At 37.2% G+C, this 54,977-nt stretch overlaps 1 protein-coding gene across 4 annotated transcripts; it reads right to left on the reverse strand.

Moving 5' to 3' along the window:
* Nucleotides 1–17,320: 17,320 nt before the first annotated feature.
* Nucleotides 17,321–52,726, reverse strand: RNF138 (ring finger protein 138). 4 transcript variants are annotated; one of them, XM_028524022.2, is made up of 8 exons: nucleotides 52,374–52,726; nucleotides 51,726–51,912; nucleotides 37,014–37,179; nucleotides 35,170–35,285; nucleotides 24,976–25,032; nucleotides 24,013–24,124; nucleotides 22,397–22,504; nucleotides 17,321–20,908 (listed from the first exon to the last, which is right to left on the reverse strand). In XM_028524022.2, exons 2-8 carry the CDS (start codon nucleotides 51,833–51,835, stop codon nucleotides 20,840–20,842), a joined length of 738 nt encoding a protein of 245 aa, XP_028379823.1. In that variant the 5' UTR covers nucleotides 51,836–51,912; nucleotides 52,374–52,726; the 3' UTR covers nucleotides 17,321–20,839. The 4 variants fall into 4 exon arrangements, with proteins under 4 accessions (XP_028379823.1, XP_028379822.1, XP_035865072.1 ...); XM_028524021.2 differs by lacking the exon at nucleotides 52,374–52,726 and having other exon boundaries at nucleotides 51,726–52,145; XM_036009179.1 differs by lacking the exons at nucleotides 22,397–22,504; nucleotides 52,374–52,726 and having other exon boundaries at nucleotides 51,726–51,972.
* Between the last annotated feature and the right edge of the window lie 2,251 nt (nucleotides 52,727–54,977).

The following is a 54,977-nucleotide window of genomic DNA, read 5'->3' on the forward strand; positions in this document are numbered from 1 at the left end:
TATTATATAGTATTATATTGTGTCTAATCTCTTCTCATGGTTTCAATGACATCCTATCCTTAAGCTTCAGACTCAAAATCCAATTCCTGCTAAACATCTCTCAAAATCAATGGACACAATCTAGAACAACTCAATTTTTTCCTCTTAGATGCTAGGCAGCTTCTATCTCCTGCAAGCTTATTACAATTAACATCTCCCCCTTCTACTTGGGAATAAAACTAAAATACCAGTTTTCTGCATCTCCTCAACTCCCTCATACCCACATCTGAGCCATATCAAGTTTGGCTCACCCTTCCTCCTCAAAATTTTGGGAGCCCCTTCTCTCCTCCCCACCCATGATCCTACCACTTTCAGCTTTCAGAGTCTCAAGCATCTCCTTCTCCTGGACTTTGGTCTACTAAATGGCACCTTCTGTCAACATGGTCCCTTTGAATTTCTCTTCCCCCTGTACAGAGAGATCTATCCAAAACACAAGCAGTACGTCACTGTCTCGGGTAAGTCACTCAGTGGTACCCTAGAAGCTACAGCATAAAGCCCAGTCTATGCAGTGTGGTACTCAAGGCCTTTCATGCTATGTTTACATCATTAGCCAGATCTCTTAATCTTCTCCAGTCTGGTACTTTTCATACCAATTATACCAAGCATGATGGCTTCCCTGCACAACCTTCCCCAAAACTAAGTCATGCGCACTGTTGAATACCTCATGCTAATACCTGGTTACCATTCACTTTGACTTAGGCACCTTCTCCTCCACAGAACTCTCTCTAATCCAGCTTGAGCCAACTGCCCTTCCTCAGGGCTCTGACAACATCATATCCAAATACCAGTCACATGATAAGTGCTCAACAAATTCGTTGACATTATATTAGATGAACCACATCTAATTGACTAAACTGCATTAGATAACATCTCGAAGTCCTTTCAAGTACTATGCTGCTGCAGCATGTAGTTTTCTTTTGGTAATAGTCTTATTGAAATAGAATTCACATGCCATCCAACACACCCTTTTGAACTGTGGAATTCAGTGACTGTCAGGACATTCAGAGTGGTGTGACCACACCATGATCAACTTTAGAATACTTGATCACTCCCCGCCAAAACCCTGTACCTTTTAGTTGTCGCTCTCCATTTCCTCACAATGTCCCCAACCCTTGGCAGCCTTATTTTCCTTCTGTCTCTAAGGATTTGACTAGTCTGGACTTTTCATATAAATGGAATCATACAATATGTGATCTTTTGCATCTGGCTTCTTTCAATTACCATAACATTTTCAAAGTCTACCCATTCTGGAACATGTATCAGGACTTCATTTCTTTTTATTGGCAAATAATATTTTATTACATGACTGTGCCACATTTTATTTATGCACATTCATCAGTTAATGGATATGTGGTAAATCTATTGGCTATAATATGTTTGAACATTTATATATGTATCGTAACTACAGATTGTATTTTATGATTTTTTTGTTTTAAAAATAAAACACGATTTAACGCTCTCATCATACCCAAGTCAACACACACTTTGAAATATTGAAAGTATATATTGTGAAAGTGCATGATCTTTCAAAAGTTCAGCCTTCACCAGGCCACTACCCTCTTCAATGATCTTCAGTGTCTCTGAGGGAAAGAAGAGACCTTTGAACTTAGCTCCCTGGAGCCCTCGGGCTTTGCTACCTCTGAGTGTCAGCTGTGTGTCCTGCCACGCCCTCCTGAACGTCTGTTCTGTCCACACTGCTCCCTCACGCTCCGCTGAGTCAGTTTCCTGGCCAGCGCCTCGAGAACGTTCCCCCTCCTAGCGTTATCTGGAGATGACTCACCTTCCGGAGTTCAAGTCAAAGTCTGTCTCCTCTGCACAAGTCTCCTAGACGCCACCAGTGACCTCTCCCTCCTCTGAGATTCTCCAGAGTCCATGTTTGCTATACATTGTTGAATATGTCTTTATGGACATGTGATATTTTGTTCCTACTCAGTTTAAGTCCCTTGAAGGCAGGATGTCACAATAGCTGTTGCCCTATATCCAGAGCTTTTTCAGCTTCATGTGTCTCTGAGGAAAGGTGATTTTGCTCATGTAATTCTGATTTGTTGGATACTTAACAAAAGCTCAGTTTTGTGTGGTACATAACTGGTTTACCATAAATAACATTTCCTTTTAATTACTTCAGTAATTCCCTACATTCACATGGTTCTGTGATCACCTTTTGGACTTCTTTTTTGGCAGGCTGGATTTGTAATCAGTCTGTACAAAGTGCCTGCTCTATACACTGTGCCGGAACCGTGAGAGCTCTACCTGTGAGTTTGACCTCAGTAACTTTGCCTTCTAATAGCAGTCATTTTCACGACACCCTTCTTCCCCCGATGTTTCACCATCATGAGTGAAGACCTGGAGAGGGACACATGGAGTTTGGGTCGTAACTGGGAAGGGGACCCTGAGCTTCACAGACCTTTGGACACAGCAGTTTTGCTCAGAGAAGAGGAAGAGAAATGGACACTCTCTCTCTCCGGTGTTGCGTTTTGCTCCCTGCACTTTGGTGAGTAGCGTTTGACCCTCCACACTATGCTGAATTTCTGTTCTGCTAATAAATCTGTCCCTTCCTTTCCTTTATCTGTTTCCAAACATACATGGAGCACCCACTGTATTCGAGGCATGATGGAAAGCACTGGTTCCCTGACTTATCAGTCCGTGTTATGTGGCTTTACACATGTTATAAATAACATATATAAATTTATATATTATATTTTTATGAGCAGAGTCAAGTTGCATTTATCAATACTAAAAGGGTTATGTTCAAAAGTAAATACATCAAGTGAAAACCAAATAAAAGTGAAATTACCCTCAGGAAGTGCTTAAATAGTCTCTCAAGGCATACGGTGAGAGCTACAAAGGAAATGAGGCCCACCTGAGGTACCTGCCAACTCATGCTTGAAACATTCTCACCTTAGGGGTCCCTGGGAGTGACACAAGTTAAGCTGCATTTCATGAAGCTTTGCTTGTATGAGTGTGTATGCGTGTGTCTGCCCTTTTTTCTACAGGAATCAAAATTATAAAGATGTGGGCAGCAGGTACTACAAACCACGGTCTTCTTCCCTTCCCTGTTGGAATTGCCACGTTGTTACCTGTTTTCCACTCTGGCCAGGCAGTTTGGTCTTGGGATGGTGTTCTAGCTCTAATGTCATAGTTCTACACTGCCACCTTGTGGTTGTTATATGTATGTGTTTTAAGTAGCCCTTTTTTTTTTCTTTCCTTGGTTATTTTTTGTTCAGTTACAGTTGCCCACATTTCCCCCCATTACTCTTCCTTGCTCTACCCAACCCTCACCTCCCATGTTCAATCCTCCCCCTCCATTGTCCTTGTCCATGGATCCTTTATATATGTTCCTTGATTGACCCTTCCCCTTCTTTTCCCCCCTTATCCCTCTCCCCCTCCTCTCTGGTCACTGTCAGATTGTTCTTTATTTCAATGTCTCTGGTTATATTTTGCTTGATCATTTGTTTTGTTGATTAGGTTCCAGTTGTAGGTGAGATCATATGGTGTTTGTCTTTCACCATCTGGCTTATTCTATTTAGCATAATGTTCTCCAGTTCCATCCATATTGTCACAAAGGGTAGGAGCTTCTTTCTCTCTGCTGTGTAGTATTCCATTATGTAAATGTACCATAGTTTTTGATTCACTCACTTACTTATGGGCACTTAGGCTGTTTCCAGCTCCTGCTCACCAGCCTTTTTAATGCATTGCCTGCCTAGCTACATTCATAATTTGATGCCATTCCTCATCCCTTCTACATGTTCATCAGTACCACTAACTCATCCTGGCATTTAGGAATAACGTGGTACTTATGTGACTTATAAACCACAGAAGCATATGCTTCCCTCTTCCACAGCTGCCAATTTTCCTGTCATAGACTCACAAAAATGGACTACAATACAAGTGTCTCCCTCCAGCTTAAAATTGTGGCAGGGTTGACAGATACAGTTTTTTCCCAAACTGCTGAGTAATCTTTATTTTAAAACTTCAGTGTTTCATAAGCAATGACATATTCCTTTCACAGCATTTACTGAGTACCTTTTAGCCACTGCCTCTCGAGGAGACACGTGGGACCACAGGATGACTGCTGCCATGCAATCTGCTTACCTTGGGGATCTTCCTACATACGCTGGGCGCCTGGGAAGGAGCACTCCAGTCTCTCTGAAGGGGCCAGTGATGTCTTCACAGAAGAGTCTAGGCGGACATTTAAGCCAAAAGATCAAGGACTGAGGCTAGGAGGAGGTGAGACAGCCTGGGAACAGAAGAGCCGCACTGTTTTTGTGGGTAAGTGCACACTCCACTAGTCTGGGACTTTATTTCCCAGAGGATCTTGCTTTTAACAGACTTATTTAAACTTTCTTAAGAGAACTTCTTTTTTTTTTTTCAAACAAAATCTTACACTGAACCATAGGGTATCCCTGAGATATAGTCTGACCAACCACTGGGTTAGCCAGTGTTTCTTCTCCCCTTAATATAATTCTCCACTTCAAGATTACTTACTCTGAAGCAACACTACATTTTTTCACGGCCCATCCATCCCTTAAACTGGACTGGAAACTGGCTGAGGCTGATCTCTCCAAGAAATTGCTGCAAAAATACACTTTTGGTGCCTAGTAGGGGAGAGAAAAATGGAGGAGAGGGAAAGTCCTTCTTTCTCTTCTCCCAACAGTAGACAGCCACAAATTAACTGAGCTGGCACCAAAACCTAAGGAGGCTGAGAGAGTATAAGGAGTTGTCTGTATCATCAATAAACAATATCTCATGAAAATAAGATATATGGTTCAATTGTATACAATTGTCAAGTGAATAGTAAATTATAAATACATTTAGAGTGGTTAATGAATTAATAGCACTGTATATTTTCTCAATGGTAAAACCCAGTGACTTCCTGTGGGGAGGTCTGAGAAACTGTCTGAACTTCAAAGGAGTTTGCAGTGCTGGGAAAAACTGGAAGAACTGGTTTACTTCTTTCCCCGGTTTTTGTCTAGTTAATGCCTGCTCTTCCTTCAGATCAGGTTTCAGCTGAGATCATCTCTGTGGCCGCTCTGACAGAATCAAATCCTGCTATTTCGTACTCTCGTAGCATCATGTTCCTCTCCTGTGTAGAACTTATCACTGCTGCAATTTTAGATTTGTGTATGCATACATGCATGCACATCCACGCATGTATGAATATTTAATGTTTGTCTCTAGCCCACTACTGTCAAACAGCACATGGGTGGGAACGGTGTCTTCCTGCCCAATAATGTCTGTCCCAAGTGCAGTACAGTTCCTGGCATCACTAACCACTCATTAAATATAAATCATTCATTAAGTAAGTTTAATAAGCTAAATTCTCTGAGTCTCAGTCCTGTGAGATAAATACGGGGAGGACATGTCAGAGGCACCATCTAGGGCCTGGGTGGCTAATAGATAAGTCCACAGACCTGGATCGAGAAGGAGGCCTCCTAGGAGGCGAGACCCAGACACAGAGAGAAGGGGAATATGGAGTTCATGCATGTCTCTGCCTGACAGCCAAACCCATGGGCAATTATACCTTTTATGGACAGCCAGTGTGTTGGAAAGGGTGTTGGATTAAGAATTAGGGACTAAGTTCCAATCCCGGTTCTAGCTGCTATTAAGCTGGTCTGTAAACTTGGACCAGTCACCCAACCTTATATACTTCAGCTCAGACTCTTCACCTGTAAAATGGGAATGATATTTGTCCTTTCTACATCATCATTGTGAGAATCAATCAAAACAATGAGCCCAAAGTGTGTTAAAATTATAGAGTATTTAATAAATAGAAGGGTGGTATTTTTTAACTACCTGAAAAGATGCTCACCATCACTAATTGTCAGAGAAATGCAAATTAAAACCACAATGAGATATCACCTCACACCCAGCAAAATGACTATCATCAATAAATCCACAAATGACAAATGTTGGCAAGGTTATGGAGAAAAGGGAACCCTCACGCATGTTGGTAGGAATCAGACTGGTGCAGCCACAATGGGAAACAGTATGGAGTGTCCTCAAAAAGTAAAACTGGAACTGCCTTATGACCTAGCAATTTCACTTCTGGGAATATATCCAAAGAAACTCAAAATACTAATTCAAAAGAATATAGGCACCCCTATGTTCATTACAGCATTATTTACAATAGCCAAGATATGGAAGCAACACTAATGCTCATTGATAGATAAGTGGATAAAAAAAACTATGGTATATTTATACAATGGAATATTACTTGGGCATAAAAAAATGAAATCTTACCATTTATGATGAAATGGATGAACCTAGAGGGTATTATGCTTAGCAAAATAAGTCAGAGAAAGACAAATACCATATGATGGTTCACTTATATGTGGAATCTGAAAAACAAAATAAACAAACAAACAAAATTAAAACAGACTTATAGACATAGTGAGTGAACTGGTGGTTGCCAGAGGGGAGGGGTTGAGGGGGACTGGGAAAAAGGTGAAGGGATTAAGAAGCACAAATTGGTAGTTACAAAATAGACACAGGTATATGAAGTACAGCACTGGGAATATAATCAATAATACTATAATAACTATGTTTGGTGCCAGCTGGGGTACTAGAAATATCAAGGGGAGCACTATGTAAACTATACGATTGTCTAACCACTAAGGTGAAACCAATACAAAATCAAATTCAAAGAAAAGGAATCAAGAAACTAGCTTATAGATTGTAGGGTGAAGACTAATGGAAAAACTGCATTGATTTCCATGCTAAAGGATTTGTTCACTAGTGTGCAAAAATTGGTAATTACAAAAAAAAATACATTACACAATTTGTAGTTTTCAAAAACAGCACTCAAGTTCTAAGGTTATCAAATACTTCTCTTTATGGATCTGCATTTCCACAGTGGACGAAAGCTTCTGCTGCTGTTCTTCGGGTCAAAACTCCACCAACAGTTTGACCGAAGACGTTCAACTGGCCGGAGCCTGGCTTTCGTTAAAGCAGCACAAGATACAGAGACTCAGAGGTTCGATATTGGAAGGTGGTGATAATATATAACATTGTTGGGAGTAAGTATCTCCTAAAATAAAGCAGATTATCAAATTATTAAGGTACAACTGACAGTAGTTGTTGAAGGTCTTAATGGATTAGAAAAAAATTCTTTATAAAGAAGTTTCTCTTTGGAGGAAGCCTCATGAATTAGTGGAGAGAAAGCACATTTCAACAAGTTCAGAAGCGTCTCTGGGTCAGAGACTTTAAAAATGTTACTGGAAAGGATATTCTAACAATATTATCATAAACTGATCCCAGTGGGGGAAAAAAGGGAGGAAAATGTTTAATGAAATCAAAGTAACTGCATGTTCAAATGACATCATATTTTTAAAAATGGGATCGATTATTCTTGTAAATGGGACATATACACACACAAGGATAAACAGCAGTGATGGCCTAAAACTCTGAAGAATCCCTTCAAGAAATGTAGTGCCCAGAATACATAAGACTCTTGAAAAATTCTAAAGATTTTATTTTTTAACTTTTGGGTTTTTTTAATTTTTTATTAGTTTATTTTTAGAGAGAGGGCAAGGGAGAGAGAAAGAGAGGGAAACATCAGTGTGTGGTTGCCTCTCACGCACCCCCACCAGGGACCTGGCCTGCAACCCAGGCATGTGTCCTGACTGGGAATCGAACTGGTGACCCTTTGGTTCACAAGCCAGCACTCAATCCACTGAGCAACAGCAGCCAGGGCTATTTTTTTTTTTTTTTTTTACTTTTTAGAGATATATTTGAACAAGAGGAAAAAAACAGAGATAGGCTTTCTGTTTGGGAAGAAGGGATGATTTACTCCAGTGGTTCTTAAACTTTGGTATACACAAGAATCAGCCTGAGGCCTTGTTAAAACACTGATTGCTGATCCCACCCACACAGGTTTCTGTATCAGAGGTCTAGAGCAGGGTTTCAGAATCTTCTTGTCTAACAGGTTTCCCAGTAATGCTGATTTTGCTAGTCCGAGCACCACACTGTGAGACACACTCAGAGATTTGCTGTATGTCTTGGTTCGGGTTCCACAGGAAGGAGAGCCTAAAACAAGGATTCAGGTGTAAGTAGTTTATACAGGAGGCACAGAAAACACCTGCAGAGGACGCAGGCCGGGGTGCTCTGGGAGCACACAGCAAGGCCTCTGCAGCACAAGGTCAGCAGGGCTGCCTTGAGCAAACCAGGTGAGAAGTGAGCTTTCAGGTGAGTAGATCCTACATAACAAGATGGGGACGAGCATGCGAGTGGGGGTATCCTATGCTGATGACACGGCATGCGTGATGAGACTCTCTGGTGGGAATGTGTATGGCAATTTTGAAGAGATGGAATCTGTGGCTATAATGCCCAGTCGCTAGTACGGACAGTGGTGATAGATGAGGCTGGGAAGGTTAAGCAAGAAGCAAACCATGTAGGTTTATAGGTCAACTTAAGAGCTTTTGTTTCTTTTTCCTTGAGAGAACAAAAACAGTGATTGAATGATTTTAATCAGAAAAATGAAGAGAAATTTGAAGATACCTACCAAGGGGAGCAAAAGCAGGTTCAGGAAGACTAGTAACAGCCCACAAACAGGGATGGTATCTTTAGGTAGTAGGATGAATGAATAGGAACAAAAGCAAAAAGTTTTAAGAGATACTTAAGAGATAAAATAAACAGGATTTGATCATGAATTGGATATGTGGATATAAGGAAAAGAGAAGAACCAAGGATGACGTCCAGGCTTTTTTGGCTTAAGCAAGTGCTGAAAGGTACTATGATTCAGAGTTTTGGAACATGGAAAACTAGGTGTGAGAATAAGATAAATTTGGTCTAAACTCTGGTGAGTTTGAGATGTCTGCAAGACAATAAGATGCTGAGCAACTATTTGGATATACATGTCTAGTGCTCAGAGGAGAGGTGCAGATGAAATTTGAAAATGGTTGACATAATGATGGTACAAAACCTGAATGAGTGTGATCACTGACGTGCCATGAAGGATGAGAATCCTTGATGGGGACAAAGTGTGCCGTGAGCAAAGAGGAGGGGTAGGACTGAGCCCTGGAGAACTCCAGTATTTGAATGCCTGTTTGAAGAAAGTGAACCAGCAAAGAAAGAGCGGAGAGGAATCTAAGGAGAACCATAAAAAATGGAGTACCAGATATGCCAAAAGAAAACGTATTTCAACACAATAAAATAAAACAAGTACTAAGTAGCTGTGAGACCTCCATCTAGGAAATAAGGAATATTTTAGCATCCATGTTCTTGGGATACAAACTATAACTTCCATTTTTTTCTACTCAGGAAAATAATACCTCACTAGAAGGAGTGGCATAAATATAGTTAATACAGAATTGAAGCTCACGGTACATGAATAAAAGTTAATAACTGCTTCAGATGAATTCATATCTCTAGATTCAGATAAGGATGAGTGACAACCCCATGATAATGATGACAATGAAGCTGTTTGCCGAGAGCCTAACGTTCAATCTGCAGGCAGCCTGGAAAGAATGAAAGGGAGGGGTTCCGAGGACCTACTGCTGCTAAGTTTTGCCTGCACCCACACCACAGCATACTCTCCTCCTACACTGCGTCTACTTGTGTTGGCCAGCATCTCCATCCCCCAGCCAGTCCACTGCAGTTTATCTCTTCCCTCGGGTCTCAGAGCTTTTGAACTGGTCACACATTAACTGGACTCTGGCTTCTTAAAGTTAAAAACTTTAGCTCTATGAAAAATGCTAAGGAAAGAAAAGCTACAGACCGGGAGAAAATATCTCCAAACCATATATTTGACAAAAGATTTGGATCCAGACAAAGAATTCTCTAAACTCAACAGTGGAGGAAGAATAATTCAATTAGAAAATTGTCAAAATATGTGAACAGATATATTTCACTAAAGAGGCTATAAAGATGGCAGATAAGCACATCAAAAGAGAAGAAAAATAAAATAAATAAATAAAAATTAAAAGATGTTCAACAATATTAGCCATTAGGGAAATACGAATTAAAACCACAATGAGATATCATTAGATACCTATTTGAATGGCTAAAATAGATATATTCAAAATTCCAAATGCTGTTAAAGAGAGAAACTGGATTCTTTATACATTGTTGGTAAAGTGGCATAAACAGTTTGGCAACTTCTTATAAAATTATACATCTATACCCATGATACAACTACCAAATTGAGAAAATTTTACAATGTTGTGTGTAATACTATTATCTAATATACAGGCAGTATTCAAATTTCACCAGTTGTCCCAATTAGTGTCCGTTTCAATGTAATTCTCCCCACTGTGGATCCACATGTTCTTAACCACTTAGAAACAAGTGTTTCTTTTCAGTACTCAAGGTACATCTTAAGCTGTGTTTGGTTTTGTTTTTAGATATATTTATAACAATAGCACAAAAATAAATAATAGGTAAGGTATTTACAACAGCTGAGTAGTGAAACTAGCCCTTTTTTCGGGGAAAACAGTTAAAGTAGATTTTTAAAAAGGCTGAAATGGGGTGCTACTTATTGGGTATTGTCTTAATCATTGTAATGATTCTATGAGGTAGGGCATTGCTACCTTCATGTGTAGATAAGGAAATAGATTATATTATACAGATTAAATAATCTACCCAAATTGACAGTTAATAAATGACTGGACCTGGTGTCAAAACCAAGGTTGAATGACTTAGAGCTTAAGATCCATCACTCTGCCATCAAAAATTCCATGAGCTTAAATTTATACTACTTTTGGAGAAGTCCACATCCCTTCAGTCAGAGCTTACTTATTATTTACACAATTCTACCAAGTTTGGTTGTTTGGTTTCCAGGTAGAAAAGGGGAAGATTAAATATAATATCATCGCAGACATATGAAGATCTGTGCAGAAAAAGTCCAGCCATTGTTAATATAACAAGAACAGTTTACACACCAATTTAACCTGGCAGCCAAGGAGAGTGGATGGGAAAATGCTGGTGTGAACAATGACAACTCACTGTACTAGTCAGTGAGGGTGGTAAGATGCTGTTGAGTGAACATGTGTACTGTGTGGCCATTGCACTCAAAATGACTGAGTGAGTAGAGCAATGAATCTGTGTCAAATTTTGTGTTAAGATTGAATACTCCTCCAAGGAAACTATTCAGATGATTCAGAAGGCCTTTGGGGTATGATGCAATGAGTGCAGCATGAATAAAAGTGTGGCACAAACACTTCAAAGATGGTCAAGAATCTGTTGAGTGATCCACATTCTGGAAGGCCTAAAACAAGCAGAACACCTGAGAATGCTGAACATGTACAGGCTGCAATCAACAACGACCAGCAACTGACCAGCAAATGTGAGAACTAGAAGCTGATTCAGGGATTCCAAAAACTACTGTGTCTGAGATCTTGATGCAGGATCTTGGCATGAAATGTGTTGTGGCAATATTCATTCCAGTGGCTTCTGTTACCAGAGCAGAAGGAACATCGTGCTTCCAGTTGCTACCGACTTGATTCAAACCACTACCAATGAACCAGATTTCCTCAAGAAGGTCGTAATTTTGAAGGGGGCTGAGGCATCATTATCTTATGTACAATGTTTCTTGAATCTTGTATCTTCTTTAATAAATGTCTCTATTTTTCATATTATGTGGCTGGATACTTTATGGACAAAAAATAGAAGAAATCTGAATGTGCAAAATTGGAGGCTAATTGTACATCTTTACATTAGAATGTATGAAACTATTAAAAATATAGAATCTTTGACACTGAAAAATGTCTGACAATTAAACAAAAACTCGGACTTTAAAATATACCCATCTTGATAAAAATTACGTACAGTTTTATACATATAAAGCATTCCATCATACACCAAAATTTTAATAGTAATTACATTAGGTGGCTGGTTTATAGGTGCATTCCATTTTAGATGCTTTTCACTGTTTTTCAGATTTCTTCAATGGGCAGTTATAACTTCTATATCTGAGAACACCCCCTTCTTTTCAAACCTCTTAAAAATAATTTTATGAATACCAGTATTCTATGTATGCCTGGAATTTTGTATACCTCAAATTCAGACAGCACATGAAGAGGCAATTAGCAAAAGAATATAGAGAGTTAGTAGATTTTGAAAGGAAATTCATAGTTTTACAATTGAACAACATAGAATTGTCATAGGATCAGAAGTAAATTACTGTGTTTTCTGCTTCTGCTACTCACTGACTACTGTGACCAAGAGCAATTCATCCAAATTCTGGTTGAGCCTCTCAAAAAAAAAAAAAAAAACGCCTATGAATTACATTGGTCAATGACTATTACACCACCTTTAAATGTCTTCTCAATTTGACAAAATTCTTTTCTGGGCACACAGGTGCTCTCAGGAGGACATTAGAAATATATAATTAAATCTCTACCAAAGAAGTTTAGGCTTTTGGGTCATTTCATTCACTGTTGGGCTAGCTTTCCCCATTTGAAAGCACTAAGGGGATCATGAGAAAGATTTTCTAAAGTACACCTCATGTTCTAAAGGTAAATCCTTTAGAGGAAAATGGTAGATCCCTGTGAAGTTCATTGGGTTATAAGCCAAGGCAAGGTCATTCATTGACGAGAAAACAAAGCTAGAAGAGATAAAATAAGTTGATCTTAAGTTTTCCTTTAAACTAAGTTGTTATTAATTTAATATTTGGGAGAAGCAAGGGGTGAATATCTTGTCCTTTAGAGGGAATACTAAAAAAGTTAAATGAATGAGTAAATAATTAGCCTAAAGTTGATCTAAATGGACTAGATCTATAATATACATCCGTCCTTTAAAAATAAGTACAAATGAATCAATTATAGGAAATAAGAAAATTGAAACTGATGCTAATATTAAAAATAAAGTTTACAAATACATACTGAAAATAAAATTTTTTAAAAATGAAGAATGAGGTAAGAAAACAGAATTGATTAAAAATGCAATATTCAAAATTTTAATGTTGTATATCATACCACAAGATTGGTGGGAGGGCAGGTTTATTAAGATGCCCACGTAAACAAGCAAATACCTTCATTCGAACAGTAAAATCTGTTTTAAAACTTAACCCGTAAGCACAAGTCTTTTTAATATCCTATGTAATGAAATAGGAAATATACACAAAGGACTTTCTTGCACTGTCTCAAAGAAATATACTTGTTGTGGAGGTATTTGGAGTTTGGAGGTTTTCCATGGCACCACCATTCTTGCTGGATAGAGCCACTGACAAACATGTTTATTCAGACTTAGATATTTGTAGGAAAAGAGCCTATCACTTCTAGGAAACAAACCCCTTGTTGCAATGATACATTTTAAGGTTTTAAGAAAAAATTAGATTTTTTGTTTTCTAAAACATTTTTATTGATTTTTTTACTTTTTAATATATTTCACTGATTATGCTATTACAGTTGACCCATTTCCACCCCCCTTTATTCCCCTCAGCCCTGCACTCCACCTCCCTCCAGCACTCTCCCACCTTAGTTCATGTTCATGGGTCGTACATATAAGTCTTTGGTTTTTCCACTTCCCACACTATTCTTAACTTCCCCATATTTTGTACCTACCAATTATGCTTCTTATTCCCTGTACCTTTTTCCCATTCTCCCACCAACCCATCCCCGCTGGTAACCCTCCATGTGATCTCCATTTCTGTGAATCTGTTCCTGTTTCAGTTGTTTGCTTAGTTTTTGTTTTTTAGGTTCAGTTGTTAAGAGTTGTGAGTTTGTTGTCGTTTTATTGTTCATAGTTTTGATCATCTTTTTCTTAGGTAAGTCCCTTTAACATTTCATGTAATAAGGGCCTGGTAATAATGAACTCCCTTTTTACCTTATCTGGGAAGCACTTTATCTGCCCTTCCATTCAAAATGACAACTTTGCTGAATAGAGTAATCTTGGATGTAGGTCCTTGCCTTTCATGACTTCAAATACTTCTTTCCAGCCCCTTCTTGCCTGTAAGGTTTCTTCTGAGAAATCAGCTGACAGTCTGATGGGAACTCCTTTGTAGGCAACTGTTTCCTTTTCTCTTGCTGCATTTAAGATTCTCTCCTTATCTTTAATCTTGGGTAATATAATTATGATGTGCCTTGGTGTGTACCTCCTTGGGTCCAACTTCTTTGGGACTCTCTGAGTTTCCTGGACTTCCTGGAAGATGATTTCCTTTGCCAGATTGGGGAAGTTCTCCTTCATTATATTTTCAAGTCAGTTTTCAATTTCTTGCTCTTCCTCTTCTCCTTCTGGCACCCCTATTATTTCGGATGTTGGAATGTTTAAAGTTGTCCCAGAGGTTCCTAAGCCTCTCATTTTTTTTTGAATTCTTGTTTCTTCATTCTGTTCTGGTTGTTTCCTTCTTCCTTCTGCTCCAAATCATTTTGAGTCCCAGTTTCTTCCTGTCAGTTTGTTCTCTGTATATTTTCTTTTATTTCATTTTTCATGGGCTTCACTTTTTCCTCTATTTTGCAACCATACTCAACCATTTCTGTGAGCATCGTGATTACCAGTGTTTTGAACTCTACATCTGATAGGTTGGCTATCTCTTTGTCACTTAGTTCTATTTTTGGAGCTTTGATTTGTTCTTTCATTTGGGCCATATTTCTTTGTCTTGGCACACCAGTTACATAGCGAGCGGCAGAGGCAATCCACGTCGCTGGGTTGTAATGTTGTATGTGGGGAAGGGGTCAGACAGCGAACAGTGGTGCTTGCTCCCCTGTCAGCTTTCAGTCACTTCTCCTACTGCCCACAATCAAATCTGGCCCTTTGGTGCTGATATCCAGGTGGGTGGGTTTGTGTACATTATAGGACCCTGTGACTCTCTCCAACAAACACTCCTGTGAGGCTGGAATATTCGACCACTGCAACCCCCACAGATTTTTTTGTCACAGGTTTTGGGGCTTTATTTCCATGCTGGGACCCTGGGTTGTGCAGTCTATCTTGCTCCCCAGTTGTTTCTCCCGGTTTAGCCACACGCAAATGTGGGAACACCAGTCCACCAGCCACCACTCTACCTTGCAGTCTCTCCATCCCGGCTGCCCATCTCCACCCCTCCTACTAGTCTGGATCAGTGTTTCTCCTTTAACTCCTTGGTTGTCAGCTTTCTATACCATTTGACTTATGGCAGTTCTGGTTGTTTTCTTTTTAAATTTGTTGTCCTTCTTTTGGTTGTGTGAAGAGGCAAAGTATATCTACCCAAGCCTCCATCTTGAATGTAAGTCCATTTTCTATTGATTTTAGATTGAGCAAAGGGGATAGGGGAGAGATTAGAGACAGACAGACATCATTTTGTTGTTCCACTTATTTGTGCATTCATTGGTTGCTTCTTGTATGTGCCCTGACTGCAGATGTAACCCTCAACCTTGGTGTATCGGGGCAATGCTCTAACCAACTGAGTACCCAGCCAGAGCTAAAAATTAGAATTTTGATCAAGATCTTCTCAGCTTCCCTTTTTTAAAAGTGGTGATAACAAATATGATTTGGTATAAATATTTTTAAGTGTCAACAATGTAGTATCTACATATCTCATACTACCATCTTCCAATTGACCATTACAAAATATTACAAAATTATGCGTGGGTACAAGATCCAGTCAAAGTGGAAGACAGGCTGTTGGGTTTTACTATTACCAGTGTACAAAAAGTTTGCCATCATTTCAGTTAGCAACTAACTTTTAAGAAATGATCATTTTTTGAGTTTTAGCATTGTATCAAAGAACATCATTATCTAAAAAGGTTATTAAAACATTTGTTTTTCCAACTACATTATCTGTGTGAGACTACACTGCCTTCATATCCTTCAACCAGAACCTACACAACAGACTCATGAAGATGTAGGCATAAGAATCCAACTGTCTTTCATTAAGCCACTTATTAGATCTATAAAAATGCCAAACAATGCCACTATTCTCCCTACATTTTTGAAGCTATTTCCCATTTAAACTATTGTTAATGTAATGAGTTTATTGTATCTAGAAATTAAAAAGTTTGTGTAAAGTAATATACTCAATGCCCATGAACCTTTCAAAATGGCCATAACTATTTTAACTCTAAAAGTTCTTAAACAGATGACTGATCTAATCATATATAAGCTATTCAGATCATTTGCTAATATTGAAAATATGGTGAGTTTTCTTTTAAACAGTATTTTCTTCATGTTACTTATTAGCTAGGAAACAAACATTTAAAATAAAAGTACATGTTGACTATCATTCACACCATTGTATGGTATATTTTAGTCGTTAAGAGAATAGATCCTAACAGTTCTCATCAAAGGGAAAGTTTTTCCTTTGCTTTTTTTTTTTTTTTTTTGCATCAATGAGACAATGGATGCTAACTAAACTTACTGTGGCAATCATCTCACAATCTGTGTAAGTCAAATCATTATGCTATACACTTGAACCATGTAGTGCTGTATGTCCATTATATCTCAATGAAACTAAAAATAAAAGTGGATGTTAATTTCTCATTATAAATCCTGCCATACTAACAAGTATGGTAACCAGCTGATTGCACTTTATAAGGATTTTTCTAAAAGATATATATTTTTTATTTAGAATTTCTCATTGTCTGGAGCATTCATTTCTCTTGAAGAAAAAGACAATGTCTCAGATCTTCCTACAAAAGTTGAGGCTAGCAAAGACTAATAATCCTTTAGGTTCTATATTCCAAAAGGGAAAAAGATCCAAATTATTTCAGACTTCCTGGCAGGATTTAAGAAGAGACTGGAGATCTACCAGATACGAACATAATTGGTAGATTTGTGCTATATACACAGTAATGGTAAAGATAACAAGCATTTCCTGTACTCATTCAATCCTTATAATCCACAGATGAGAAGCTACATAATTTGTCTAGAACTCAGTATCAATCTACAGAATCATCAAAAACAGGTCATTTGGCCAAAGAAATTAGGCTTAGTTGTTTCAAATGCTTTCCGTATCTCAGCAAAGGAAACCTCTTATCTACTGCAGCCAGCCCTTTTATTTCTATCAGTAGCATCAGACTCTATTCCCAGAAAATATAGCCCTTACCTATTAAAATCCTGTGCCGACAAAATGCCCCCAAAAGAGGAGCTTATGAGTTCAGGTGAGAGCAGTGGAAGGCCATTGGGGTATACTCTTCACTTGTCTTCTCTTAGTTGTTATGAGCAGAATGCCAGCTATTTTTCCATTTTTACTGAGACTTGGCATCCACACCCCCACCAGGTGTCAACACACACAACCACCTGAAATACATCCAACATAACTTCCAAAAATATTAAAAAGTAGCTTTAGAAGCTACTTTCTAGCTTTTCTGTAGGACAAGTTTCTGTAGGTAAACTATTGACTAAATTAAAAACTGAAAAAAATTTCAAAACATTGAGCAAAAGTAGCCAGAAGTAACTTTTATTGGGTGCTTTCATTTGTATCAAGTATAAAAGCAGGCAAACAATCTGTGGTATCAGAGGTTAGTAATGGTGGTTATGACTAAAAGTAGGAACAAGGGGACTCAAGGGATTCTGGTAATGGATTTCCCTGATCTGAGCTCAGAGTAAAAAGCTATTACTATTGTTCACTTGGTGCACTCTCAGTATCATGTACCATTATTTTGTCCATCCAAATGTGAAATCTCCTCCCTCACGTCTTGAGTATTTTCTTCTTCATAACCTCCGTAGAATGGTTCTAATTCTGATTTCTCTTCTGGAGAAATTTGCCCCCTCCCCTGCTCATCTTGGATTCTGCAACAGTATCTTTCACCATTATACGCTTCTAAAAATTCCTATTGTTATACATATGAAATTGCATGATATAGTTTAATCCAAGTTTTTCAATCAAGTACACAATGGGATACACATTAATCTTCCTCATTCAGGAAAGCAGTGCAGCAACTGTCATCTTTCTTGGCCCCAGGATTGGACAATTGCATTTGCGGGGAGGGGGGTTTCATGCTGTAACATCCATTTTCTTAAGGTTCTTGTACTCTTTTAACCTCTTAATGACATTCACTCCCATCCTTCATCTTTTTTCAAATTGTATTGCACAATAAGAAAATTACATTGCACTCTAAATTGTATCACAGAATGAGCATTTCATACTCTTGAGTTTTATACTACACGTATTTACATGTTTTCTGGGTCACAACTGTTCTACAAAGGCTAAAATGTCACCACCTCCACAAAGGGTATTTCCTTTGAGTACCAGCCCTAAAGGGTTTCTATAAAAGTGATGATTCACCAAGATCATACCTATTGAGTAGCCCAACAGGTATATGACATTGTATTTGGCAATTTATTCCTTCAGTCCTAATATCTTACTTAAAGGTAAATTCTCCATAGAAAGTATTTATTAACCAGTTAACTTGTCTTTCTGTCTGGTTGATTGTTATCAACTAGATAGGGCTTATCTGGGCTTAAAAATCTTGCTGCATGAATACTTAATAAAACAACTTTGTAAGTTGATTAACATTTGAAATAAAGATAAAATAGGTTTATAAAGTTAAGTCCAACATACAGCATCAGCATGTGATTGCTTTCTTTTGTGCAAAATAATAGGTTATCTCATACATGTCTTCCAGAGTAAACTATGGAAATTAAATGCTATCATGTTTGCCTATAGGCAAAATTTTAGACACACAAGTAGAGAAAAACATTTTTAACTGAAAAATAAAACATCTCAAATAAGACTGTTTAATAACATAAACTGTAGTCTGTTGAAGAAAATCAACAATGGTATTGTGGTATAGTGGTATTGTGAAATTTAGAAGAGTATCAATAGTTTCCCTCTTTTATCCTGACTCAGCTTTAAGAACTTTTTCATGAATTTAAACTATAAATCTGTAAATTCCTATTTCTAAGCCACTGGCCAAAAGGAGGGGAGACTTTAAACAAACATTTCCATACTGAGGAGCTCCCAGATAACAGCAAATAAAAGTCAATATTTTCTTTATGAAAAAGTTTATATGAAAGACACACGACTATTAATGATATTGAACTAATCCACAAAATTTCAAAACACAATTTCATCAAGATGATTTCTATTACAATTTTCCTTTGAAGAAGTTCTCACATCCCAAAATGGTTTTACTTGACATACTGGAAAGTATTAAACTTTGAAAGAAAGTACTAAAGTTATTGCTTTAAACTGGAAAAACCTATGGTCAAAGTCTCTTTTTAAAAAGTTAAACAGCTATTCTTACAATTACACTCATGTAACTGCAGAGGAAATGTTCAAGCACATAGTAAACATCACTCTTTCGAATGACAGAACAAAGGCATTAGTTCATTAAGATGTATGGCTTTTTGGTGACTGTTATTTCTACCCATAAAGTCATTACTGTTTGACTGAAAAAGGTTTTTACAAAACTCCACTTGCAAAATTAACATTTTTATTAAACCAAGTTAAAAAAAGGTTCACTGTAGAAAAGTCGACAAGGGTTTTAACAAAACCAAAATATACCTTTTTATACAATATACGTATATATTAGCAGCAAACTACTTCTGAGATTTTATGTTCTTTTAGTTATTTATTTTAAAGAAAGCATAAACAATTTATATTAGTATGGAATGTGCACTAGTTCACTCTTCATCTTTTATTCTGTGATTTGGATCCTCTAATACAAGTTATGATTCTCATTAAGGAATACTAAGAACAAACCCAGTCTGACTAAGAAGCAGTGAAACAGAGTGGCTGGTAAAATGTGTCTCACTACTTCACAGTCATGCATTATCTTTTGAGAACAAATGAGCACCATAAAAACAGGTGTGTGGGTGTGTGTGTGTGTGTGTGTGTGTGAACTCAATTTCAAGGTATGATGGCAGCCAACTAGACCATTTAGCATTTGACTGTTACTTTTCAAAAATTTGGTGATATACAAAATGTTAATCAAATCAGATGAACACTTCAATCCCATATTGCTATTTTTAAATCTTAATAAATTCTGTATATGACCTGATAAACTGCATGCATATGTGTGTCTATATTATACATACACATCTTTAGATTTGCTTGTATTTCTCAAATGAGATGAAACCAAACGCTTCACTTAAATATATATGTAGAACATACAACTGAATCACCAACTGAAAGTTTCCAATTAAAGGTTCAGCTTAGCTCATCAGAAATACTGGCTATTAAAAATTCTGAAGCCAAAAAGGTGTAATTCAATCAATATACTTTAAGTTTATAAATTAGTCAGCCAAACAAACAGGATCTGAAATTACGAATTGCCTGCCAAATAAATTTTCTCTTGATATTTCCTTCTAATAGCAACAAAAATGAAATATCTTTACAATGAGCTTTCACTTTTTGAACAGTTAAAATTATTAAAGAAATCTCACTAGTCTTCAAAAATACTACATTATATAAATACTGCGTTCTTATAGTTGAATTCTTCAGCTAGAATCTGTATTAAAAATTTTTTTCCTTTGGATTGTTTAACTTAGCACTTCAAGTCTCCATTCTGCAACTCAGATAACTGGCTCAGATTTGTTAGGTTCCTATCAATCACATCTTTCAGCATTTGCTACTGTGTTTTACCTGTGTACAATAACATCAATGTGAGAAACTGCACCGAATTCCAAAAGCCACATAAGGAAAAATTCAAGAATATCTAATATAAAAAAGATAAAGTACAACAAAGATTCCCTTTTCACCATTACATTAATGAAATATAATAATTTTAATGCATTTAAAGATAATGTCCTAATGTTCATTTTTTAACTTATCAAAAGAATAAAATTTTTAGATGGCCCATGTTTAGTTTTCAATTAAAAAACTAAAACAATAGACTGAATTACTTTTATTAATATACACATCAAGTTATTGAAATGGTGACTTCATGTAGCTTTCTCCTTAAAGATGGCACTTGCAGGTACAAAGATGCACAGATGTCTACAGCCTTCAGATGTTTACTTGAAAAGATTCTTCAACAGCAGTTTGATACTGGGTTTCCTCATCTAGCTGAAGATTCTAAAAACGATAATGTTAAAATGTCAATAGGAAAAAACACAGTACACTATTCAATACTTTGCCCCTATATATTACTCATCTTGACATATATACTAGCTTGGGGTGCATGAGAAGGTAAAAACTATAGCTCATTCAATCTGAGTTATACTACTACTCCTAAGTTAAATTCTATTTGCTATCAATTACATCCTATGGGTTTGCTTTAGAATAGGCTCCCACTTGACAATCTTGAATAATTAAAATTACATATTTTTCTGAGGCAAAGTAAAACAATCTACCAAATATACCAAAAGGGGCTCAACAAATATGTTTTTGCTTTTCCAAATACACAGTCTTCCATACATAGTAACTTTCTTACTTACAATGAGAGTTTTAGAATAATCTACAATTACTTCATAAAAATATTAACATTATAGGAGTACACCTGAATTTTACATATATTTGAATTGTTATTTTTAAATAGTATGATTAGCCCTGGCTGGTATGGTTCATTAGATTGAGTGCCAGGTCTGCAAACCAAAGGGTCTCCCCTTCCATTTCCCAGTCATGGCACATGCCTGGGTTTCGGGCCGGGTCCCCAGTGGGGAAGTGCATGAGAGGCAACCACACATTGATGTTTCTTAAGTCCCTCTTCTTATCCCTCCCTTCCCCTCTGTCTAAAAATAAATAAATAAAATCTTTTAAAAATAGTATGATTAAAGATGCAAATTCCACAAAATATTTATCAAGAATGATTTCAACACTGGAAGGTAGAGAAAAGTGTAAACTCTATCCATGCCATTGTCAGAGTTGCATATGCCTGTACTTACTACCTAAACTTGAAAACAAGTATCAACTATTCTTTGTCAAAATTAATTTTAAATTAGTTAAGGTTTAAATTCACTAAAGTGAATGAAATGTAATTTCACAATAAGTAAAACAAAAGCCACATGTATTTTTTTTTATTATAACACATTTGGAAGGCAGAAATTAACTGCATGTTTTCTTTGGGGATCCATTTTTTGCATTATGTAACTTTCCTCGCTGTTAAAACAGTCAATTAAGGCCAAACTCTACCATTCAACCCAGCTTTACTTGATAATTAAGCTCCCTCATTTTTGAAAATGTGTCTCACATGCTACATATATGTATTATAATGGGTTTAGAAAGCAACTTCACGAAAAATACATCCTCCTTAACCCGTTGTACCAATTTTACTTCTCTAGCAATTAGTTTTCCCTTATACAGTTTTCATATAAATAATTTTGTTAATCTGAGGGTTTGTTCTTCCCCTTATTATTTATCTCTCTGCTACAGGTAGGCATTATATTGAACTTAACTCTTTCACAAACCAAAATTCACCTATATTATTATAGAAACAATAGAATTTGCTCTGTAACCATTCAATATGATACAACAGCTTGCCTCAAAACTCACATCTAGATTGAAAAAGTTAATATAACTTGAATACTTAAACAGTATTTTCTTAATCTTGAAGAATTCACTTACCACAAATTCTCCATAATCAAACTGATGTCTTTGATTTAGATGGCTAACGAAATTTCTAGTAATCTGGCTAGGATCTCCCCAAGGAAGAGACACACAAATAGGACACGTCTATAAGAAACAATGTTTTATATTTAAAAAATGAAAATAAAATGTTATAATTATTGAAAGTATTAAACAGACTTATAAAACTGAAAACACCTACATGAAAAGCATTCTACAACCAAATTCCATGACTATATCATTTGTCAACCAAATTACCCTAGATAAATTATGCCATTCTAATACAGCACAATAAAAAGGCAATCTTATACATTCTATTACTTAAACCTCCAACTACACAACAATTTCGACAGAAACAACACATCTAACCTTTAACACTATTTGTAATGGTAGTTATCATTAAGCAGTATGTAATCTCATTCGAGCCACATAATAACTGTAATGTAATTATTATAAGCTTTATTTCATTTATAAGTAAAATGAAAGTGTAGTAAACAAATTGTATTCTTAAGGTTTTAAATGAAGTACATCTTTAAAAATGAATGAATGACATTCTGAAATGAAGAACTTTAGTTACTGGACTCTAGCCAAAAGTCTACGCTTTATTGAACAAAACATAGAAACAAAAATTTGCTAAAAGCGCAATATAAAACAAATAAAATCTCTTAAATATTGTGTTTTTTTCCTAGAGATATCTTTGGCACTGTATTTGTTTATTTAACAGTAACTGATCCTTTCCTAAGGAGCAAAGTCTGTGGTATGTCTCCCTTAGTGCTAGAAGACAAGTTTAAGGGCATCCTCAATAATTACTGAGGCATATTCTTTCAGAATTTTTTTCTAGTACATCCACTAAAACTGCGTAGAAATATCTACAATCCTTATTTTATTTGTAATATTTCCTTCTATTCTTATTTCTGAAGAAAATGTTTATATATCGAAATGTACAGCTGAAAGGGCAGTATCTCTCCTAGCTCAGTTTGTCCTGTTTCACCCGCAATTGAAATCACTTACCTGTGAAACTCATGTTCCAAATGAGGAGTTGTAGGATCATTAACACAATGTTGGAATCCTGCACTCTGCACTATCTCCTTCATTCATCAAAAAGGTCTCACCACTTTCTTACACACTCTCAAAATGGTATCAAAAAGATATATATGCATCAAAAAGTAAGTATGATTTCTTTCCTTCCTTGCTGTATGAATTCATATACTAGATTCTGCAAGGATACAAATTAAAAATACCTAGTGACTTTATTTTTACTTATAGTTTTCACCTACAACAGATCCACCTGACCAGATCAAGCTGACTACATCCTATAGACCAAGTAACTGAGCAATGCCAGAGTTAGGTAATAAATCCCCAGTTCACCTTTCACTACTTCACTCTTCTCTAGATTATTCTTCTACATTACCGTCACAATAAGAATCTCCCTTTCATAAGTAAATTACTGAAATCTCGTAATACTTCAAATCTTTCATCTTTTGCTGACAGAAATCTACCTTACTGATAATGCCCCTTCCAAATTTAAATCAACTACCTTCCCTGCTATATGCATGATGTGAAATAAATGGAACAGCATACTTAAGCTGAAGACTATTAGAAACATATGTACTTACCACAGGAACTATCTGAAAGAGGTGATTACTGTTACAGTGATCCAATAAACGCTGTCTAGTAAAATTTGATTCTTGACACAAGGGACACTTAAACGTGGGATGCCCAGAAGAACTATAAAACAATTTAAAATGAAGTATACTTAATTTGAAATTACATATCACAACACAAAAGTCATGCTCTCCTGTTTTTTAACCAGTTACTACAAGGTTCCTTTTTTAAGTTACAATTATTAGACTACTCAAAGATTCTCTAATTTTGAAGGAGGAAAAAAAACCCCTATGTTTTCAATAAATAATCTACAATCAATGTTTCCAGTCTCATTTTAATGTCTCAGTAAACCTTTTCATGATGCCTCTAGACCAAAACAAAACCAAACCTTACTGTTCCATGTATTAAGTAGTTAGATCCAAACAACTTAATGTGGTCATCCATGTGAGGACAACAGATGCCACTGCACGCACCTTGAAATTTTTAAATGTCCTGTGATGTCCCCGTTTGGAAACCTTCTATCCCCCTATCTAGGAACTTAATTTTGAAAAGACTTCCAACATCTTTCACCTATCCCAGTCTCTGGAACTCTAATATACAAAATCCCTAGGAAAAAGTAAAAAAACAAAAAAAGCACTGATAAGTGCTGATCAGTATTTCAAAACATTTTGAGGATCATGCATCACTGGGTTTCAATACCTCTGAATTTCAGCAAGGGACAGTTCAATATTGACAACTCTACCTAAATTATGCATGAAAGAAACCTAACCATAGTGAAAGAGGATAGCTAAAAACTCTTCCAATTTAATGCGATCCATAAAAGCAGCAACTGTAGCATTTGTTTCTAAACTACCAAGTTCTAGCATTGCGTCTGGTGATTTAATTAAATAAAAAGCTTTTAACTCAAAAGTCTATTACTATAAAATAATAAAGTGGTATTATTTACTAAAGTAGCAGGATTTTCAAAAGCTTACCTTGTATTCTCTTGATAAGTTTCTACGTTATCAGATGTGGATGTTTCACTCCTATTACTTAAGAAGCATACGGGGGATAAAGTTAATACCTCAAGTAATAAAGCACATTATAGATTCATCAACTTGAACTGCTAATGAAGAAAACTAGTCCAAATTTGTTTTAAAAGCCCAAACTTCAAATTGTTCTGAACAACGAAACACATGGCATTAATTACTTTTCAAATAAATTCTGATTAAGACTGTTTACTACGTCCTTATCATGTCCTTCAAAATTAATATATGCCATTACAAAAGTATAAGAATGTAGAATTTTGCAGAATTATCTTAAATCTACAGCATGATAACATTTCTCCAGGTCCTTCAGACTTTAAAATTAAGAATACCTCTACCTCTATCCAAGCTAGTATGTATCTGAATGCTGGGGTAGGCTCAAGAATCCATGAACTTTTTGGTTTGCAAGTAGGATATGTTTTAAGGTTGTGGTCTTCAAAGTAGAATAGGTTTAAGAAAATATTTGATAGTTCATTTTCCAAAAGGAAACTAAGCTCTCCAACATTTAAAATATATAGAACAACTCGACATCCTCATTCAGACCCCATGCCTGAATTACGAGTCATATGCATTATTAGAGGAATCCTGAGGGAAGAGTGAGTATTCCATACAGGGACATTACAGAATTTCATCAATGTGGTCAATTATATAAAAACACCTTTCAATAGCAGAAATGTTAAAACAGAAATGAGATAGCTAGTGAACAAAAAATATACAAGGTATATATACCACATAGATTTAAAAGGGTTGTTAAACTTAAAAATTGGTTATTCATTTTTCTTTTACAAAAAGACAAGCAGCATAGCTGGTACTCCACATCCAAGGATTTTGAATCTGCAGAATCAACCAACTGTGGACTGAAAACACACAGGAAAAAAAAAATCTCAAGAAGTCCCAAAAAGCAAAACTTGAATTTGCCACACACGGAACACTATGCTAAATCCATGTGAATGACATGATGCATAGGCAAAGCCTGCTGTAGCCTATTTGCAAATATGGGTTATAGGCAAATGCTATGCTTTTTTATATAAGGGATCTGAGCATCCTCAGATTGTGGTATCTGAGAAGGGTCCTGGGACCAATCTCCCTAACATGCTCTTTCCTTTTTAAATTTTCTTTTCTCGGTTTATTTTTTCATAATAAGCTACATATAACAAGGTGTATTTGGTGCAAAGATACCCTTCCAATAACAGTTCCCTTCTGTGAAGATAACAATGCGATCTCTCCACACATATTCTATGCTAGGCAAAAGAAGCAAACTCCCATTTAATACTCAAATAAGAGACTATTAAACCACAATTTTGCACCTTTCTGGCAGATTAATATCTGCTAGGTATAGGTAAAGATGGCATTTTAATAATATGGAGACTAACAACTGCTTTTTAAAACAAACTCAACCTATTAAAAAGATGTTATAATTTTGTTACCCAAACAGTATGTCACCTATTTCTTAAAGTCTCACATCTATATATTTAAGCTTGGTGACAGGTTTTTCTATTCAGTTTTTAAATTATCTATATAAATATAATTATTGAGTTTTAACATGTCCTTTAAAAATATAACAACTTCTGACTGGTTTGTAGAAACACCTGTAACATTAGCAGGAAAGATGAGATTGAAAATCTTATTAATCTCAACCTATGACATAATTCTTCCATTTGGATCAACATTTTACTGTGTGGTAGCTGTCCTGTTTTCAGGTATCACAGTCATCAAAACCAGCGTCAAAGTAAAGTGAACTTAGATCCAAATTTCTAATTACTGTACCACAGTGTTACACTAAGATTTTTAAAAATTTAAGAAAGCATAGTCAGCAATATTATTTTCAGTGAAGTATTAAAAAACTTTCAAAATAAAAAAATTTATGCCATTAAATAAAGCAAAATTTATTCTTAAATAACTTTTTCATCTTTACTTCAATTTTACATTTTATAATGTACATAAAATACCAGTACCATAAAATACATACATAGTTTTTATATAAACACATATTCTAGGCATACTTGCTCATATTTTTCATTAATGAGGTATGCAATCACAAAATTCTGATTTAAAAAATTTTAATATCAAAATTAATGTCCTTTTAAAATACTTTTGTCTATCTCCTATTATAATTCCCTATTTTTCATTATTACTATCATTGTATCAATCTAGTCTTTCCTAATCATCCTATATCATGCCTTGGCTACTACTGGTAGCCTACTCATTTATTTTAGAAATGCATGAATGGGTTCAACAACAAATCTATTACTGACACCATATTTTCAACTAAAAATAAACATGTGAGACTACCTCAAACTAAAAAGCTACTACACAGCAAAGAAAACAATTAAACTATTTGCAAACCATGTATCTAATGTAGGATTAATTACAAAACACATAAGGAACTCCTACAACTCAATAGCAAAAAGCTAATTACAAAAAGTGCTAAAAACTTGAATAGACATTTCTCCAACGATGAAATACCAATAGCCAACTGGTATATGAAAAGATTCTCAATGTCACTAATCATCCGAGGACTGTAAACCAAAACCATAATAAGATGGTATCTCACATCTGTTATGACAGCTATTATTTTTTTAAAAAGTGTTTGTGAGGATGTGAAGAAATTGGCACCCCTGTATACTGTTGGTAGGAATGCAAAATAGTGCAGCTGCTATAGAAAATAGAACTACCACATGATCTAGCAATCCCCCTTATGGGTATTTATCCAAAAGGACTGAAATCAAGACCGAAGAGTTGCAGATCTATTCACAATAGCCAAGACATGGAAAGAACTTTGTGAACAGATAAAGAAAATATGGTATATAAATACAATGAAATATTATTAATCCTTGAAAAAAAAAAGAAAGAAAGAAAGAAACCCTGCAAATGTGACAGCATGAATGAACCTTGGGGACATTATACTAAGTTAAAGATAGTCACAAGGCAAATACTGCATGAGTCTACTTATATGAGGTATCTAAAATAGTCAAACTCTTAAAAAAATAAAAATAAAAATAAAAATAAAATAAAATAAAATAAGTCAAACTCTTAAAAGCAAATAGAATGATGGTTGCCAAGGGCTAGGGGAAAGAGGAGGAGGAAATGAGTTGGTAATCAACACATACAATTTCGGTTAATGCAAAATAGGGTCTAGAGAGCTGTTGTACAACATGGTGCCTACAGATAATATTGTACACTTAAAAATCTGTTAAGTATTCTTACTACAATAAAAAATAAAACTATGTATGACTATGTCGCTTTATGCTAAATTGTGATATTCCCTAACACAGTTTTCAAAATACTAAAGTATTTTATTTCTAGTCTTTTTAGAATATAAAGAAAAATCTCAAGTTCTATGTTTACATTTTACAAAACAGCAAAAAAATTTCAATTTTGAGTACAAAAATATACTTGTAATACATGTAATAAAGGATTATTATCTAGAATACATAAAGAATGCCTATAAAATAGAAAAGGGCATTTTATTCAATGCTTGTAACAGATTGTATTTAGCCACTTAAAATGTTCAATACTTTTGGCCCTGGCTGGTGTTGCTCAGAGGACTGAGCACCAGCCTGGGAAATGAAAGGTCACTGGGTCAATTCCCAGTCAGGGCCCATGCCTGGGTTGCCTATGAGGCAACTGACTGATGTATCTCTCACATACTGATATTTCTCTCCCTCTCTTTCTCCCTCCCTTCCCCTCTCTCTGAAAGTAAGTAAATAAAATCTTTTTTTAAAAAAGATACATATTGCCCTGGCTGGCGTAGCTCAGTGGATTGAGCTCGGGCTGGGAACCAAAGTGTCCCAGGTTCTATTCCCAGCCAGGGTACATTCCTGGGTTGCAGGCCACAATCCCCAGCAACCGCACATTGATGTCTCTCTCTCTCTCTCCCCCCTCCCTCCCTTCCCTCTCTAAAAATAAATAAATAAAATCTTTAAAAAAAAGTCTAAAAAAAAAAAAGATACAAATTTAAAACATAAAGTTCAACACCTTGGAGAGAAATCTATTAAGAACAATGGAAGAACTGTATTTGGACTAAACAGTCTGAGCTTACTGATACCGAGTTTACAAAGAGTCAAGATTAGTAGGAAAAGCCTGCAAAGAAACCAAAATAATTTCCAAAGAAGATAAATAGAATGTGTTTCAGTTTATCTTAATGATTACATGTATTCTCCTTTTCTCCTCCTCCTCACTTCTAGGGGCTAATGAAAACAGAAAGATACAGTCTTATATGTTAAAAGCAGAATTTTATTGTTATGAATTAGAAATGGCCGTAGTAAAACAAATAGCACTGTTATATAATTATCAGAAACTCCCCATGCCAATGTAATAATTTGTTAAATAAACATCCTCCAAGTTTTACTAGTTTATAGTTCTACCCTGAATGATCTGACTGAAATCAGTGCTAGCTGATTCTGAATCACTCAACTGAAAGTTATACTACTCATATATATATGGAAAAGGGGATTATGTCTATGTAACCCATCCTTGTATATTCAATAACATGTAGAATGTGCCCAGTAGTTCAGAAAGTACAATAAATATATGTTGAATAATGAAATGTTCCCTGGGCAGACAGCTCAGTTAGTTAGAGCATCATCCCAGTATGCTAAGTTGCAGGTTTGATCCCTGGTCAGGGCACATATAAGAAGCAACCAATGAATGCATAAATAAATGGAACAATAAGCTGATGATTCTCCCTCTCCTTCTCTAAAATCAATAAGTAAAAATCTTAAAAAACAGAATAGTGAAATGATCTGTGGATTTTCAAAAAAATTTGACTTTTAAAGACCACTTTAAAAATTTCTATAACCAGAGTCCAGAGTCTTAATCACCCATCTGTACTTATGAGAAAATACTGCAAACTGTACTCTAAGAAAGCACAGGCTCTATTCTGAGGTGGTCCCTTGGATTTTCTACAGAAAGGTTTTGGGTTTTGTTTATTTTTTTTAAAGATTTTATTTATTTATTTTTAGAGAGGGAAGGGAGGGAGAAAGTGAGAGAGAGAGAAACATCAATGTGTGGATGATGGGGGTCATGGCCTGCAACCCAGGCATGTACCCTGACTAGGAATCAAACCTGCAACACTTTGGTTCGCAGCCTGCACTCAATCCACTGAGCTACGCCAGCCAGGGTGGTTTTGTTTATTTTTTTAATCCTCATCCAAGGATATGTTTATTGATTTCAAAGAGACAGAGGAAGGGAGAGACAAACATCAATGTAAGAGAAACATCAATCAGTTGCCTCCCATACCACCCCAACTAGGGATGGAATCTGTAACCTAGGTATAAACCCTGACCAGGGATCGAACCCACAACCTTTCTGTGTACAGGATAATACTCCAACCAACTGAGCCACCCAGCCAGGGCCAGAAAGGTCCTTATTAAAATAATGAATCTTCATAAGATGTCACCAAACCCTGCTAAACTAATAACTACAGCATGGACCTGTTCTAAATCAACAATATAAAATATATCTGCTATCCAATTACTTGACAAAGAGTAGAAACTTTAAATTCTCCAAAATAAAGTTTATAAAAAGCATGGCTACTAGCCCTGGCCAGGTGGCTGTGTTGGCTCCATACACAAAAAGGTTGTGAGTTCAATCCTTGGTCAGGGCACATACTTAGGTTGCAGGTTCAATCCCAGGTCAGGGTGCATACAGTAGGCAACGAATCAATGATTCTCTCACATTGATGTTTTTCTCTTTCCCTTCCTCTCTCTCTAAAATCAATAAAACATATCCTCGGGTAAGGATTTTAAAAAAGCGTAGCTGCTAGAAATAATATCCATGGAGAACTATCTGAATGTATGTATCTTGTCCATTCTATCACCAAACCTAGCCAGAATATCACAGAAAAGCCCCTGAAAGAAAAGCTTTAATAAATTGCAATAGTGCATGTGACAGCCTGCACTGAAGGTCTTTAAAATACAGCCCTAAGTCATTACCCAGACTCCTCTCCAGCAAAATTGCCTTGACTGACTACATTCCTCTCCAACTGCCCTCTCTACACAGCTTCCTTTCTCCAAGTTCTAGTATCAGCTTTCTCCCCTTCCGTTTTCATTACACCCAGCATCTATCACTATTCTTGATGATTTTCTATAACCTTCTCACATACCGTCCCTGATACCCTACTCTTACTACCTAATTTGAACATATTATCTGGTTCTTCCCAAGATCTTCACTATATTCTGACTTTATATCTTTTATTTCCTAACAACTTTTTAAACTTTTCCTTTCTTCACCAATTTCCTTACAAAAATTGAAATACAAACTCAATTTTTCTATTGCAATTAGAATTTTGCATAAAATATAAATATGAATGTGGTATTCTGGATAAAAGGATATACATAAATCTATAAAATAAATTTAAGTATAAATAAATATAAAGTATTAGACCATCTAGTTCTAAGTCTTCAGAGAAAAGAAAAAGTCCACCAGCTGGCAAAGTATAGGTTGAGGTGGTGAGGAAAGGGGGCACTTCTGGTAAAAGTATGGAGGTAAGAGAGGGATTACAATGATAATGACAAGGATTAAAAACTAACATTTACCAAAGAAAGTACTATTCAGTATGCTTTACCTGTATTAATCTATTTATTGACTCCTAATCCACTGAAGTGCTAATAGTATCTTCACCATCAACTTTTTTTAAACAGATGAGAAAACTGAGGTACAATTTCTTACCAAAATCATACAATTAGCAAGTCACAGAGTCTGGGACCTAGACAGTCTGGTTCGAAGCCTTCATTTTTAACTTCTAAGTTATATTGCTTCTCAAGGACGACAAGGGTATAACACAAATAATTCAACATAACTAAAGCATATGATAAAATGATAGGAAGTCAAACATAAAGGTTAAAAAGAAAGGCAAGTGTCAGATCAAAAAGGGCTTTAGAATAAGAAATTTTGTCTTGTAAGCCATTTGTTGGATTTTAGATCAAGAAACCCCTTAAGAATCGTCACCTCTCCAGAAAAAAAAAAATGTACATAAACAAAAATTTAGCAGTTTAGGTGGTTTAGAGCCCTTAGTGACCCATGGAACCTTGGATGAGAAACACTGTTATGGTGCTATGAGACGTCATTAACAAGGTATAGGGAGAAAGGTACAAGGACAGGAAGAAAGAGATCAGAATTGCACTTCTGAAATATCACTTTAGCTAGAGTATATAGGACAGATTAAAGAAAAACCACTACCTAAAGTCCTACTGCAATAAACAGTTCAAGTGAGAGATGGTGAGGGCTTGAGCTAGGGAAGTGACAACAGAGACAGAAAAGAAGAACACAAATGAGGAATACTATTAGAAATCACGACTAAAGAAAACATCAGTGAAAAGGGAACCAACTGTATGGGAAAATATATTTGCCAACAATACCTTTTACAAGGGTTTGAGCTCCAAAATATATAAAGAACTCACATGACTCCACTCCAGGAAGACAAACAATCGAATTAAAAAATTAGCACAGGCCCCTGGCTGGTGTGGCTCCGTCTGGCTGAGTGCCAGACTGCAAACCAAAGGGTTGCTGGTTCAATTCCTGGTCAAGGTGCATGCCTGGGTTGTGGGCCAAGTCCCCAGCGGTGGGGGGGAGTAGGGGGCACGTGCAAGAGAAGCAACCACGCACTGATGTTTCTCTCCATCTATTTCTACCCCTTCCCTTCCCCCTAAAAATTAATAAGCAAGTAAGTAAGTAAATAAATAAATAAATATTTTTTAAATAGGGGCAAAGGACCTGAACACTTCTTCAGGGAGCATATTCAGAAGGCCCAGAGACATGAAAGGATGCTCAGCATCACTGGCCATCACACAGATGCAAATTAAAACCACAATGAGATATCACTTCACACCAGTCAGAATGGCCATCATTAACAAATCAATAAACAACAAGTGCTGGCAAGGTTGTAGAGACAAGGGAACCCTAGCACACTATCGGTGGGAATGCAGACTGGTGCAGCCAGTGTGAAAAACAGTACGGAATTTCCTCAGAAAACTAAAAATGGAACTGCCTTTGGATCTGGGATTATACCCTAAGAATCCCGAATCACCAATTCAAAAGAACCTATGCACCCCAATGTTCACAGCAGCACAATTTACTATAGCCAAGTTTTGGAAGCACCCCAAGTGGACATCAGTAAATGAATAGATCAAAATGGGATACTACACAGCAGGAAGAAAGAAGGAACTACTACCCTTTGTGACAGCATGGATGGAACTGGAAAGCATGAATGCTAAATGAAATAAGCCAGGCAGTCAAAGACAAATACCATATGATCTCACCTGTAAGTGGAACCTAATCAACAAAACAAACGAGCAAACAAAATATAACCAGAGGCATTGAAATAAAAAACAAACTGACAATGACTAGGGGGGAGGGGGATTGAGGGGGAATATAGGGGAAGGGTCACCAAGAAACATATAATAAAGGACCCATGGACAAAGCCAACGGGGGGGGGGGGGGGGGGGGGGGGGATTGAGTGTGGGAGGGGAATGGTGGAGCGTGGTGGGGGAAACTGGGGACAACTGTAGTTGAACAACAATAAAAATAAATAAATTTTTTAAAAATAAAATAAAATAAAAAAGAAATCCATGGTATCTATAACCAATTAGATCTGAGGAGTAAGAAGGAAGAAGGCACATCTCCTAAGAGAATTTAGTCATTTCACACTCAGTGATTGCACAAATCATATGTATTAGGAACTTTCTTAAGAGCTGGAGATACAATGTTCAACAAGACAAATACCATCCCTGCCCCTAAGAATAATCTATTGAGTTATTAACAAATTGTTGAGTAATTTCAATACAGAAGTACAATAATAAAAAAATAATAGATGAAGGAACCAAAGGGAATTTTTAAAAATTGTCATCCAATGACATTAAGTAAAATGAGAACATGAAAGCATTCTGCAGAATAGGCAATCAAGAAATTACTAAAGACAGAACAGTTTTAACTGAGAAGTACATAAAAAGCATACCAAAGTATGAGTGATTACATTACCAAAAATTAGCAACATGTGAAATGAACTGCTACCAAAATAAAATCACAAGAGTCTCTGCTTAACATACTCTCTCATGGGCCTTTCTATAATACTGCCAATACTGCCTTCTTTTTTTTTTTTTAGACAGTTGTGTGCGTGTGCTTGCTATTCAGTTTTTAAAAGTTAAACGCTTCATTGTTAGGATACATGCAGGGGTGGTAATACTATTTTTAAAAAAAGGGAATGACCCAAAAAAGAGGATAGTGGTTACCTCTGAGCATATGGAGTTCAGATGATCATAGGCTCAAAAGGAGATTCTAAGGTCCTAGAAAGTGTTCTATTTCTTGACCTGGGTTAGCAGATAATTAGGTATTTATCACTATTTTTAAATAGTGATTTACTAAAAATGCATATTTTTAAATATGCATTTTGGCCTCTCTTCTACATGAAATACATTTAATAAAGTGTCTAATATACAGAAATCTGAGACACTAAGATATAAATTAAGCCAAAATCTAGTTTTCAAAAAAAAAAAGAGACTAACCTAGAACTAAGAATTTAACAGTACAAGGTCTCACTTTTAAATATCTCATTATCAGAGTAAAAAATCTCAAACAACTCTATTTCTTAGGTAGTAAAATTTTTCTAGTTTTTAAACAATCTCACTTACAAAAGAAAACAGCCTTCAACTCTCAAGTCTATTTTTTATTCAAAAAACTGTAGATTTTCCTAAAATGATTTTATTTTAAAGATTTTATTTATTTCCTTTAAGAGAGAGAGGAAGGAAGGGAGAAAGAGAGGTAGAGAAACATTGATGTGCAAGAAGGTACATCAGTCAGTTGCCTCTTGCATGCCTCTTACTGGGAACCTGGCCCACAATCCAGGCATGTGCCCTGACTGGGAATCAAAACGGCGACCTTTTGGTTCACAGGCTGGCATTCAATCTGCTAAACCATACCAGCCAGTGCTCCTAAAATGATTTTTAAATCACATGAACTTAAAGTTAATCTCGTACATGTAATCTTACATATATCAAACTTCTGAATACACAAATAATATAGTTCTCATATCATGTCACTTTACAAACCCAAACACATAAAACAAAACACACTTATCATATAGTTCCCAAAACAATTTCCATTTCAACTATAAAAATTATCTTTTTAAGAATAAATATTGCTTACCTGCTCCCTACTGAATCTTGAGAGATCTGAAAGTTTGGAATGATAGCAGAAACACCATATTCATCTTGATACTTCTTACAAGACTTGTAATGATGTCTCATGCGATAGAATTTAATCTGTAAATTATTAAAATGTAACATGACTTCTTTTAAAAAAACAATTTTATTTATATAGCTAAAGGAATAAAAAAGGCACAGAGAACACTCTGGATGGTGCTGTTTTAAATCACTAGGCACAGAAAGATCTATCCACACCTTCAGGAGTGAGGGCAGCCCTCTAGTAGCCCTAAACAAACACAGTAAAGAAAGCACTGAACAGTCCAACTGTCGACAGCAAGAACAGTACCAGGTGTTAGGCCAATGCAGTCAGACCAGACCTTTATTCAGCAACCTCAGTACTTGAATTCTAGCTAAGAAAGAATTCAGAGTCAAGACTTGAACTATAAAAGAAAGTTTATTTAGAAAGTCACAGAGGTAGAATATGTGAACTGTAGAAGAAATGGGCTTAGGGAACAAGTTGCAGAGGCAAAAGAAGGGCTCTTAGAGCTTAGAAGAGAGAGGCAAGAAAAATGTGGCTAAGAGGAACAGGGTGGGGAAAGGAGTAGGTGTGCTCCCTAGAGAGAGCCACTGTAACGTGACTTTTATTTTTATATAAAATTCACAAAATGTGACATACTGTCAAAATGGGGGGGATAAAAAATTGATAAACTAAATATTCCATTGAAACAAGATTTTTTTAAATAAGTGATTTAATTCTTAATGTGTCTCTGTACATTAGGTGAACTGACAATGGAAAAGAGTCCATCTGTCTGTAAACTCACTGCAAAAAATATTAAATAATTTAACACTTGAAACAATACTAATAATATACAAAAAAAATGAAAGTACTACAAAGATGCCTCATGGTATTGGGTATTTATTCTTTAACTACTGCAACTTGGCAGAATCAGAAAGCACTTTAAAAAACTACATTCCTTGGTTAACACTTGGAACATTTTTCAGTTTCTCACTGAAGGACAGAGCCAAAAATCTCTCAAGTGTAGCTTCCAGCTTCACTTCATTGCCCTGTCAGTTAAGACCTCCCTCAAAGAGATGGAAACACAGATCTGACTTGTGTAAATGCATGAAATAGCAACCGGGTTTACTCACTGACTGTATTAGCTATTTGAAAAAGTGGCTGCAATAAATCCACAAACACATGGATATACTCAAGGCCTAACCACACTTCATCATTGCACTCCTTCTCCAAATGAGAGAACAATAAAATCCAGATTGGAGAATTAATGCCAGTTACTTGTCAATAGCTAATTTTCCCACTTGCTCCTTAAAACTTCAGCGAAGTCTTCTGTTGATATTTTGTGATTTCTTAGATGAAACAGATAAACAAACAAGTGGGCAGCTAATGATTCCTTGACTACAAAAATTCATTTGGTTATTTCTATATGCAAAATTGCAATGATGATACTACCATCAGAAAAACTATTTAATGGTTGAATTTGTATCAGAATGGGGTTTAAATGAGTAGAACACCAGTTTGCTCATTTTCATTTAGTTCATATTATCTATGTTTAGTAGATAATAAATGAGAAATTACTTTGAGAAAAAAAGAATATGGTAAAACTTATGGTAAATTCAGAGACTGTGTCTTTCAGTCTCTGTTTTCAGGAAAGCTTATAATCTATAGCCATAGATTTTTTTTCTTTTTTCTTTTACTTTTTGGCATTTTCAGCCCAATTATTAATCTAAATAACTTCTTTCTCTTCAAAACGGCACCCACAAAGAATATTCAGACAGGAATTTCAGAGTAAAACTTGACTTTCAAAGGCTATGTCATATTTACTGTACCTGTTTTGCACAGCATCTGCAGCTACCAGACAACTTCCTCATGACATTTTCAAGGTCTAAAGCCCGTTCAGGACATGCTCTTTCTCTTCTAGTCACAGTTCCACGACAGAGGGGACAATGTATTCCACTTTCTCTCATTGCAGTCAGGAAACATTTTCTACAGAAACTAAACCAAACATGTATGACATGTTAACTACAGAAAATAGTAGTCTTTTAGTTGCCATGATTAAAAACGAACAAGCACTTATGAATATGTACTCAGATAAAAGTAAGTTAGGCTGTTCACATGTACATAAATCCTGAAAGAAGTGGGATATACTGCTTGGAGAAGGAAATGACAGGAGCTTCTAGAGTGTTGAATAAACAGGTATGCTTGGTTTGGGAAAAACTCATTAAGCTGGACATTTATGATGGGACACTTTTCTATTATTTATATTATACATAAATGAAAAAATTAATTAGGAGTAAAAAACAAGGATAATTATTAAAATTATTATAAATAATAGTTAAACTAAGAGTATCCTTCCCCTGGCTGGCGTAGCTCAGTGGATTGAGCACGGGCTGTGAACCAAAGTGTCGCAGGTTCGATTCCCAGTCAGGGTACATGCCTAGGTTGTAGGCCACGGCCCCCAGCAACCGCACATTGATGTTTCTCTCTCTTTCTCCCTCCCTTCCCTCTAAAAAATAAAATAATAAAATCTTAAAAAAAAGACTATCCTGTAACTAATGTAAAATAATATTGAATATAAACTGTAATTTAAAATTTTGAGATTATCATCTAATCAGGCTTAAAATAAATATTTTAGAATCCAGAGCAAAAATATAGCTGCACGTAGAGAAAACTGAATGACCAGTATGATTTTTAAAAGAACCACATGCACATAAATAACTGAAAATTTTTAATTAAACATTTTTAAGTAAATTTTATTCATTATGCTATTACAGTTGTCCCATTGTTTTCTCCCCTTTATCGATCTCAGCTCTCTACCACCCCTATAGCATTCCCCCTTCTTAGTTCATGTCCATGGGTCATACATATAAGTTCTTTGGCTTTTCCATTTCCTATTCCTTGTACCATTCCCCCCATTCCCATGCCTCCCCCTCCCCACTGGTAACCCTCCATGTGATCTCCATTTCTGTGATTCTGTTCCTGTTTCAGTTGTTTGCTTAGTTTGTTTTTGTTTTTTAGGTTCAGTTGTTGAGAGTTGTGAGTTTGTTGTCATTTTATTGTTCATAGTTTTGATCATCTTTTTCTTAGGTAAGTCCCTTTAACATTTCATGTAATAAGGGCCTGGTAATAATGAACTCCCTTTTTACCTTATCTGGGAAGCACTTTATCTGCCCTTCCATTCAAAATGACAACTTTGCTGAACAGAGTAATCTTGGATGTAGGTCCTTGCCTTTCATGACTTCAAATACTTCTTTCCAGCCCCTTCTTGCCTATAAGGTTTCTTCTGAGAAATCAGCTGACAGTCTTATGGGAACTCCTTTGTAGGTAACTGTCTCCTCTTCTCTTGCTGCATTTAAGATTCTCTCCTTATCTTTAACCTTGGGTAATGTAATTATTATGTGCCTTGGTGTGTACACTTCCTTGGGTCCAACTTCTTTGGGACTCTCTGAGTTTCCTGGACTTCCTAGAAGACTATTTCTTTTGCCAGACTGGGGAAGTTCTCCATCATATTTTCAAGTCAGTTTTCAATTTCTTGCTCTTCCTCTTCTCCTTTTGGCACCCCTATTATTCAGATGTTAGAATGTTTAAAGTTGTCCCGAGGTTTTTAAGCCTCTCTTCAGTTTTTTGAATGCTTGTTTCTTCATTCCCTTCTGGTTGAACATTTATTTCTTCCTTCTTTTCCAAATCACTGATTTGAGTCCCAGTTTCCTTCACTTCACTCTTGGCTCCCTGTACATTTTTCTTTATTTTACTTTGCATAGACTTTACTTCTTCCTTTATTTTACAACCTTACTCAGTCATTTCTGTGAGCATCCTGATTACCAGTGTTTTGAACTCTGCATCTGATAGACTGGCTATTTCCTTGTCGCTCAGCTCTTTTTCTGGAGTTTTGATCTGTTCTTTCATTTGGGCCATATTTCTTTGTCTAGGCATGCCTGTAACTTTGTAAGGGCTGGACCCTTAGGTATTCGCCAGGGCAGTGCAACCCACAAGGCTGGCGGGGACAGAGAAGGAACAATGCCGCACAAGCAGCTCTCGCCCTGCTTTCAGTCACTTCTCCCACTACCCAAAAGTGAATTGGGTCCTTCTGGTGCTGATTCCTGGATGAGTGGGTGTGTTTACATTCTAGGACCCTGTGGGACCCTCCAACAGACTCTCCTCTGAGACTGGGAGTTCCTCCTGTAGCCACAACCCCCACAGATTTTTACACCCAGAGGTTTTGAGACTTCATTTCCCTGCACTGGAACCCTAGGTTTCGCAGTCTGTCTTGCTCCACAGTTGTTCCTCCCAGTTTATCCACACGTGAATGTGGAACCACCTGGTCCACCAACTTCCGCCTTGCCTGGTATCTTCTCCTTCCTGGCTGCCCATTTCTGCCCCTCCTACCAGTCTGGATAAATGTTTCTTCTTTAACTCCTTGGTTATCAGAGTTCCATACAGTTCAATTTTCTGGCAGCTCCTGTTGTTTTTGTTTTTAAATTGGTTGTTGTCCTCCTTTGGTTGTAGGAGGAAGCAAAGCATATATACCCAGGGCTCCATCTCGGCCAGAAGTCCAAATTAATGATTTTTTTCTACTTGTAATATTTTCCAGAGGGGCAATAAGAAAAATAGCTGACTTGCTAAAAAAATCAGATTGGCATCAAAATCATCAGCAATAACAAAGAGGTGACAAAACAATTAGAATGATGTGTCAAAGTTCTGAGGGAAAATGATTACAACCTAGAATTTAATCATCTTGATACTAAATCATCTGCTTCATATATGCTTGGCATTTCTGATACAATGCAATATATGCAATACAGAAAATCTTTGCATTCTGCAAAACCTAGGGCTTGTGAGGAAAAACCAACTAAAACTTACAGGGCTTGTGAGGAAAAAATAGTTGGGGTAGATTACCTGTGCAACCCTATCACCAGAGCACTTACAATAACCCAAACAATTCTAATAAAAATATTAACTCATTTAAAAAGACATTTAAGTTTCTAATAAACACATGACTCTAAAATTTTAGAAAGGGGTCAGAGGGTTATAAGGAATGGCTAAAGTTAGTAATTTTTTGTTCTTTTTATAAATCTCATTTATTTTGGGGGGGGGGGAGAGAGGAGGAAGGATAGGGGGAGAAACAACCATCAGTTGCCTCTCCCATGCCTGGCCTACAACCCAGGCATGTGTCCTGACCTGGAATCAAACCAGTGACCTTTTGGTTCACAGGCCAAAACTCAGTCCACTGAGCCACACCAGCCAGGGATGAAGCTAGTAAATTTTCAACAGCTTCTCCAAGAGAAAACTCATGGTCAAAATAAACAAAAAATGCAGGTTGGTGTTTTGTATAATAGTATATGATTCTGTGGCTTGTTATTCAGCTGAGTGTTAGTATACTTTGCTTCAGCTGCCATTCGCTAATAGCCCAAAAACATCAACGTGCAGGGTGGAAATCACATATATACCAATCTGTTGCAAAACAACAGAGTGTTTTCATTGTTCAGTCTTCACTTGTCTTTAACCCTGTTTGTGATCATTTGCTATGGAAAATTCCAACTTTTAATGTAATCTAAATTCATCACTTTCCCCTAAAATTACAGCTTGCACTTTTGTAGTCTTAAGCCTTCTCCCTCTCAAATTCAGAGATATTCCCCTTGCATGCACTAGAAATAGTTTTATCTTTCATAAATATGATGGCACAAATCAATGGGGGGAAATGGCTTGTTCAGTAAAACAGTATTTGGTTCATGGCTTTTCATGGAGTATCTATCTACTGTATACTATACATAAAAGTTTCCAGGTGGATTAAAACCTTAAATATGATGAGCCAAACTTCTAACAGAAATGCAACCGATAACATGTTCTATTAATCATTTATCTACTGCCAAATTAATATTATACCATGTTAATAACCATAGCTTCATAATGTCATGATACCCGGTACGGTTGGTTCTATGTTCTACTTTTTCTAAATATTCTTAGTTATTCGTGGCTATTAACTCATTATTGAAATTTTTTTTAAAGATTTTATTTATTTATTTTTTTAGAGAGGGAAGGAAGGGAGACAGAGAGACAGAGACATCAATGTGCGGTTGCTGGGGGTCATGGCCTGCAACCCAGGCATGTACCCTGACTGGGAATTGAACCTGAGACACTTTGGTTCGTAGTCCGCGCTCAATCCACTGAGCTACGCCAGCCAGGGCTCTCATTATTGAAATTTTTAAATCAGTTTTTCAAAGTCTACCAAAAGAATCATGTAGAGATTTTACTGTAATTGTATTAGCATTTTAAAAATTATCTGGGGAAGAACTGGCATCTTAATTTTAATTTTACTGAATCTCTCCATACATGTGTCATACCACTCATTCAGATTTCTTATACTTTTCAATGAAGTTTTTAAATTTTCCCTATGAAAGCCTCATAATTTTTATTATATTTATTCTAATAAACACTCTAAATATTCTAAATACATATACATTATTCTTTTATTGCTATCATAAATAGGGTTTTTCTTCTATTAATATCGTTGGTATAAAACGTTAATGATTTTTATCTGTTGTTCTTGTATCCAGAAATCTCTCCGTACTATCCTATTGGTTCTAAGATTCTTGAAATGAAAAAATTACAGAACTAGAGAATATTAAGGCTTGCCAAGGGTTAAGGAGGAGTGGGGTAGGATCAAGAGGAAAGTGGGTGTGGTTATAAAAGGACTATGTGAGGAATCTTTGTGGTAATGGAATGTTCTCTATCTTTACCAATGTAGATATCCTGATTATAGTTATACAGTGTTACCATCGGGGGAAACTGGTTCAGGGTACACAGGATTTTATTATTTTTTACAACTACGTGTAAAACTACAATGATCTCAAAATAAAAAGTTTAACTTAAAGGAAAGTTATTTTAAAAAGGGCAAAAATAATAAACCTACCAGATTTTTTTAAAGTACATGCCTACATATTATAATGCATACTCACTTCATAAATATGTATTAAGTACTTACTACATAACAGACACTAGGTATACTGCAGGTAACAAAAGAAACAAAAATCCCTACCCTGCCTGACCCTGATGGGATTTACAGAATTGTGTGCATGCAGGAACTTGTGGCACTGTGTGTATATGCTATATCCACACTCCACAAAATTTAACAAATCATAGTACTGTGCTAAAACTGCAAAGTAATTAATGAAAGTGAAGAATCCCCAAAAAATCTAATTATTTAAAGAATTCAAATATACTAAAAGATTTTTAAAATAATGCAAAAAGAATACCTGCTAGACTGATTAAGGATGTCAAAATAAGATTCAAAGGCACAATCATATTATCTCAGCAAATCCCAGACAGGTCCAAAAGATGAACCATTTTTTTAAAAAGATTTAACAAATTAAAAAAATGAATAGCATTATAACTTTAGATAACCAAATATCTCAAATCTGAACATATAAGATAAAAATACACAAAGGAAAAGTAACTAAATAGAAAAATAATATAAAATAAGTATAAATTATAATAGATTATAATTAAGGCCCAGGTTGGGTAACTCAGTTGTTTAGAGCATCGTCCCAATATGTCATGGTTGCCAGTTCGATCCCCAGTCAGGGCACATACAAGAATCAACCAATGAATGCATAAGTAAGTGTAACAACAAATCGATGTGTGTGTCTCTCTCAATCTATAAAAAAATGAAATTAGACTAGCATTAAAAATAGCCATAAAAATTATTACAAATGTACTGTAATTTTACCCATAGTAAAATTATAAATTAGTATATAAAAATTTAAAGTGGAAAAATGCACATAGCCTTGTTAGGAACCACAGAAATAGATTTTAAAGTAATTCTAACTACCATTGGGAGCTGTATTAAACTAGCAAAAAATTGTTTTAAAAAAGTTGGCAAAGATGATGGAATACAGATACACTTTTTTAAAAATTGTATTTATTTATTTTCAGAGAAAGGAATGGAGGGAGAGAGGGAGAGAAACATCAAGGTATGGTTGCCTCTTATGTGCCCCCCCCCCACACTAGGAACCTGGACAGCAACCCAAGACTGTGCCCTGACCAGGAATTGAACCAGGGACCCTTTGGTTCTCAGCCCACACTCAATTCACTGAGCTACACCAGCCAGGGCCAAATACACTTTTATAGTATTAATGGTATTTTGTAAGTTAGCCCAATTTTGTGGAAAGCAACATGACATTTATAAAAAAGAGCAGTCACTCTTTATTGAATACTTAATATGTGCTAGACAATGTTTCAGAAAACTTATATTCATTACCTTCAATTCTTAAAAATAAGTGTTTTAAAAGACACTAAGTTTCCTCATTTGTAAAATAAAGATGAGGAAACTAAAGCTCACAAAACAGCTTCTTTAAAATTAAGAGACTAAAGGCTAAAAGATGTTCCTTCACTAAAATACAAGGCCCAGAATGTTCCCTCTACCCCAGAACATTCTGTACACAAACACAGCCCCCTCTAAGCCCTGACCAGGTACCTCAGTTGGTTAGACCACTGTCCCAATACGCCAGGGTTGCAGGTTCAATCCCTCACTAGGGTACATACAAGAATCAATCAGTGAAGGCATAAATGAGTGGAGCAACAAATCAATGTTTCTCTCTCTCCCTCCCCACTTCCTCTCTCTCTAAAAAAAAATCAATAAAATAAATTCTTTAAAAAAACAACCACAGCCCTCTATAACTGAATACCTATATACCACTTAAATCTCAGCAACAGTATCTCTTCCTCAAGAAAAGGTCTTTGACAACCTACTCATCCTCCCCCAACTCACCTAAGATCTGATCCCCTTCTTATACGTTCTCAGAACCTAAGTTTGTAACTACACGTTTATCTGAATATTTATGTGAATGAAAATACGTCTCAGCCCCAGCTGGTGTGGCTCAGTGGATTAAGTGCTAGCCTGTAAACCCAAAGGTCACCAGTTTGATTCCCAATCAGGGCACATGCCTGGGTTGCAGGCCAGGTCCCTAACAAGGGGCTCATGAGAGGCAACCACACATTAATGTTTCTCTCCCTCTCTTTCTCCCTCCCTTACCCTCTCTAAAATAAACAAACAAAATCTTTAAAAATAAAAAAAATTACAAAAAGAAAATACATCTCAATAACACAAGCTCCAAGAGAGCAGGGATCATCATATCTAACTCTTTAACATTGTATGCCCAGCACAGAGTTAGGCAACTAATAGGCATTCATTAAATTTGTTAAAACAATGAATGCCAATTTACCTTAATCCAATCCAAAAACTATTAAATCTCTTAACCCAAAGATATAATCCATAGTCCTCAAATCAAAACCATGGGCACTTCCCACATACAAAACACTTTACTAAAGCTGTAATCATCCCTGTATGATACAGCTGACAAATTCCCCTGTACTCTACCCATTGACCCAGCATTTCAACCTGTGAAAATTTATCTTACAGGGAAAACTCTTACATGTGAAATAGTATTTATGTAAGTTTAATCATTGAGGTATATTCATAACAACAAATAATTAGGAACAGCCTAAATGCTCATCAATATTGGGACTGAATAAATAATGATACATCAAACGATGGAATACTAGTAGAATACTAAATTATATTCTATGAGGTCAGGAATTTTTATCTACATTAGTATTAGTATATAATGATTAGCGGATAATCATTATATTGTCCTCAAGTAGTCCTAAAACATCCATACAGACATTTAGTTCACACCAAAAGATCCTTGAAATACAGTACTATCAATAATGTCCATGGGCACATTTGGCCCATGCCAAATGCTCCTTGATATTTGGTGCTGCCAAAAAAGTCCATGGGTTCAAACAGCCATGTTTATTTTTACTTCTGATTTACAAAATTAATACATAAAAATACTGTCATGTTTTCTTGGTCATATAATTGTGTTGTATCTGTATTGCCAACAATAACCCTGCCTACTTCTATAGCCTAGTAGGTAGCCTAAAGATGGGCTGGCATGGACATCCCCATGGATGCTTTGGACCAAAGCATTTGGACCAAATGTCCTGCAAGGTACATAATGCATAGGCAACATTGGTTGAATGAATGAAAACTCAACAACCAAAAAAGAAGGTCATCTATGTACTAACACAGAATGATCACTGAGACAGTAACATGAAAATAACAAGGTACAAAGGAGTGTATACCATATACTGTTCTTTACGTGAAAAACAAGAAAATAATATTTACAACCTTGTTTATACACATATCACCAGAAAAATATATAACAGTGTAGGATACAGTCATATTATTCCCTTTATGCCTGTATAATTATGAATTAGAATATTCTCCATTCACCACATATCCTTTGGTATTAACTACCTGGACCAAAAGAACTAGAAATAGATGCCTTTCTATTTATAATAATAATCTAGCTTTTTGTGTATATGCTCCTTGCCCATTAATCACTTAGTAATAACCATCTTAGTGACCAAATCAGCTGTCCCAGTATAGCAGTGGTTGTGTTCAAGTAGCCCTTATTTTACTTACTAATGGCCCCAAAGTCATTCCTGTACTTTTATTACAGTATATTAATTATTGTTGTTAATTTCTTACAGTGCCTTAGAAATTAAACTTTATCATAGATATGTATAAGAAAAAACACTATATATATAGGGTTTCAATACTATCTACAATTATAAGAATCCACTGGGAGTCTTGGAATTTATCCCCCACTGATAAAGGGAGACAACTATACTGAAACTGCCAGACACCACAGAATAACATTTAGAGTTACAAGTTAGGAAAAGGCTGTGTGACGTCACTTTGTGTGCTAATTTGAATTTTGTTCAGCAAGAATTCACTCCCCACCCCTCCCATCATAAGAGCACCTAACATACTTCCCCTCACCATTGCTGTTGGGCATGGCCACGTGACTTGTTTCAATCAATGAATATGAGCAGAGGCTAGAAATAAGCCTGCCCACTTGGTCTTGTTTCTTGCACTTCTGACTCCAAAAGAATTACAGACATGTGGAACAGGCCTGAAAGCAACCTGTAACCTGGAGCCAAGCCCAGATAAGCCAACCTACATCAGTCAAACCACAGCTGATCTGTAGACTTATGAGCAATAAACACATGCCAATGTTGTATGTCAAAATTTTTTAAAATCTACCTTTTTCTGTGAAGTGTTGTAGTTATTAAACTAATGACATAATTTTATATTATGTATTTTGAAAACTGTTAGACATATATATATATTATGTACAAACATTACCTCACTTGTTCCTTGCAACAACCCTGTGAAATAGGTAACACATTTTTACCCATTTTATGGACAAAACAGGGTAAAAGGAATTAAATGACTTAACAAAGTGATACAGCTATTACCTGTGCCCTCGCAACACAAACCCATTGATCTCTTTATCCAATATTGAATGCATACTCATTCAGGTAAGTGAAAGTAGTCCTGAGGTACTGCCTTTATAGAGGTTATAGTCTAGCAGAAGTCAAATCATCTGATTCCAAAAATGTTGGTTATAAGCTGTGACAAGAAGTACAAAGGAAAGTTATTCAGGTCTTCTATCTCCAATTGGACTTGTTCCTTCTTCTGTATAACCAAACATGAGTCTATAAAATTGCTTATTCCTCATCTCCCTTTGTCCGGACTATTTGAATCTGCTAAACAGAGCTTATTAGAAAACAAAGTATAGAACAAGGAGGAAAAAAGATACAAATCAAGATTACTAAAACAATTCTTTTCACATATCAAAAGAGCCTGTGTCTTTAGCATAGTACATTACTCTGAAACACAACTTCAAAATGTTATCTTTAAGTTTCTTTCAACTTTAAACTAGGAGATGCTAGATGAATTTCTGTCCTTACCCATTCTCCTCTCCTAACAAAAGGTTGATCAACAGACACTGAGAGAATAAAACAACTTTCTCATCCATCACGTTCCTGATTTTAGTAAAATCTGTCACCTTTTATCCTCCTAGTCTTTTTAAAAAAGATTTTATTATTTTTAGAGAGAGGGGAAAGGAGGGAAAAAGAGAGGGAGAGAAACATCAGTGTGTGGTTGCTTCTCGTGCACCCACTACTGGGGACCTGGCCCACAACCCAAGCATGTGCCCTAGACTGGGAATGGAACCAGCACTCAATCCACTAAGTCATACCAGCCAGGGCTATCCTCCTAGTCTTATAATCAAAATCATTCCCCAAAATAACTTTTAAAAAATTAGACTTTTTAAGTTGGTCTTCAGGACTGAAAAGTAAGTCAATTTTCTGTTACATAATTAAATAGCATAGCTTTTAAAAATTATGTCATAGTCTTAAAAACCTTAAGGAAAAAGATGGTCTAGAGCAGCCATTTATTAAACTGGCAAGAACCCATATAAGCCTGGTTTTCAGAATTATAACAAATCTGCAGAAATAAGAATTTTTAAAATTACATATGCTCAAATAACAAGATACCAATAAAGTTATTAAAATTACAAGAACTATAAACTGAAAATTCAAGGACTAGATAATCCAAGGCAAGTTAATAGAGAATCATATAAATCTGTGCTTAATACGAAGTGGAAGCTGATTTACATTAGCTTACTTTAAGATTTTATTTATTTATTTTTAGAGAGAAAGGGAGGGGGAGAAACATCAATGTGTGGTTGCCTCTCAAGCACCCCTAACTGGGGATCTGGCCCACAACCCAGGCACGTTCCCTGACTGGGAATAAAACCAGCAACCCTTTGGTTGGTTCACAAGTCAGCACTCAGTCCACTGAGCCACACCAAGGAGGGCTACATTAGCTCATTTTAAAAGGTGCTTCCTTACAAAGATGCCTAAAAGCAAACAGATTAGATTTCCATATTAAGAATCTGGCAAGGCATCACTTTGTTATTATCTGTGATTTTCATTGTAATGGAGCTTACTCCTAACAATGAACAAGAGTTACTTATTTCCTTGACCATTCACAAAAGGAAAGAAAGATTACAAAGAACCACATCAAAGGAGATAAATACGTTACTACTATGTCAGTCTGTACCTTCTTCTGAAAACTGACTTCTGAAAACTGATCAACTTTAATATTCTTAATTCGACTTTACATGCTTTTCAAAATAGTGATCTGATACTCCTGATGATTGGTTTCCTTACAATTTTTCTGTTTCCACTGTGACATTCCATCCTGGGTTTCCTTCCTATCCTGCCCATTCCTTATCAGGCACTTTTCTTCACTCCACATTTTAAACTGTATTCAGAGCACTTTGTTCTGTCTAGGCTCTCTACCACCTTTCAATTTATATACCTCTTCATATGTCTATGTCCTTACTCAGTTTTAGATCCATGTATTCCAGACCTACATACACAAACCTAAAAAATGAATGTATCAAATCTCACATGATATCCTTAAAATGTCAGAAATCTCTTCTCTCCAGTTCCAGTATCATTTCCTTTGTTCAGGTTCCAATCATTTCTCTCCCTGACACAGCAATGGATGACCTCTTCAATAGCCTTACCACTAACAAGCTGGACCCCACTACTAAAGTGAACTTTCTAAAACTGAAATGTGACCATGCTACTCCTCTGCTAAAAACTGAATTGGTATCTATGGCTTTCAGGAAAAAGTTTTGGCTTACTCAGTAAATTCCTGCTAGTATCTCTACACTCTATCTCTACTACATTCCTCCTTTGGCTTCAGGCAAACATTGTAGACTGGAAAGTCATTCTCTGTAATCTCTGCTTGCCTCTGCATATGCTATGAACCTAATCCGGGTATTACCCAACAAATTCTGAATACCAATTCTGACCTAAAGTATTACTTCATCAAAAAAATCTCCCCTATAGTCAAAGGCTGATTTAGATACCTACTCTCAATGCTCACATAAAATTTTATACCTAAATCTCTTTCATATTAACCACATTCATATATAGGTCTTCTCCATTAGACTATTAACAGTCTCTAGTGATAAAGCACTTTGTTATTCCATGTACCTGACATACAGAAAATATTCAATGATTGCTGTTTGAAGGAATGAACGGGGATTAAATGAGAATTTATATTTTGGTGGAGTTACTCTAACAAAAATGAACTTGCTCCTGTGGCTAGAAATAGTAATAGGCAAATGCTGTGCTGCCATTGAAATGGTAATGAAAACTTTACTTTTCTGCCCTGATTGGTGTGGTTCAGTGGATCAGGAGTCTGCCTACAAACCAAAGGGTTGTCGTCTGATTCCAGGTCAGGGCACGTGAGGCAATTGATAGATGTCTTTCTCACACATGGATATTTCTCTCGCTCTCTTTCTCCCTTACCCCACTCTAAAAATAAATAAAATCTTTTTTTTTAAAAAAGCAAACTTTATTTTCTAACAGACCCATTGTGCCACAGTGACCCAAAGCATTATCACCTCATCTCTCACTACTCATCAATCAAAAACTGACTTTGTAGCTAAATATAAATTTGTTTAAAGGCACAGGTTTGTCCTTTGTGAAAAGAGCAAAAGACATTGAAAACTTAGATTATTTAAAACAGAATTCTATTTTCCCACCACACTCTTCCAGTCAATGAGACCCTGTTCCACTATTCCCATCCCTTCCAAAACTCTGCCCCCTCCCCCACCCACCCACCCTTCTTTAATTCCTTGTTCAGCCAGAACCCAGAGCAACTTTGTGTATTGGAGGTTTGAGGGAGGGGGCAAAAGACAGGAGATGGGGGAGGATGTTAGAGTAGTGTTCAATCCTCTTAACAAAATCTGCTGTGTTTCATTTCATTTCCATATCTAGTCTGATCACAGCCAAGCCCAATGAGTTGATCTCAGAAAGGTCCTCAGCGATCATCTCCACTCTTTTACGTAACCTTAAGGTCAAGCCAAATTTCAGTCTGATTTTAAACGATCCATAAGGGAAACAGATGAGCAAACTGCTTGGAATTTTGAGGGGAACTAGAGATTACAATGAGTTCTATAGGGTCAGTGACCCAGAGGGTAACTGAAATTATTCTGTCCAGAAAAATTCACTTCCTCTCACTCTGCCCTTCATTCCTTTCTTCCACCCACTGCTAGCACAAGCACAGGAAAGGCAATAATTTATGATCATGAATACTGACAGATTAAATGCTACAAAACATACATTGTGCCCTAGACATTTCAAAATAGTTCAAAATATTTTTCTAAAAGTCAACATTTGTTGTTCCAAATAATGAAGTAATTTCACACTGTCACTTACCTCCCTTAAACAACAAACACATAAATGGCATAATGAAAAGTCATAATGGCATGACTCTATCATGAAAGGCCACATACTCCTGGCTCACATCACCACAGAATACAAATAAGGTAGGCAGTAGAGTTAAGATTGAAGATCACAGTTAGAACAGTGGATATCAAAAAACAACTGAAATAAAATTTCTGACTGACCCAAAATTCAATCCATTCTTTAGAAAACTATAGAACCTCCCTCTCAAAAAAAATAAGGGTGGGAGGGAGGCGAGGAATGTATTTAGGAACTTGTTTGATTCTTCTCAGCTACTTTCAAGCACAAAGAACTTTTAAGCTTGAGTGTGTTCTTCTGAAATAAAGATTTCCAGACCTCACCTTCCAGAAATTATTTTGTAAGTATGGAATGGAGCCTGGGAATTGATATGTTTACTTAAAAAGTTGCCCAGGGGCTCTGATCAGCAGCCAGGTTTGCCAGAAGTGCCTTTTCAAGAAGGGCTCCTTCCAACCCTTACTGACATTCCAGCAGTCTATGAAATTATCGAAGCTCTTCCTATAAAAATATGCCAAATCAAACACCATGACACCTCACCTAATCCCTCTGTGTTCTCCCTCACCCGTCGGGTTACTGACTTATTTTCAGTTAATTCCCTGTAACAGCGGTCTTCCTTTCTTATCTCCACCCTTGTAATAACCAAGTAATAAGCAAAAGGGTAAAACAAAGGGAAATTATCACGTCAATACCCGGAAATCCTGTCACTTCCAACATATGAGAGAAGAAAACCCCCTCTAGATCATTCTAACATGTACTAAATTTAAACGAAACAAAACACTTTCAGAGGAGGTCTGGGAAGCAGGGTTGGAGGGTAAGGTAAGAGCTCTTAGAGTTGGAAAGGATGGACGAAGACCCTAAAGGAAGAGAAGGTACAACTTTAAAGCCGGGCAGCTCAGAGTAGGGCGAGCGGGCCCGTGCCGGCACCTCCTCGGAGGGCTTTGACACTCGACACCCAGCCTTCACTCAGGTTGCTAGGAAACAAAAAGGCTCCACGTTCCCTGCCATTCCTCCCTGGACGGGAGGAGAGGCGACGGGCCTCCGGGGCCTGAAGGCGCCACGGAGAAGGGGCTGGGCACTGCCCCCGAGGCGCAAAAACCAGGTAGAGCCGGAGAGCCGGGGACCCGGAGCTCGGGCTGAGGGACCGGGCGCCTCCAGAGGGCCCGGGGCCGGGAGGGAGGGCGAACCGGGCTCTCACGCATCGGAAATGGGCCCTCCGCGCAGAGCGGCGCTAGGGTAGGCCAGGACGAGCTCGGCTCCTGTCAGGGCGCCGCCGAGGGTCCGGGGCCGGATGCTGGGCCTAAACGACCACCCGGCACCGCGCAGAAGAGGGGGCGTCTACTCACACGTGCTGACAGGCAGCGGTCCGCACCGGCGTTTTGAGCACCTCCTGACAAACAGGGCAGTAGAAATCATCTTCGGTGTAAGAAGTGGCCGCGGAGAGGTCCTCGGCCATGGCGAGGGTGGTGAATCAAGGCGGCAGCAGCGGCCGAGGTGGCAGAGACCGCCCGGGCCCGACTCCCTGCGTGAACTCTGAGGAGGAGGGGACGTGTGAAGAGGTGGCTCGCGCCAGGAAGGGGGCGGGGCGGGCGACGGCGGGGCGGGGCCTGACGCTGAGATACCACTGCCGCGGGCGAGCTCCAGGCTGCTGCCGCCGCCCCGGCGGGACCCGGAAGCGGTGCCTGGCGGGAGTCTACGATGGAAAAAAACCGGCGATTGGTTTCTCTTTCACTTCTACCCCAAGCTGTAAGAACAAGAGGCCGCACCCCTCTTTTGGGAGGGGCTCCCGCGGCCACTCCGGTACTGGTACTCTGGAGCGCGGCCTCGGCTCCACCCTTATCCTCTACTTCGCTGCCGGCCTCCTTTCCCCGCACTTTTAGGCTCCTTTTCCTCGCCCCGAGTGTCTATCCCGCAGGCCACGTCTCCCCGCTGCAACCCACTCTTTCCCCCTGCTCCGCGCCCGGCCCCTCCCGTCCTCTGTCGTTGACACTCACTTGGAACTCCGCAGTGGCGTGGCTGATGGAGCTTTCTCCCCCCACGTGGTGAAAGAGGTGGCCCTGCGCCGGCCTCGGACTCCTCTCGCCGCTGCTCCCTTCCTTGCGGAGGCCGGGAGGGGAGTGGCGGGCAATTTGCGCCGTGCTCATCGGCCCAAAACGGGGCCGGGCCCGATGCTCAGGGTGCACCGGAATCCCACCGCCCGCTCCAGCAGCTCTCCGGTGGCATTGCGCTGCTTGTGGACTGCCGGGCAGGTCACGGAACCCGAGGGGAAGGATGAGCGCTGGCGGAGGAATGGGAAGAGGGCAGGCTCCTTAGCAACGGCGCGCGGCACCTTCAGCAGGTTGTGACGTAAACAGCTGGGTGCCCACCTGTATGGCCTCCACCCCACCTCCCTACAGCGGGGACCTCATTTCTTTCACAACTATAGATTATATTGGGTTTCTCAGGAATTTTTAATCAGAAAATGCCACCCCTAATGTTAAAGATTTGAAAGATGTGGCCCTTACTACTTGTCTTTGTCATAATGTTCTGATGGTGTCAAGTTGTATTATGAAGCAATAATATCCTTTTGGGGATTTTAATCCCGGGCAGGGGTGGGGGGTGCGGCGGGCGGAAATCTCGAGGTTTCCTTTTTGCCCTCAGTGTTACTGATCACAGTTGCAGGTGCAGTCTTACACCCACACCTTTGTTTCGTTTCGGGTTTTGGTAGCTTTGAAGAAAAACAAAGTAGAAGCATGGATCAAGACATTTAACCAACGTTACTCACTAAATATTATTTTTCATTTTTTAATTTTTGATTTTAGAAAGAGGGTAAAGGAGGGAGGAAGAGAGAGAGAAACGTAAATGTGAGAGAGAATGATTGGTTGCCTTCCCCCACCGTGATTTGGGCCTGTGCCCTGTACCAGAATCGAACTGGCGACCGTTTGGTTTTCGAGAGGACGCACAACCGAGCCACAGCAGCCAGGGCTGTTTTAATGAACCTTAATTTGTTGATATATCCACATAATTGATAAATCTCTAAAATGGAATCACAATCATAACCATGAAAAGAGGAAGGAGGATCTGGAATATCATAAAGCATCTTCAGTTAACTTCGGGAGGTGGGGGTAAGGAGAGGTTTCATTAACATGCTGTGTTAACACTCTCCACCATGGTCTAATTAAATCATGAATAGAAGCCATTGAAGGGAGTAGTTAATTCAATTCTGTTGTGTATTGTCTAACATTGTCCTTGGTGCTATGTTAGATGCTTTGCAGATTTTACGAACTTTGCTGCAAGCTAGTTTACACTCTTGAATGTCTATAAAAATAAAAAGAAGAAAATATGGTATTTGCAAAAGCATTAAATTTTTCATTAACAGTTCTATATTGAGGGTAGGAAGCAGAATGATTGGATTTGTGTGGCTTAGAGAAAACAATGGAGATGGGTCTTAATGTGCATCTTAAAATTCCTGGAATAACACTGAATTCCTTCTAACAAACTACATACTGTATTTTTGTTTGTTCCTCCCTAACAAAAACAATGGAATTGAAGAAGTATAGTTAATTTTAGCTTCAGATTTCCTGGGAGGAGGAAAAGCACCTGATAGGAGGAACAGCTGATAGCAGTAATCCAGGTGCTTTTCAAATTCATGTATAGAGTGGTTCTTGGAGTCCAAATTTCACCTTATTGATAATATACTTCCAATCATTTCAATCATTTAGGAAGTATAGTTTCTACCTGGTAAGAGTGTTTCCCTTTACTCTTGGGGAATCCTTAACCAGAATATTCCTTTTGTAGCTTTATTTGCTTTATTCCTTCTGTGTAATGGCAGCCTTACTAGTGCCCTAATTGGAAATGTTTGTGTTGCTTTCTCATATATTCTGAGAAGTCATTTGGTATACCTGTAAGCATAACCATAAAAAAAATGTGGATATCAGGAAAATTTGGTTACCTGCTAAGAGTTAAGCTTAGAAAAAAATAAACTATAATTGCCAGACAACACAATCTTCTGTCCTGGCAGCAATTCATATGAAAAACTACTTGACATTTTTATGGCAATATCACAGATGTACTCAAAATACATTCAGCCATGTAACTAAAATGTCCTCAGCTTCTGGATAGCAGGAGAAAACTCCTAAGATTAGACCAATATGATGAACTTAGTTGCAACCATTTAAAGGGTTACTTTAAGTTTAGGTAAAACACTCAATCACTTAATAATCCATCTCTCTCAGTCTGCTCCCATCCAAATGACATCCTGGGGGATAGGAGGGAGGACTAGGAGTAGCGAACATAAACTTGAGACACTACTAGGGAATCTGGGTCCTGAGACCTGCACGGTCTCCTTTGAATTCTTGCTAGACTTTTCTGCAGTGGGGCTAATTTTGGTTGTGACCTGAGGTACAATGAAACTTGGCCATCCTACAGTTATCTATTAATGAAGATGGCTCTGGCCCATCTCAGCTGACTCAAGGGTTTATGGTGTCCCTGATTAATATAGCCTCACCAACACTTTAGAACCTTCTGAATGTCTATGGCAATCATCTTCTAGTTCCTTGACTCTTAACATGGCAAGTGCCTTAGTACGGCCTTATACTCACTGTCAACACAGCATTGTC

The sequence above is a fragment of the Phyllostomus discolor genome, chromosome 9 (assembly GCF_004126475.2).
Source record: "Phyllostomus discolor isolate MPI-MPIP mPhyDis1 chromosome 9, mPhyDis1.pri.v3, whole genome shotgun sequence".
Classification (NCBI taxonomy): Eukaryota; Metazoa; Chordata; class Mammalia; order Chiroptera; family Phyllostomidae; genus Phyllostomus; species Phyllostomus discolor.

What these genes read in the sequence shown, in the direction of transcription:
- RNF138 (XM_028524022.2), bottom strand. Translation starts at nt 51,835, where the DNA reads ATGGCCGAGGACCTCTCCGCGGCCACTTCTTACACCGAAGATGATTTC. An exon ending in ACCGCTGCCTGTCAGCACGT is followed by an intron (nt 37,180 to 51,725) that starts GTGAGTAGACGC and finishes TGTTTGGTTTAG; the next exon opens with TTTCTGTAGAAAATGTTTCC. An exon ending in GCAGATGCTGTGCAAAACAG is followed by an intron (nt 35,286 to 37,013) that starts GTACAGTAAATA and finishes AATAATTTACAG; the next exon opens with ATTAAATTCTATCGCATGAG.